Below are 68,872 nucleotides of genomic sequence, written 5' to 3' on the forward strand. Positions count from 1 at the left end.
AAGGACCTGGTGATAGGAGGGTCTGCCACCTAGCAGCCTTCTACTTTCCCTCTGTGTTAAGATCCCCTCCTTGTGTCCCCACCAAAAAGCCCCACCTCTTCCTCTTTCTTCCCTCATGGCCCTTTTCAGATGCTGATCCTACAAAACAAAGAATGGGAAAACTCTGGACCAGAAGAATGAACACCAAGTCTAAGCATCTCCTTGAGCCAGCTGGGACCCAGGACAAGTCCCTTAACTGGTCTGACCTCTGTCTGATGGATCCTCATTTGTCAAGTTGGGATAATAACCAGTAAGCATAGTTTATAGTTCAACCCTTTTATACTTAAGGGGTCGGAGCTCTGGGGTCAGAGACCTTGAGTTTAAATTACAGCTCAGCTGCTTACTAGGTGGGTAACTGGGGATAAGTTCCTTGACTTCTCTATGCTTCTGTTTCCTCATCTGCAAAATGGGGATAACAACACTGTTGTGTCAATGAACTGAGACAATGTACATGGGAACTAAATTTAATAAAGTACATAAATTTTTTATCGTGAAGCAAAGTAAAAACACAATAAATGTTAACCACTTGCATTGCCATCATCACCATCCTCTGGTGAAACAGTAAATGGCAAAACAGTATTCATGTCTCCCTGAAAGGAATCAAGTGCTACACTTATTATTATCCTTATCATAGGGAGTCTGTTTTGCCATTTCCTTCCGTCTATTTCACTAGGTCAAACGAAGGGCAAAACCACTCTTTTTTCACTTTGGGGAGATAATGGGATCTGAGAAATGGATATTTTACCCTCAGTTTTCAATGGATTTAGAACAAAAGGAACCTGCAAAACTCAGATAAACCTGGAACAAAAAAATCATCTAGCTCTGCTCTCTCTAACTTCCTTGAGTCTTGTGCATCTCCTAGTGGTGATCTCCCAGAATAACTCAGAAAACTCATCCTTCACACAGAGTAAAGGAGAAACCAGAGGAGTCATTCAGATGTCTAGGGTAGTCTGAGCAACACATCAAGACACTTCACTGGGTTTTTTTGTTTGGTTGGTTCGTTAGTTAGGGGATTTTCTCCAGATTTATTGAGATATAAGTGACATACTGTGTCAGTTTAAGGTGTACAATGTGACAACTTGATACATGTATAGATTGCATAATGTTTACCACAGTAATACATACTTCACCTCACATAATTACCATTTTGTTGTTATTGTTATGGTGAGAACATGAAAGCTCTACTCTCATAGTAGCTTTCAGGTATACAATACAGTACTGTTAACTAGAGCACCACGCTATACATTAGATTCCTGGAACTTATTCATCTTATAATCAAAAGTTTGTACATTTTGATCAGCATCTCCCCTTTTCCCCTACTCCTCAGCCCCTGACAACCACCATTCCACTCTCTGTTTCTATGAGTCCAATATTTTTAGGTTCCAAACATAAGTGAGATCGTATAGTTATCTGTCTTTCTCTTTCTAACTTATTTCACTTAGCATAATGCCCTCAAGGTCCATCTATGTTGTCACCAATGGCAGGATTTCCTTCGTTATGGCTGAATAATATTCCTCTGTGTGTGTGTGTGTGTGTGTGTGTGTGTGTGTGTCTCACATCTTTTTCTATCATCCATTGTTGGACACTTAGGTTGTTTCCAAGTCTTGGCTATTGTAAATAATATTGCAATGTCAAGGAGCATATTCTCTACGTTTTTTTCCTAGGAGTTTTATGGTCTCAGGTCTTATGTTCAAGTCTTTAATTCATTTTCAGTTGAAATTTGTGTATGGTGTATCATAGGGGTACAGTTTCATTCTTTTGCATGAGAATATCCAGTTTTCCCAACACCATTTATTGAAGAGACTATTCTTTCCCTGCTGAGTGAATACTCCCTAGTCAATGTTAGTAAACCATATATGTATGGGTTTATTTCTGGACTCTCAATTGTGTTCCATTGGTCTACATGTCTATTTCTATGCCAGTACCTTACTGTTCTGATTACTGTAGTTTTGTAGTGTAGTTTGAAATCAGGAATTGTGATGTCTCCAGCTTTGTTCTTCTTTCCCAGGATTGCTTTGGCTATTTGATGTCTTCTGTGGTTCCATATGAATTTCAGTATGCTTTTTCCTATTTCTATAAATAATGCCATTGGAATTTTGATAAGGATTGCATTGAATCTATGGATGGTTTGGGATAGTATAGACAGTTTAAGAATACTAACTCTTCTAATCCTATGAACATGGGATATCTTTCCATTTATTTGTGTCTTCTTCAATTTCTTTCACCAATCCAAGACACTTCCCTGTTAAAGGGACAGATAGTAAGTATAGCTTCCTATAAAGAGGTATCAAGGAAATTGAGGGCCACTGAAATCTCACCTCTGGCCTTCTGAGTACAAGAGCCACAAGACACAGTGTGTTTTGTGTGACCCCAATTAAAACTGAAAGAAAATGTTGGTGACTAGTAAACAGTCTCTAGTTCCAGTTTCCTGCCTCTCACCCTAATCCATCCCCAGGTCCCTTCCCAGGCAGGATCAGAGCCCTGAGAAACTTTACCTCTGAAAGTGCTAAGGAACTAGTCTTCACATGTGGGCTCTACCCCACAGTTGGTGTATCCCCTAAGCGACAATGTCTCTCAACATAGATGTATATATTGCCATCAAGTTCTCCAATTATCCCATCTACACTGCACAAGGATGTCCTTGACAGTGTCCACAATTTTATTTGATGGCAAAATAGGAAAGCAGTTATGTAAGTTATCACACACTCACATAATGGAATATTATGTACCCAGTAGAATGTTTATAAAGAACTTGCTGTAACATGGAAAATGTTTATGCTATAACAAAGTTTATAAGGCAGGAAAAAATTCTGTGTATGCACTATAATCACAACTATATTAACAATGCAAAGAAAGAAGTCTGGCAAGAAATATACCAAACCATTAAATGTAGTTTTTTATGGATGGTAATACTTAGAGTAATTATTTTCTATTTTTCAAGCTTCAAACATTTCTCTAATTGCAATGTATTAATTTTATAATAAAAATAATAAAATAGATTCAGAATTTAATAGGAACCAAGATGACAACACAGGAGGCTCCTGAAATTCCCTCCTCCCATGAACACAACCAAATTTACAGCTACACATGGAGGAATTCCCTCAGAGAAAAGTCCAAAAACAAGCAATGGTATGAAACTAGAAATCAATCCTAAGAAGAAAACTGAAAAATTCACAAATATGTCGAGATTAAACAGCACACTCCTGAACAACCAATGGGGTAAAGAAGAAATCAACATGAAAATCAAAAAACATCTTGATTCAAGTGAAAACAGAAATACAACCTACCAAAACTTAGGGAATGCAGCAAAAGCAGTTCTAAGAAGGAAGTTTATCACAGTAAATGTCTACATTAAAAAAAAAAGAAAAAACCCTCAGACATCTTAACTTTACACCTCAAAGAACTAGAAAAAGAAGAACAAACTAAACCCAGAGTTGGTAGAAGGAAGGAGGTCTAATTTTAAAATAAATTCTAGGGCTTCCCTGGTGGCGCAGTGGTTGAGAGTCCACCTGCCGATGCAGGGGACACGGGTTCGCGCCCCGGTCCAGGAAGGTCCCATATGCCACGGAGCGGCTGGGCCCGTGAGCCATGGCCGCTGAGCCTGCGTGTCCGGAGCCTGTGCTCCACAACAGTGAGAGGCCCGCGTATTGCAAAAAAAATAATAAATAAATAAAATAAAATAAATTCTATTAACTCAGAAGCATAAAGATCTTAGATGAAATTATACTGGTAAAAATATTATCAAATCAAGCCAATGGGTCTTTTATTCCCATTGGAAACTAGGTCAGTTTGCCACTGAAGGATAGAAAAACAGGAAGGAAATCAAGAATGGCCCTGGCTTCTCCCAAGTTGCTTGCCTCTGGCGGTAGTATGTGTGAGCATGCCCAAGTGCCATGGTCCCCATGAGGAGAAAACAGCCATATCCTTGCCTGCCAGTTGGCCAGGTGAATTCCAAGCTAAGAAAGCATCCATGAATTAGGGCACTCATCCCAGCTATCCTGACTAAGAGCCTGGAGGACACTCTAGGAAAGGTCAGGCCTGGAGTAAAATAATTTCCCAAATAGAAACAACTCCCTTCCAGTGTTAACCCAGCATGCATGTGCCTGATCCCAAACTCTCCTGCCCACAGCAGGGCCTCCAGCCCTCCCATTGGATAATAAGTACATTCAAATTGCATTATGTAAAAATTAAAATAAAAAATATTAATAAAATTTTAAAATAAAAGAAATTAACCTGTTCTCCCATCAAACTACTATAACCTTCCTTTTACTACCAATTTCTTAAAAAAATTTTCTGTGCTGACTCCTCTTCCTCGCTACTTAGAGTGATAATTTATTTAAATAGCTCTTCCCAGGGGTGGTATTTAAAAGATATAACAACTGAAATAGCATCAATCCAAATGGAACACACACCAAACAGACTGGGCAGCAGACGTGGAGAGGGAGTGTGGCTATGCGGGGGGCACCGGTGAACGGCAGCCCCCACTCAGCTACTCACCCACTTGCAAACAAACCTTCCAGGGCTCCACAAGGTCAGTGAACAAAAACATCCAACTTAATATTAACTTGATGGCTGGTAATGAATGTGGGCAAATTCTCTCTTCCCTAATTCCCCACAGTATTTTTCAGGTTTCCAAGTTCATGTCCTGACTTAGAATGTCTAAGGATCGTCATCCCCACTCCATTCTCATGTTTTATAGTTCACCTCCCACCCATAGCCTAGAAATCCAGAATCACTGCACAATCCCTCCCTCTCTCCTCCCAAGAAACTACAGGACACTCAACAGCTATTATGGGTTGGATTTTGTCCCCCACCCCCCAAAAGATGTATTGAAGTCCTGACACCCAATACTTCAGGATGACTTTATTTGGAAACAGGGTCATCGCAGGTGTAATTAGTTAAGGTGAGGTCATATTGGAGTAGAATGGACCTCTGATCCAATATGACTGATATCTTTATAAGAAGAGTGAAATTTGAAGAGAGACACAGAGGGAAGATAGGAGACAGAGATTGGAGCAATGCTTCCATAAGTCAAGGAACACCTGGGGCTACCAGAAGTTTCAAGAGGCAATGAAGGATCTCTCCATGGAGAGTTCCGATGGAGTATGGCTCTACCAACACCTTGATTTCAGACTTCCAGCCTCCAGAACTTTGAGAGACTAGATTTCCATTGTTTTAAGCCACTCAGCTTGTGGTCCTTTGTTATAGCAGCCCTAGGAAACTAACATAGCAACCGCTGTGAATTCTCTCACACTGCAGAGCCTTTTAAAATTTCACAAAAAGCATTGAAACTCAGTTCCTTTTCTTCCTTTTATGGCTGGCTTCTTCCCCCTAAACCTACAGAGTTACCTTTTCTCTCCAATGGGAATCACCTCCAGTCTCCCTTGGGTCCTCCCTTCTCCACTTAAAAAGTTGAGATTTATGTTACTCAACATCTTGACCTCAAATAGTGTTTGTTTTGGGTTCTTAGGTGTGAAAGGCAACTTTTGCCCTTCTAAAAAGTAACAGACACTCTAAGTCTTGCATCTCATGTTTGCTTTAAATCAGCTAATAGAAAAAATGTACTGTATATTCATGCAAATAAATTAAGAAGTGAGTCTGAAAAAAAAAAGCTTAAAAGAGAGAACACCTCTTTTGCATAATGAAGACCAAAGTAATCTTTTAAATGAAAGTCTATTTTTAAATTAGGATGTGACATTTGAAAGTTCTATGTGAACCTGTTAGACATTTGAAAGTTCTATGTGAACCTGTTAGGGACACATTTCATACCACGTTGGGATACTTCATTTTAGGGAATAAGTCTTAACAAACCAAAAGTTGTTATTTCTCCTTTGAAATTTAGCTAATATCTCTGAAGAGATTTAGTCCTATCTCATTTCTACTTATGTTTTATTCAGCTTATTTATTCCTACCAAACAATTTAGACATGTTCTGGACATGATTTTACAAAAAACAAAACAAAAATTTGAGTAATAGAAGTTCAGCTGTTACCAGATATAAATGATATGTAATCCTTGGATCTTATTACTAAAGATGAGTTTTGCCTTTATTAATATACTAGAGTTGATAATGATTAACTCTGCAAGTATAATCTATACCAGTGGTCTCTAAAATTGTTTTAATTACTCTCCCATCAGTTAAAAAAAAAGTATGTTATGTACTCACAGTACCTGTATTATTTATACAATATATATATATGGATACTGTACTTTAAAATACACTAAATTTAGAATTTTTAAAGGAAGAAATTAAAAACTAAATATAAATAGTAGTTATTTTGTTTTCACATAGACCATCTTGAGAGCTTCACTTTGGACATAATAGTGCATAAGATATAGGCAAACAGTAAAATCCTGAGTTACTTCAGCAGTAGTATAAGGATGCTTGGAGGTATTTGAGGGGTATCATAGAACTGGGTTAAGGGGAATCCTTTTCAGACCGTATTACTCTTCTCTCACTCATACAAAACCCTTCCCACCATCATAGCAAAAGTTATCAGGTTAACAAAGTATAAGACAGTCAGAACAGAGAATTCACCAAAAGATAGTATATGCAGCCAAGGATAATTGAAGAAGAGCAAACTTAAATTTCAGCATGATATGGATCTGCACAAATAGAAATTATAGTAATATAGCCATACACTGGGAGGAAATATAATATAATTGTTAAGGTTCTGGTGTTAGACAAAATTGAGAGGAAGGGGGTGAGCCAAGAATGTTGAAAGTCATCTCTTGATTTTAATTTCTTAAACCAGTGAGTGTATATGATTTGTAATATGCCATACAAAATCCTATGTAGATATCCCTTCGGTCTTTTCTAGATACCAGTGAGCCAGTAATGCACTTACTTGATGACAGGTTACATTCTAGAGTAATAAGTCTCATTGCAGCTCCGATTTATTGAGTGCTTGATAAGTACCTTAAAGACATTATCCCACCCAACTTCTCAAGGTCAGTGTCCTCATCTACAAACAGGAATAACTATCTCCAATAAGTAACTCCAGGTTGTACAGCCATTAGGTCCCAGAGACAGGATTTTAGGCTAGGGCCAACCAATGCCAATGAGCTTCAACACTCCTATACTACCTATCAGGAAGAAAGACCTCCTCATTCTACTTGTCATAGAAAAGACATCAAATTGTCTTTTCAACAATGCTAGTTACTCCATTAAATCTTTCCTACTCAGCAAATCAGATAGAGCAAAAAAATCATTAAGCAATTGGTTACCCCATTCTTGTTTTTTTCCTTATCAGCCTTAGATAGGGGAACACATGATAGACAGAGCATCTGAGGAGCATCCAGAATCTCCTCTGCTATCAAAAGAGACATCCTTGAACTCCTCTGTTTGAGTTCAAGACTGACCTCATTGTTGCTGATAACACCCTCCAAACTGATTATATTTTTGATCTTATTTTATTTTATTGCAAGGACGCTACTAGACAGTTTCTGGAAGGAGTGAGCCATTGAATGAGGAATGAGCTTGGAGTGCTAAAGATTTTCTCTCAGTTTCATGATTTAAAACTTGGGCTGGGAAATGGGGGGTGGGGTGGGAAGGAAGTCATTTTAAATGTCCTGAGACTAACTGAATAATAAAAAAGGCTTTATTCTTATCCAATGTTATTATACTGTTGGGTAATATACTTATGAAAAAAATTATTGGAGTTTGAGAGGACCCAATAAATCACACTCTCTCCTCTGCCAGAGTTCTAAATTAATAGAGAGAGACAACGGAGTAAAGCACATGGAGAGCATATTAACACCTCTATTATTAATAAAGGCTCTGTTGAACAATGACAGTTTTGCCCCCAGAAGGCTCTAAAATAGGCCCTAGGAGTTCACCAAGTAAACTGATCCCAATGCACTTTTCTTTCCTTTCTTTTTTTTTTCTAATTTAATTTAATTTATTTTTTTTATACAGCAAGTTCTTGTTAGTTATTTATTTCATACATATTAGTGTATATATGTCAATGCCAATCTCTCAGTTCATCCCACCACCACCACCCCACTTCCCCCTCTTCCCATGCCACTTTTCATCCAAGGGCGAACATTCATACCTTATTCTATTTTCCACTTTAAGCTAGTCCATCCACAGTGTCCAAAATATCTTATCAGCTGTTTTGCAAATAAATAAATAAATAAACACCCTATGTGTAAATTTAAGCCTGCTTACCATCATGTTCCTAGAAAGAAACTTAAATCCTCAAATGAAACCTCTTTACAAATTTAAGGCTTAAAAAAGGAAAATTCCAAAGAAATTCACATTTAATATCAAATTCACATTCCTTTGTATGTTAAAAATTCAAAGAAACCCAGGGAGATTGGTTCAAGATGGCAGAGTAGAAGAATGTGTGCTCACTCCTTCTTGCAAGAGCACCGGAATCACAACTAACTGCTGAACAATCATCGACAGGAAGACACTGGAACTCACCAAAAAAGATGATACGTTACATCCAAAGACAAAGGAGAAGCCGCAATGAGACAGTAAGAGGGGTGAAATCACAACAAAATTAAAACCCATAACTGCTGGGTGGGTGACTCAAACTGTAAAACAATTATACCACAGAAGCCCACCCACTGGAGTGAACATTCTGAGCCCCATGTCAGGCTTCCCAACCTGGGGTTCTGGCAAGAGGAGGAGGAATTCCCAGAGAATCAGACTTTGAAGACTAACAAGATTTGACTGCAGGACTTTGTCCTTTGACTCCACTCTTAGAGGGCACACACAAAGTAGTGGGCACATCAGGACCCAGGAGGAAGGAACAGTGACTCCATAGGAGACTGAACCAGACCTACCTGCTAGTGCTGAAGGGTCTCCTGCAGAGGCAGGGGTGGCCGTGGCTCACCACGGGGGCAAGGACACTGGCAGCAGAACTTCTGGGAAGCACTCCTTGGCATGAGTCCACCATTAGCCCCACCAAGGAGCCTGTGGTCTCTGGTGGTGGGTCGCCTCAGGCCAAACAACCAACAGAGTGGGAACTTTGCCCCACCCATCAGCAGACAAGCAGATTAAAGTTTTACTGAGCTCTGCCTGCCAGAGCAACACCCAGCTCTACCCACCACCAGTCCCTCCCATCAGGAAGCTTGCACAAGCCTCTTAGATAGCCTCATCCACCAGAGGGCAGACAGCAGAAGCAAGGAGAACTACAATCCTGCAGCCTGTGGAACGAAAACCACATTCACAGAAAGAAAGACAAAATGAAAAGGCAGAGGGCTAAATACCAGATGAAGGAACAAGATAAAACACCAGAAAAACAATTAAATGAAGTGGAGATAGGCAACCTTCCAGAAAAAGAATTCAGAATAATGATAGATGAAAATGATCCAGGACCTCAGAAAAAGAATGGAAGCAAAGATCGAGAAGATGCAAGAAATGTTTAACAAAGACCTACAAGAATTAAAGAACAAACAAACAGAGATGAACAATACAATAACTGAAATGAAAACTACACTAGAAGGAATCAATAGCAGAATAACTGAGGCAGAAGAACAGATAAGTGACCTAGAAGAGAGAATGGTGGAATTCACTGCTGCAGAACAGAATAAAGAAAAAAGAATGAAAAGAAATGAAGACTGCCTAAGAGACCTCTGGGACAACATTAAACACACCAACATTCACATTATAGGGTTCCCAGAAGGATAAGAGAGAGAGAAAGGACCCAAGAAAATATCTGAAGAGATTATAGTCAAAAACTTCCCTAACATAGGAAAGGAAATAGCCACCCAAGTCCAGGAAGAGCAGAGAGACCCAGGCAGGATAAACCCAAGGAGAAACACACTGAGACACATAGTAATCAAACTGACAAAAATTAGAGACAAAGAAAAATTATTAAAAGCAACAAGGGGAAAAATGACAAATAACATACAAGGGAACTCCCATAAGGTTAAAAGCTGATTTCTCAGCAGAAACTCTACAAGCCAGAAGGGAGTGGCATGGTATATTTATTTTTTTTTTTTTTTTTTTTTTTTTTTTTTTTTTTTTTTTTTGTGGTACGCGGGCCTCTCACTGTTGTGGCCTCTCCCGTTGCGGAGCACAGGCTCCGGACGCGCAGGCTCAGCAGCCATGGCTCACGGGCCCAGCCGCTCCGCGGCATATGGGATCCTCCCAGACCGGGGCACGAACCCGTATCCCCTGCATCGGCAGGCGGACTCCCAACCACTGCGCCACCAGGGAGGCCCTGGCATGGTATATTTAAAGTGATGAAAGGGAATAAGCTACAACCAAGATTACTCTACATGGCAAGGATCTCATTCTAAGTGGGAAACACAAGAGAAGAAAAGGACCTACAAAAACTAACCCAAAACAATTAAGAAAATGGTAATAGGAACATACATATCAAAAATTACCTTAAATGTGAATGGATTAAATGCTCCAACTAGGGCTTCCCTGGTGGCGCAGTGGTTGAGAGTCCGCCTGCCGATGCAGGGGACACGGGTTCGTGCCCCGGTCTGGGAAGATCCCACATGCCGCGGAGCGGCTAGGCCCGTGAGCCATGGCTGCTGGGCCTGTGCGTCCAGAGCCTGTGCTCCGCAACGGGAGAGGCCACAGCAGTGAGAAGCCCACATAATGCAAAAAAATAAAATAAAATTAAAAAAAAATAAATGCTCCAACCAAAACACACAGGCTTGCTGAATGGATACAAAAACAAGATCCATATATATGCTGTCTACAAGAGACCCACTTCAGACCTAGGGATACATACAGACTGAAAGTGAGGGGATGGAAAAAGATATTCCATGCAAATGGAAATCAAAAAAAGCTGGAGTACCAATACTCATATCAGATAAAATAAACTTTAAAATAAAGAATATTACAAGAGAGGAGGAAGGACACTACATAATGATCAAGGGATCAATCCAAGAAGAAGATATAACAATTGTAAATATTTATGCACCCAACATAGGAGCACCTCAATACATAGGCAAATGTTAACAGCTGTAAAAGAGGAAATTGACAATAACACAATAATAGTGGGGGACTTTAACACCTCACTTACATCAATGGACAGATCATCCAGACAGAAAATTAATAAGGAAACCCAAGCTTTAAATGACACAACAGACCAGATAGATTTAATTGATATTTATAGGACATTCCATCCAAAAACAGCAGATTACACTTCTCAAGTGCACACAGAACATTCTCCAGGATAGATCACATCTTGGGTCACAAATCAAGACTTGGTAAATTTAAGACAATTGAAATCATATCAAGCACCTTTTCTGACCACAACGCTATGATATTAGAAATAAATTACAGGGAAAAAAACATAAAAAACACAAACACAAGGAGGCTAAACAATTTGTTACTAAATAACCAAGAAATCACTGAAAAATCAAAGAGGAAATCAAAAAATACCTAGAGACCAGTGACAATGAAAACACGACGATCCAAAACCTCTAGGATGCAGCAAAAGCAGTTCTAAGAGGGAAGTTTTTAGCAATACAATCCTACCTCAAGAAACAAGAAAAACCTCAAATAAACAATCTAACTTTACACCAAAAGGAACTAGAGAAAGAAGAACAAACAAAACCCAAAGTTAATATAAGGAAAGAGGCCATAAAGATCAGAGCAGAAATAAATGAAACAGAAACAAAGAAAACAATAGCAGAGATCAATAAAACTAAAATCTGGTTCTTTGAGAAGAGAAACAAAATTGATAAACCTTTAGCCAAACTCACCAAGAAAAAGAGGGAGAGGACCCAAATCAATAAAATTAGAAATGAAAAAGGAGAAGTTACAACAGACACTGCAGAAATACCAAGCTACTACAAGCAAGTCTATGCCAATAAAATGGACAACCTGGAAGAAATGGACAAATTCTTAGAAAAGCACAACCGTCCTAGACTGAACCAGGAAGAAATACAAAACATGAACAGATCAATCACAAGTAATGAAATTGAAACTGTAATTAAAAATCTTTCAAGAAACAAAAGTCCAGGACCAGATGGCTTCACAGGTGAATTCTATCAAACATTTAGAGAAGAGCTAAGACCCATCCTTCTCAAACTCTTCCAAAAAATTTCAGCACAAGTAACACAACCAAACTCACTCTACGAGGCCACCATCACCCTGATACCAAAATCAGACAAAGATACTACAAAAAAAGAAAATTACAGACCAATATCACTGATGAATATAGATGTAAAAATCCTCAACAAAATACTAGCAAACAGAATCCAACAACACGTTAAAAGGATCATACACCATGATCAAGTGGGATTTACTCCAGGGATGCAAGGAGTCTTCAACATATACAAATCAATCAATGTGATACACCATATTAACAAATTGAAGAATAAAAACCATATGATCATCTCAATAGATGCAGAAAAAGTTCTGACAAAATTCAACACCCATTTATGATAAAAACTCTCCAGAAAGTGGGCATAGAGGGAACCTACCTCAACATAATAAAGGCCATCTACGACAAACCCACAGCAAACATCATTCTCAATGGTGAAAAACTGAAAGCATTTCCTCTAAGATCAGAAACAAAACAAGGATGTCCACTCTTGCCACTATTATTCAACATTGTTTTGGAAGTCCTAGCCACAGCAATCAGAGAAGAAAAAGAAATAAAAGGAATACAAATCAGAAAAGAAAAAGTAAAACTGTCACTGTTTGCAGATGACATGATACTATACATACATAATCCTTAAGCTGCCACCAGAAAACTACTAGAGCTAATCAGTGAATTTGATAAAGTTGCAAAATTAATGCACAGAAATCCCTTGCATTCCTATACACTAACAACGAAAGATCAGAAGGAGAAATTAAGGAAACAATCCCATCACCATTGCAACAAAAAGAATAAAATACCTAGGAATAAGCCTACCTAAGGAAGTGAAAGACCTGTACTCAGGAAACTATAAGACATTGATGAAAGAAATCAAAGATGACACAAACAGTTGGAGAGATACACCATGTTCTTGGATTGGAAGAATCAACATTGTGAAAATGACTATACTACCCTAAGCAATCTACAGAGTCAATGCAATCCCTATCAAATTACCAATGGCATTTTTTACAGAACTAGAACAAAAAATCTTAAAATTTGTATGGAGACACAAAAGACCCTGAATAGCCAAAAACAGTCTTGAGGGAAAAAAAACGGAGCTGGAGGAATCAGACTCCCTGACTTCAGACTATACTACAAAGCTACAGTGATCAAGACAATATGGTACTGCCACAAAAACAGAAATACAGATCAATGGAACAGGATAGAAAGCCCAGACATAAACCCACACACCTACAGTCAACTAATCTATGACACAGGAGGCAAGGATATACAATGGAGAAAAGACAGTCTCTTCAATAAGTGGTGCTGGGAAAACTGGACAGCTACATGTAAAAGAATGAAATTAGAACACTCCCTAACACCACACATAAAAATAAACTCAAAATGGATTAAAGACCTAAATGTAAGACCAGACACTCTAAAACTCTTAAAGGAAAACATAGGAAGAACATTCTTTGACATAAATCACAGCAAGATCTCTTTTGACCCCCCTCCTAGAGTAATGGAAATAAAAGCAAAAATAAACAAATGTGACCTAATGAAACTTAAAAGCTTTTGCACAGCAAAGGAAACTATAAATAAGATGAAAAGACAACCCTCAGAATGTGAGAAAATATTTGCAAATGAATCAATGGACAAAGGATTAATCTCCAACATATATAAACAGCTCATGCAGCTCAATACTAAAAAAATCAAACCACCCAATCCAAAAATGGGCAGAAGACCTAAATAGACATTTCTCCAAAGAACAAATCATTAGAGAAATGCAAATCAAAACTACAATGAGGTATCACCTCACACCAGTTAGAATGCGCATCATCAGAAAATCTACAAACAATAAATGCTAGAGAGGGTATGGAGAAAAGGGAACCCTCTGCACTGTTGGTGGAATGTAAATTGATACAGCCACTATGGAGAACACTATGGAGGTTCCTTAAAAAACTAAAACTAGAACTACCATATGACCCAGCAATCCCACTACTGGGCATATACCCTGAGAAAACCATAATTCAAAAAGAGTCATGTACCACATTGTTCATTGCAGCTCTATTTACAATAGCCAGGACATGGAAGCAACCTAAGTGTCCATCGACAGATGAATGGATAAAGAAGATGTGGCACATATATACAATAGAATATTATTCAGCCATAAAAAGGAATAAAATTGGGTCATTTGTAGAGACATGGATGAACCTAGAGACTGTCCTACAGAGTGAAGTAAGTCAGAAAGAGAAAAACAAATACTGTATGCTAACACATATATATGCAATCTAAAAAAAAAACAAAAACGGTTCTGATGAACCTAGGAGCAGGGCAGGAATAAAGTATGGCAGTTCCTCAAAAAATTAAAAATAGGTACCCAGCAGAACTCAAAACTTATGTCTACACAAAGTCTTATTCCCAAATTTTCATAACAGCATTATTAATAATAGACAAAAAGTAGAAACAACTGAAATGTCCATCAGTTGATGAATGGATAAACAAAAAATTGAATATTCACACAATGGAATATTATTTAGTCATAAAAAGGAATAAAGTACTGATACATGCTACAACATGAATGAACATTGAAAACATTATAGTAAGTGAAAGGAGCTAGTCATGAAAAGCCACATATTGTATGATTCCATTTATAGGAAATGTCCAGAATAGGCAAGTCTGTAAAGTCAAAAAATAGATTTGTATTTGTCAAGGACTAGAGAAGGAGGGAATGGGAAATGATCCTGATGGGTATGGGATTTCCTTTTGTGCTGATGAAAATATTCTTAATTTGTATAGTGGTGATGGTTACACAACTCTATAAATACTACTGAATTGTACAGTTTAAAAGGATGAATTTGTAGTATGTGCACCATATCTCAATAAAACTGTTATTTAAGAAGATAAAAGAGAACCTAATCAAGCTGTCAGTTGCTAAAAAATTCAAAATATTTTTAATAATATCTAAAATATTTTAATATTATTGGTTGAAGTAAATAAAAGGACCAAAGTCCTGGAAATGAAAGTGGACCATTTCCACACATTTATGCATAAGAAGGGGGTAGCTTTTGCATAGCATCTAGATAAAGACAGGGGACTTGAGTCTTAAGTCTTATGTTGATATGCAATCTGAAAATAGTATATATTGAAGATTTTTATACACTTCAACATTTTCTGTGTAAGGCCTTTACATTCTTAGTTATAGGCAAGAGCCCAAGTTTTCTGAGATTCCATAGCCAAACCATCAGTGAAAGAGGAGGAAAAATAATAGTCTATACATTGGGAAGAGTTCAAGAAATTGAGTGACTTGCATATAACAATACTTGATCCACACTTCTATTTATTTATATGAATAAAGTTTCTCAGCATTTAAAAGTTATAAACATTTGCTCCTTCAAAAAACTTTATTAATAAAGCCACAAATTAGGAGGGGAAATATTTGCAAATTGTATATCTGGTAAAGGATTTGTGTCTAGGATATGTAGAGAATTTGTAGAACTCAATAATAAGACAAACAGCTCAATTTCCCCAATTTTTAAATGGGGAAAAGATTTCAGTGGACATTTTGCTGAAGAAAATATACAAATTGCTAAAAAGCACATGAAAAGATAATCAATATTGTTAGTCATTAGAGAAATGAAAATTAAAACCAGAATATAATACCTGTACAAACCCACTGGAATAGCTATAATCAAAAAAAAAAAAAAAGACAATAACAAATATTGGTGAGATTTTGGAGAAAATACTGGAGTCACGAATGTATAAGCAAAATGTAGAATATCCATATAATGGAATTTTATCCACCAGTAAAAAGTAAAGAACTACTGACACACACTACAACATGGATGAACCTCAAAAACATTATGTAAGAAGCCAGACAGTAAACACTACATATGGTATGATCCCATTTATATGAAATGTCCAGAAATGGAAAACCTATGGAGACAGAAAGCAGATCAGTAGTTGCCTGAGGCTGGGGGTAACTGACGGAAACAGCAAACAGGTGCGAGGGAATGCTTTGGGGTGATGGAAGCAGTCAAAATCTGGGTTATGGCAATGGTTGCACAACTCAATAAATTTACTAAAAATTATCAAATTGTACACTTACAGTGGGTGAATTCTCTGGTATAGATGTAAATATACCTCAATAAAGCTGTTTTTAAATAGCTAGAAAAAAAGTCAGCTATCTATGTTTAAAATAACTTTTTTTTCCTCTCCCTGTTATTTAATCAAATGGTTATATTTTTTCCCCTGTTATTTTCTGGTCACCTATTATGAGACAAGTGCTAGTTATCTCACCTCTACTGTTAGTAACACTTAATATTCACTTCAAGTCTATGAAGTCGGTGTAAATACACCCATTTTTCAGACTTCAAGCTTAAGTCACTTGGCCAGGATCAGACAGATCATCAGTAGCAGAGCTAGAATGCAAATCTAAACCTGTCTGACTTAGATGCACAGGCCCAGTCCGTAAGCCACGCTGCTGATCTACTAAGGAATGAAAAGAGTTTCAAAGAACCTTTTTAGCAAAAGAAAGGAGAGTGGTTGCCCAAGCAATAAAGTTCTCAATTTCAAAACATATCATATGCTCTGAGCCAAGCCACCCTAGAGTATTTCAAGACCTTTGCTGCTGACATAAAATGAGGACTGCACAAGTGACTCAAGACTCAGACCACCCAAGGTCAACCCAGCCTCTCTAGTCATGGCTTCTAGTTGGTTCAGTTGGTCACTGAACAGATGAAATGGGCATTTCCCTTTACTGCCCATACAAATCTCCCAAGGAGGTCATTTAAATGCAAAGTCTAAGACCCTGGGCCCAGATATTCTGGTCCAATAAGCTTGGGACGGGGCTTAGAATCGATATTTTTTAACTAGAATAGGAAAATTGTTAAAATTAGAGGCTTCAGAAATAAATGTATCTGGGTTTGAATGCTGCCTTAGGCCATTAACTAGTCATGGCCCCTTGGCCAAGGTAGCATCTCTGAGCCTCAGTTTCCATATCTAAAATAGGGTGTTGATAATCATTATCTTTTTAAATTGTTGTGAATTTTTAATTAACCCCATGCTTTTAGAAAGCAGTCAATAAGCAGTAGCGCTTTTTCCACACTTTTGTGTGTTTTTTTCCCTAGAGAGTCTAAAAGGGTGGTGCTTTGCCAACAATCCAGATTGCAAGCTTTTTCTTAGAATCAGGTCAGAAGCAAACATGCTGCTGGGTTGGATGAAATGAACCCAACAGAGAAAACAAAATAACCAGGCCTGCAGCCCTCAAGGCTGTTGATTTGTGTCTCTTGTGGGAGACTTTAATATTTGGAGTTGAACTCCATTGACTCACAAATGTATTCTATTCCTGGCCTTCAAAAACAATCCTGAGAAAAATAGGTAAGAGCAGAAACCATGAGGCAAAGGTGACACCTACTGGCAGAGCAAGGCCCCTGCAAAAGCCCTTTCTGTTGCTCAGCTGCTTCCAACAAGGATTAATCCTTCCTATTCATCCTGCCGCCCTCTTACACAGGAAGCGTTGTCAATGAAATAAACAGAGATGTGGACAAAGGTTTACATTCAAAAGTTTTCATCAGGTATTATTTATAAAATGAAATGCTGGAAAGAGTCCAACATTTGGGAAATGGGTTAAATACATTTTGGTATATGCATATAATGGGCCATTAATCATCCATTTTAAGCTGTTTTCAAACCATTTTAATGACATGAGGAAATGCTCACATAAAGATTTTAAATGCAAAAGTAAGATTATAAAACAAACATATATAGAATATTGATTAAGTAAAATTGATGTATTGATATATGCTCATAGGAGAAATCTAGCTTGAAATGTAAAAATGTTAATAGCAGTCGTTTCTTAGGTTAGTATTTTCTTCTTTATATATTTATGTATTTTTCAACATTTCTGCAATAAGCACGTATTACCTTAGTGAAAAGAAAGCAAAGGAATAAAAATTATTTTTTAGTTTTTCCAGCTTTATAGAGATATAATTGACCTATAACATTGTGTAGGTTTAAGGTGTATAACTTAATGATTTTATACACATATATTGCGAAATGATTACCACAATAAGGTTAGTTAACACTTCCATCACCTCACATAGTTGCAATTTGTGTGTGTGGGGGTATGTTGTGAGAACATTAAAGATCTACTCTCCTTTAAAAGTATTTTTTTTAAAAGAAAAAGACTCTCAATGCCATTTTAAGTGAGAAGAGGGGTCCCAGAAGAGATACAGATGGAAAAGTGGCGAAGATCAGAGGTGAAGAGTTGAGTCTCAGAATTCAGGAACTATGATCAGAGAGGCTGATGAGAAACAGTCTGATCCCCATGATGACATTAGCCACATCCGATACTGCAATGTGTCAGGACAGTGGAACAACAGAAGGAGAGAACGGGGCTATTTCATTGTCTGAAAAGTGGAAAATGTTTTGTTCTCCCTGACCTCATCTTCAGGCTTTTTACAACTGGCTCTCCTTTGATATCATCTCTGGGGAATTTTCTTACATAAATGACTGTGATTGAAGATCTGTCCTGCTGGGTAGGTAAGTACAGCTCCGCCTCCTCAATGAATGCCTGACCCGATGCACTTCTTGCTTCCCCACCATACCTGGCAAGGCCCTGGTACTGTCACAGACCAGCTCTGTGAAATCACCTGACTTCTCTGCATTTCACTCCTCTCATTGATAAAATACAGATGACAATAGCCACCTTGCTAATGTCCCACAGCTGTGAGCTTTGCATGAGATCATGTGTTTTGAAAGCAGCCCCATGCAAATCACAACCAAGATCATAGTAGCCGACATCCCCCATTGAGTGATCATGTGTCAGACACCCCACAAGGTGTTTTATCACCTGTTTCATTGAGTCATCATAAAAAGCTTGAGTGAGTGTGAAACCCATTTCACCCACAAGAAAACTGAGTTTATAACCTGCTCAAAATCGAATGCCTTTTACATTGCAGAGCCAGTATTTGGATTCAATTCCATCTCCAAAGGCCAGGCTCTTAAACACTATGCTGTACTACTGCATAGAATCTTAGCACTCGAAGGGACCCAACAGATCATTAGGTTAAATCCCTATAGTTTACAGATGAGGACACCAAGGCCCAGAGAGGGGGCATGACTTACCCATATGACCAACAAAAATGCCACAAACTTCACAGAACGCCAAGATCCTCTGCACAATCTGCGAGCCAGTGTGGTTCCTGGTCACCCAAGCCCAAGGAGTGGGCTGAGGCTTCTGTTCTCAGTGAGCCCTGCTTCTCTATTGCTGGTAACTGGAAACTTTTGGATCCACCCTGTTATTCAATGGCCAAATTACATATTCTGAACTGAGTGAAATTTTGAATTTCTGGAGAAAGTGAACTTCCACACAATCAAGTTTTCACCACAGCCAAAGCCGATGGCAGGGGGCATAGGGGCAGAGAGGCCACCAGTGGAGGCTCCAAGGTTACCAGGCAATCTGAGCTCTAGACGTAGGATGTTCCCCCAAATTACCGTCTTAAGTCAGTCCCTTGAGAGTGGAAGGGGATGCTACTGATAATTACAGTGACCATATCCACAGGGTAAAGCAGAACTGAGTTGAAGGAGAAGCTAGCAAGGGGCAGAATACCAGAAATCAAAGGGTCTGAGACTAGAGGCAGAAAGATGAAGCTGGGTTTGGGCATCCCTCTAAGTTGTCCTGAAACAATCAGATGATTTGCTGTTCATCGATACATCATGTCACTTCTCTGGTGCTATGCCCTAGCCCATAGGCTGTGATAGAAGTGGCTGTAGTATATACAGAGACCACAAACAACTTAAAAGTCAACTTATACACCAAGAACATATGGGAATCAAATTCACTGCAAAAAAATTTCCATTTAGTTTACTCCAGCTCCAATTCTATGAATGCAGCATTTCCCTCTGAAACCTTCACTTTCCCTTCCATCTTGTATGTCTGTGTGAAAGTGAGAATATATAACAAGTATCCATTTCGATATCCTAATCAAGAATCGTATTAGATTATTTTGCATCATGAAGTATGATGCAGCTTTCCAATAACCAAGGTGAGGAGAAAGACTAATTTACAAGTCATGTCTCTACATGGGAACTAACTAGTAGGATGACTGATTTTGCTTTTAGTCAATTGGCTTATTATCAATGACCATGAAGCAGACCCCAGAGGGCTCCTGAATTGACCATTCTAGCCCATAGCATTGTCTCCAATTACAACCTTGAATCTTTCTGGTCCTCAACCATACCTGGCCACAACTTAAACTCCTGTGTTCTGTGGCCTCTACTGCTCACTTTTCATTTGGCTGCCTTGTAAGACTGTTCTTGCTTCCACTGTATTTCATTCATTCATTCATTTAACAAACCCACCATATGCCAGGTACTGTCCAAATGAACAAAGATCCCTGCCTTTGTGGAGATAACTTTTTTTTTTTTTTTTTGCGGTATGTGGGCCTCTCACTGTTGTGGCCTCTCCTGTTGCGGAGCACAGGCTCCGAACGCACAGGCCCAGCGGCCATGGCTCACGGGCCCAGCCGCTCCACGGCATGTGGGATCTTCCCAGACCGGGGCACGAACCCGTTTCCCCTGCATCGGCAGGCGGACTCTCAACCACTGCGCCACCAGGGAAGCCCTGGAGATAACATTTTAAAAGAGGAAAGCAGACAATAAAAATCAAACATAGTATATAAATTGTACATTATGTTAGAGGGTGATCAAAGAAAATATAGAACAGAACAAGATTAAAATTTTAAATAGAGGGGTCAAAGAAGACTTCACTGAAAAGTTACATTTTAGCAAAGCTTGGAAGAACATAAAGAAATGAGCCATGAAGGTATCTGGGGAAAAGTACTCCAGGCAGAGGGAACAGCCCATGTACAAGTCCTGAGATAGAATCCAGTCTGACATGTTCCAGAAACATCTAGGAGACCGGTGTTATTGAAGCAAAGTGAGCAAAGGGGAAAACTGGTCAGAGATGAGGTCAGAGTGGTGTTAGGGCACAGATCACAGGGGGTCAAGCAGGCCACTGTAAGGATGTTAACATTAACTTTTTTTTTTCTTTTGCGGTACGCGAGCCTCTCACTGTTGTGGCCTCTCCCGTTGCGGAGCACAGGCTCCGGACGCGCAGGCTCAGCGGCCATGGCTCACGGGCCCAGCCGCTCCGTGGCATGTGGGATCTTCCCGGACCAGGGCATGAACCCGTGTCCGTTGCATCAGCAGGCGGACTCTCAACCACTGCGCCACCAGGGAAGCCCTAACATTAACTTTTGAGTGAAACAAAAACTGTTGTAGAGTTTTGAGCAGAAGAGTGACACGATCTGACCTACTTCCTTAAAGGATCACTCTTGCTGCTACACTGAGAATAGATGGCTAGGGTAGAAGCAGGAAGGCTTGACGAGAGCATCTTACAGTCATCGAGACAAGGGGTAATGATGGCTTGAACCAGTGCAGCAACAATGCAGGTGGTAAAAGGTGATTGGATTCTGGATGACTTTGAAAGTAGATTTGATCTGGCTATTTCCTGACTCATTGGATGTGGTATGTGAAAGAAGGTGAGAAATCAAGAGTGACACCAATGGTTTTGGCTCAGCCACAGGAAGAATGAGGCTACTGGAAGAAGGCCATAGGTGGAGCATGTATGTGGGGAGAAGACCAGGAGCTCACTGAAGGCATGTTGAGTATGCCCTCCAAAAGGAACTGTTCAATAGGCAATTGGATACATGAGACTGGAAGGCAAGTGAGAGCCCTGGAGGTCATCAATAAGTAGGTAAAGACTTGGAGCTGGATGAGGTCAAGAATGGACGAAGAGAGATAGAGAAGAAAAGAGGACCAACAACTGAACCCTGGGTCCTTCAATATTAACCAGACTGGAGATGAAGAGGAACCAGCAAAAGAACCTGGGAAAGATCCATCTGGGGTGGAGGAGAACCAAGAAAGCACAGTAAGACAAATTCCAGTTTCAATGGGCACACAGGCCAGGAATATTCTGTTCTCCAATAACTTTTTTCTTTAGTTCCCTGAACCAATGCAAATAAATTCCACACTTCTGAGTGCTTTTTCTTTTGCACTTGATGCCCAACCATTTCAAGCCCTCTCCGCATGATTACTGTGGAGGTCTGAGAGCAGCCACAGCAGTAGCCCTGATGTCAGAAAAATGGCTCAGACAGGCAGCCTGTCTGCTGCTTTGATACGACCCGTGTCCAGAGGGAGAACCGCCAATCCAAACAGATCCCACGGATTGTGCCCTAACCAACGCTGTCAAAACACAGCATGAGAGAAACTCAAGCCAGCCTGCCTGGGGCAAACTATCAGGGTGTCACGCAGCTTGTGGGAGCTCAACTGCATATAAAAGGTGAGGCACTGAATTCAGAGAAGGAGACAGATAGACTCAGGGGCCCAGAGCGTCCTACAACTTGAGCCTTGTAGCCTATTGCCTCTGCAAGGGTCCTGCCTTTTATCTTTGTGGGTAAGATGCTGAACTTGCCCTAAGGAGGAAACAATGTCTAGGAATTCACATCTGTAATTCTGAGAACGTGGAAATATCTTTAAAGCGTCAACTCTATGATCTGATTTATACACTGACTCATGTATGAAATTCTACTCTTATCAGAGTTTAATCTCTTGATTTAAAAATGTTTTCAATAAACACTGCTATCCATCACTCTCAGCTCAAGATGGAAACAGAGTTTGGTAGAGAGGAACGGGAAGAAGGGAGAGGGCATGGGATCATGAGGATGCAGGACGCCCCCTCCACTTCCACCCCACCTCCCAGGGAGGAACGTTGTCCAGAACAGGGAGGTAGGAAACAACCTCATCCCTGGAGTTTTCCCTGTTGGCAGATGTAGGAGGGAGTCACAGGGATAAGTCAGAAACTTTTCAGTTGATGCTTTAGTGTTGCCTATGCAAATTTTCTTGGGCCTTCTTTTTTTTTTTTTTTTTTTTTTTTTTTGCTATATGCGGGCCTCTCAGTGTTGTGGCCTCTCCTGTTGTGGAGCACGGGCTCCGGACGCGCAGGCTCAGCGGCCATGGCTCACGGGCCCAGCCGCTCCACGGCATGTGGGATCTTCCCAGACCAGGGCACGAACCCGCGTCCCCTGCATCGGCAGGCGGACTCCCAACCACTGCGCCACCAGGGAAGCCCCTTGGGCCTTCTTTACGACCACAAAGGAACAACCTAGGCCCAGAGGCCTTGCTAGTACACAGAAGCCTAACGGAGATGGAGTATGATTATTCTGAGGATCTGAGGACAGGTTTCTCACTTAAAGCCTAAAGGAACCTCAACTGTCCCTTCCTCTCTTTTTCCCTCTATCATCTTCTGGCCTTTTGCTCCCCACCCAAGTATCATCCAAAAAACATGACCCAATGCTGAAAAATACACAGTACTGTGATTCTTCATTCCACTTTATTTATATCCCATATTTCTCATATCTCTTCCCTGGGCTTTCTTAAAATATCCATCTTTTTTTGTTTGTTTGTTTGTTTGTTTTTGCGGTATGTGGGCCTCTCACTGTTGTGGCCTCTCCCATTGCGGAGCACAGGCTCCAGACGCGCAGGCTCAGCGGCCATGGCTCACGGGCCCAGCCGCTCCGCGGCATGTGGGATCTTCCCGGACCAGGGCACGAACCCGCGTCCCCTCCATTGGCAGAAGGACTCTCAACCACTGCGCCACCAGGGAAGCCCAAAATATCCATCTTTTGAAGGAGAGAAGGGAAGGGAGGCAAGAGACAGACCTAGGGAGTTTTCTGGACCCATTGAGAATTCTCTGGACCCATTGAGAGTTCTCTAGACACATTGAAACTTGTTGCTGTTCTGTTTCTAACTCAGCCTCATCTCTAAGGGCAGCAATCTCAGAATCTGCTGGAAACTAATGGCCACAGCCCAGCATTGAGCCCAGAACCTCTTCAGTTGGCCCTGGGAAATAAGACCAGGTGCAGACCGCTCACAACCCAGCTTCAGGCTGCTGGCTGGTGAGACTTCATTTATTGCTACGTCTGCTCCCCAGGTGATTCAGGAATATGCCCAGCTTGTTTAGGACAAGCCAGGAAGTCAGTGTGACCAGGGTGAAATGAGTGAGGAAGAAAGTGGTAGGAGGTGAGATCAAAAAGGTAAAAGAGGTCAGGTCCTGTGGGGCCTGGACAGCCCCACAAGAAGGCACTGGATTCTCTTTCAAGTGAAAGGAGAAGCCATTGGAGGGTTTTAAGTAGAGTAGTAATGTGACATGACCGTAATTTGAAAGGATGGCTCTGGCTCCTGTGTGGAGAAGTGAAAAAGGAAACAAGGAGGGGGCAGGGAGGCCAGGTGACAGAGGGATGATGGTGGCCTGACCCAGAGTGGGAGCAGTACTCAAAAATGGACAGATTTGGGACATGGTAGAAAGAGAGTCAACAGGATTTGCTAACGTGCTGAACTGAGAGAAAGAGGAGTCAGTAATGGGTCAAAATTTTCCAGTTACTGAGTTGAATCAATCGCCAGTGGCCAATGATTTAATCAATCGTGCCTATGTAATGAAACCCCTAAAGGACAGCGTTCAAGAGCCTTCTGGTTGGTGATGAACACATGGGGACTTGGAGAGAGCAGCATGCTCAGAGAGGGTATGGAAGCTCCTCACTCCTTCCTGCATGCCTTGCTCTATGCATCTCTCCCATATGGCTGTCCTGGGCTATATCTTTTTATAATATACTTGTAATCTAGTAAGTGAAATGTTTCTCTGAGTTCTGTGAGCTGCTCCAGCAAATCAATAGAACCCAAGGAGGGGGTAGTGGGATCCTTTGATATATAGCCAGCTGGTCAGAAGTCCAGGTAACAACCTGGACTTGTGATTGGCATTCTGAGTTGGAGGGTATCATTGGAACTTCCAATCTACTGCCAGGGGGTCAAAAACACAGGTGATGATATGGGCTTTAGACTGGCATCTGAAGTGGGGAGAAAAGGGGCCAGTTTGTGAGACTGAACCCTTGATTTGATGCTACCTCCAGGAAGATCGTGTCAGAATTGAGTTGAATTGTAAGATACTCAGCTGGTGTGCAGAGCATTGCTTGGTTGTGTGGGAAGCTCCCCTTTCACCCCTGCACATTGGAATTGGGTCCAGAATCCCAAATAGTAAGTGATCAGCCAAGTCATAATTTCTGAAAACTGAGTCAAAGAAGACTGAGAATGAAGTCAGAATTCCAAGCTATGTTCTGCAGAACCCTAGGTTTCATGGAGTCCCTGTGGGGTTAAGTAGAGATGTTGGGGGAGGCAGGTGGTTACTGAACAAGGCTTAGCCGACAAGGTTCCAGGACTCTCTCCCTGCTTCAGTCAGACCTGCTCTTTTAGCTTTGGGGTTCCATGTGAGATCTCCTCTGAAGAAAGTGTTCTACTATTTCATACACAAACTTTAAAATCTGTTGGAGCCCATTCTACCACTGAGACGGGGCAAGAATGTGGAGAGGAGCTCTTTCTGCGGTACCACCTGCAGGGAAAAATCTAAAGCTGAGGGCGAAAAACCAGAGAGTAGATGATTCCTATGGCCTTTTCAGCTCAAAAAGATTTGAATTCTACTCTCTCATTCCCAACCCCTGAACAACAGTCTCAGTTCAGACTCCACTCATGCCCTGGTCTGATAATGACTTTGATGGAGACATATGACCTGGCTAGCCCTAATACATGGGTCTGATAACATTTACGGGCCTTTGAGGAGAGGTATAAGAAACATCTATTTGGGGCTTCCCTGGTGGCGCAGTGGTTGAGAGTCCACCTGCTGATGCTGGGGACACGGGTTCGTGCCCCGGTCCGGGAAGATCCCACATTCCGCGGAGCGGCTAGGCCCGTGAGCCATGGCTGCTGAGCCTGCGCGTCCGGAGCCTGTGCTCCGCAACGGGAGAGGCCACAACAGTGTAGAGGACCGCGTACCGCAAAAAAAAAAAAAAAAAAAAAGAAACATCTATTTGATCAAAGTGCCTTGAGCCTTTTGATTTTGAGAACTGCTGGACTGAAACGTTCATTGTGAGTTAACAAACCCTTCCTTCTGCCGCCCCTGATCTTCATCAGTTTCACAGTCCTTAGGGCCTCAGGCAGTGTCTGGACAAGGTCTCATCCATGACTGCCAGCCTCCTACAGCAGAGAAGTTTACCTTTCCTGGTCAATTTCTCAGTACTCTCAATTTTTTTGGTTTCTCAGATAATGTCATTTCTCTGTCTTTTGCCTAGAGGAAGTGTTAACAAATTTAGGTATCCAAAGATGCTCTTCCCTTGAATGTAACCTTCTAAGCTCTACCAACTTGCAGTATAGGTCTGGGGAAGAAACACAATGATCTTGAAGAAAATCTGATTTTAGGGAAAGCAACTTTGTTTTCCTATGACAAACTCTCATTTCCAACACTAGGGTCCAATTGCAAAGAAATGAAGCATGAGCAGCTGGATTCAGGAATCTTCTAAATCCAGATGTTCGAAGCCTGAGGTGAAAGCATGCTGCATAGAGTTAACAGAAGCTGATAACTATAGAAATTCTTGAGCTTGTCTTACAGAACAACAGATAAAGGAACAGTTTGTTAAAACCCCTTGGCTTATAAACTGCCTTCATTGATTAAGCTTGCTTTAGGTATTTTCCTTTCTTTCTTCCTTTCTTTCTTTTCGCTTTAATTACATACCTTCCCAGCTTCACACAGCTCAGTTGTTTTATAGGAACTTGGAGTCAACTCTTGTCCAGTGCAAGGCAGTTGGAACTGGTTGGGACCACCGACCCTAAAACAGGGTCCTGTCAGACATCAGCGGGCTGGAAAACTCCACCCTCCCATCAAGCTAAGTGCCTCTATTTTGAACATGCAAAAGCACGTAAACCAGATGCACCTGCACAAAACACCAATTACCTCATTTTTTCCTGACCTCCAATCACCTTTCCCCGTGCCTAAGACACTCTGCTTATCCAATAAATATCCCAACACCCTTGCCTTCCAGGAGGCAGATCTGAGACTTATTCTTCAGTCTCCCGATTGGCTGCTTTGTGAATAAACACTTTCTCAGCTGTAAACCTCAGCATCTCAGCATTTGGCTTGCTGTGCATCAGGCAAATGGAACTGGTTTGATGAGAGCCATAAGATACCCATAACACCTGTGCTCCTCTTCCAAGATTTTCACCCTATATTTTAAGAACTTTGATGGAGGATCAAGTACATCTTCATTCTAGGGGAACATTATAATGCCACATCCTTTGTAAGACAAGAGAAAGGCAGAATTGTGCATAAGTCACCCAACTCACTTGCCCACCATGGTGAACATATGTTGCTCTTATCTGTACAGCACCAGTATTTTTCTAGACCTCTTTAATTACATCGCCAGAAAGAGCAATTGGCTTAGGAGATGGGGAGGCATGCATTCATTTTTTACAAACAAATGAGTTTTACTACTTTCCAAGTGTTACTGCAAGGATGACTAGACAATAACAATGAAATTGATGGCTGGAAGCCTGCTAGGCTCATCCACTTCTCCATGCTAATCTCTTAGCTCAAATAATTTACTGCATGTCATTCTTTGTTCACCAAAACCACAAATGTTAAATCCTTGACTGCCAAGGACCTCTTGTACCCTGTAGTAATCTGTAAATATAATAGTACAAAGTTTTTAGTGCTATTTATAATTTATCAGCTTTAAAATCTATTTTTAATGTTACCTTTGTGATCTTTGTAGGGTTTATTTTGGTTGGTTGGTTGGTTGGTTGGGTTTTTTGTTTGCTTGCTTGTCTGTTTTTTGCTTTAAGTCATGGGTTTTTTTTTCTCTTCTTGACAATTCTGTGCTCTTAATATTAATTCTCAAACAAATGGTCTAAATTCTCCCTGGCAAATTTGGATGTGTTGGGAGAGTGGGCTACATCCCATGTGTTGCCTTTGAAATATGGGCACAGTAAGATGACTTCACATCGTGTGAGCACACCAACCAAATTCAGGCTGAGGGCTACAGCCATGACACAGTCCTTTCATATCAGCCATCTTCAAAACTGCCATAAATTATTGCTGCTGGATGTAGTGCCAGGATCCTGGGGCCCATTTTCATGTTTAAGAGGATTTGAGGGGTGTCCCATACCACCCTACTGGCTCAACTAGCTAATGACGTCTCCTCTCCACCTCAGTCCTTCCGTGAAATATGGCGGTGACTTTCCACAGTGGGACCTGCTCCTTGCAACAGAGCAGTAGGTTAGCTATTTGAAGGCTGAGAAAGATGTAGCATAGACGACAGAGAAGGGAGACAGAAGGGAGAAGGGGAGGCTATTAAACCACTTCAAAATGACTTTTAGAGTTTCAGACTGCATAGAAAGTGGCTCTGAAACTCAGAGTGAAACCTCAATCTTTCGTACATTCATCTTTGAAGCCAAAAGTTGGTGAAAAGACTGGCTATGAAAGCAAGCCCCATACTTTCATAAACAGCAAATTTAAGTAATTTCCCCAAATTTCCTATGTTAGCTTTGCTTTAAATTACTATGGCTGCCATAAATAGTCTCCCTCATCTTCTCTTTATATCCTTTATCCCCACACCTTCATTCCTCAGATTTAGGGCTTACAAAGAAACTGAGATTTCATTTTCAGCAGAATATATCATGACCAAGCCTCATGTGGGGCTGTCTGTACATCAGAGAAATAGAAATGTCTTACGGCTTGTCCTTCCCTCCTTTATAAGAAGTAATCACCTCCAGCTGAGCCAAGTTGAGCAAATGCTCAGTTTTCACATGATTTTGCTACAGCATCATAATGAATGCACCTCTTTGATGGAAGAAAGAAGCTCCATGGAAAAAACAATTTAAGGATTTGGAGTTGGAGCTGAAAACATGGGCTGCTTTGTTCTTATGACAACGGTTTCACCATCTAAAAAATTTCTCCAGTTTGAAGGATCTGTCTTTCCCAGCCACAACCCTCAAGCTACAATAACAGACTCATGATTTTTTTAGATGCCAAGGTTATGAACACTCTTTTATGAATATTTTCCTTTGAACTCATTTCTTTGAAGAAGAAAAACAGCCCTGTGTGTTGCAGGGTTGACAGTAACAGACAAAACATACAAATTGTTCTCTTAGGGGCAGTAAAATGCTCCAAAATGCATATAGAAAAATTCCAGATACAGCATAATGTTTATGGAACCCTGCCTTTGTAGCTATAATTTTTAAAGTAATATTTCTGACTGGCATTTTTATACAGAACATATTTCAGGGATTAATATCAAGATTAATGCCTTAAAATGTCTCCCTTTCCAGTATCATGATTGCTTTTCCCATATTAGTACAAACTCTTAGTGAGTAGAATTTTAGAATGTGCCACTTGGAAGGAAACTTTCATTGAGTTAATCTGCTTATGTTTTTATTTTTCCTTTTATCTCATTTCAACATATCCTCCAACTTCTTCCTCTAAAAGTAATTCAACTAATGTCAACCCAACAGATTATAGTAGATCTATTTATTTCATTCCGCCTCAAAAAGAATTTATTGTTTAGGCTTATAATTATATATGTAGTACTGTCAACTAATTTTAAGGCTCCTTATTAAAACTTCTTTTCAGTCTGTTTTTGTGTGTGTGTGTGTGTGATACGTGGGCCTCTCACTGTTGTGGCCTCTCCCACTGCGGAGCACAGGCTCTGGACGCGCGGGCTCAGCAGCCATGGCTCACGGGCCCAGCCGCTCTGCGGCATGTGGGATCCTTCCAGACCGGGGCACAAACCCGTGTCCCCTGCATCGGCAGGCGGACTCTCAACCACTGAACCACCAGGGAAGCCCTCATTCTGTTTTTTTTTTTTTTTTTTTTTTGCTGTACGTGGGCCTCTCACTGTTGTGGCCTCTCCCATTGCGGAGCACAGGCTCCGGACGCGCAGGCTCAACGGCCATGGCCCACGGGCCCAACCGCTCCGCGGCATGTGGGATCCTCCCAGACCGGGGCACGAACCCGTGTCCCCTGCATCGGCAGGCGGACTCTCAACCACTGCGCCACCAGGGAAGCCCCTCATTCTGTTTTAATATCATCAATTAAATCATTTCTTTTCTGGTGTTTAAAAAAAATGTTTTCCCTGAACCCCTTTCAAATGTTTTCACTCATCCAAAAATTAATCCAGAAAACTCAGCCTCTTTTAATCCTGCTTTGTGGCTTAGATTCTTTAGCCCTGGAACCATTCGCGTTGATTTCTGTTATAAGCATGCTTATGTAAAAATAGCCTTTGATATGGCAGAGAAATAATTCTATTACAAATGACATGCCTCTGAAGCCTAACATTGTCAGGTGAACCCTGGCAGCAGTGATTTAAGAATGCTCTCCCAGACTGGGTGAATGACCTATAAAAATTTCAAGACACAATTGTTGCTTTGCACTTGGCATTAAGAACTTTCTGCAAAGGTCTTTTCATGTAAAGAGGCAGTACTCTAAAGTGCTTCAGAGGATGAGCTTTAGAACCAGACTGGTTGGGTTCTAAACCCAGCACTGCCACTTACTAGCTTCATGATCTTGAAGAAGAGACTTAACCATTCTGAGCACCATAAAATGGGGCTAATAATACCCCTTACCCCTTAGGATTGTTGTGAGGATTAAGTTGGTAAAAACATATAAAGCACCTATGACACTGACACTGAGTTAGCACTCAATAAGTGTTAGCTGTTAATATTACTTAACTCACAAAAGCATGACTTCCCTTTATATAATTTTAGAAGATTTGTAAAATAAAAAGAAACCTATAAAAATCTAGTTCTATAACATTTACCATATAGACAGATATTGTTAGATATAATTGTCTATAACTCTGGCTATTCTTTTATAAAATTGTATCAATTCATATAGATAAAATTATATTGATCCCTTTTTTTAACCTGGAAAGTTTGTTTTCATAAGTAAATTCCTTTTCCAATGACTTTCTTTGTTATTGAACTTAAGGTTGCCATTGCTTTCCCACTCAGCTTGTCTATCTCACTCCCTACCCAGCCTCAGCACATTAATTCAGCGAGGTTTATTAAATGTCTGCTCAGAACAGATAGCACATGAAAAACAACAGCCCCCAGCTAACTTCATCTATATGGCAGGATCAATTTCCTAATTGTTTAACTGATCAAGTTTGTATTTTTAGATAACTGTTTCCTATAGCCAAAGAAAAATCCATGAATTCCTATGTGTTTCCAGCCCAAACAATTCTACTTCCATGAATCTCCTGAAAGAAATAGGCTATAAGTAATTAAACTAACTTGAATACCATATAATTTACCTACACAAAAATGATCCTAATTTCTGTCCTGCCAGTGTGTTACCTTCATATTGACTCTGGAGGACACACTCAACAGTCTCTGTCTTCATCTCAACCCAAGATCAAAACAGCAAATAAATGTCTGGTAATTATGTCATTTAACAGCAAAAAGGCCAAAAACGTGTAGGTAGAGTTTCATTATAACGACATAAAAACTGCATTGAAAATGTGTGAGGGAAAACTAGAGTAAATGGTTACTCTGCTAATGTAATGAAATTATAGGGGTTTTTTCTTTTCTCCATTTTCTACATTTTTGGTACTGACTATATTATTTTACGATAAAAATGTTAAATTTGTAAAACTCTATAAAAATTGAGCTATACTTTAAGTTATACAATTTTTCATTCATATATTAAAAAAGACATTCGCAACATGGCATTTAATTCTGATTTAACTTCAATGAAATAAACCGTACAAAGATTTCTCAAAGAAATTGAGTCTTCAAACTGCATCTCTGTTTTGTATTATATGCAATAGATTCCCAAGTATAAGAAAATCATAAAACTAAGGATGTACTTTGCACATGACCATCATATTTAAGTACTATTTAGAAAAACGTGATACTGACTATACACATCTGATTTAGCTTCATAGTTTCTTATCTAAAGAAGTTTTTAAAAGATATTTACCTTCAGTTTTTCTTACATTTCCCTTTCTTTATCACTAGATGAAAATGAATAAGCAATTTGGACATGACATAAATCTAGGATATTCAAAGATACCTATAGAATGAATCTATAGGATAGAAGTTTCCAAACAGAAGTTTCCACACAGCATCTGGAGTCAGATTAATTTAAAGGGTGCCTTGACTTTTGAATATAATACTAGATGCAATTATCATAAACTAAACCAGACTATTACAAATGAAGATATTCTAACACAAAGACTTTTAGGATTTTGTTTAGATTATCAATGGTTGTTTTATCCAAATTTTCTTCATTGTCATCCATGGTGTGCCAGACTTCAGGGAAAGGAGATGGTATCAGATGCAAAACTGGAACACCTAACAAGATGAAACAACTTGTAATTAAGTGCATATTTCCCATGAGTAAACTAGAAAGTATCATTCTTCAAGGAAATCTGAGTAGGACTATACTATATACTGTACTATTCTATACTATATAAACACAGCTGATAGTTCATCAGCTTCTGTGTATTTCCCTGTATCTTACCCTTATACTCCAAAGTCATTCATTCGTTAAACAAATGTTAAGTAATTCAGTAAATAATTATAAAGCACTTACTATGTACCAGCCCCTATTCTAGGAATTGAGGGTTCATCAGTGAAAAGGCAAAGCCCTGCTCATATGGAGCTTACATTCTACTAGAGAAAGAAACAAATAAACAAATACAAAAAATAATTTTAGAAAGTGAGAAGGCTTATAAAGAATAGTAAAACAAGGTAAGGGAATAGAGAATGAGAGGCAGACAGTAGGGCCAATAAAGAGGTATTTAAAATCAGGGAAGGCCTCTTTGAGAAACTAACATTTAAATAGATGTAACAAAGGAGAAAGCAAGCTGTGTGAAGATCTGGGGACGAGCATTCCAGGCAGCAGTATTAGCAAGTGCAAAGGTCCTGAGGTAGGAGTGTGCTTGGCCTGCTTGAGGAACGGCAATGTGTTCCTCAAGCAATGTGGCTGGATCAGAGCAATAATTAGAGAGAGAGGTAGGAGGTGATGGCAAGGGAGAAAAGAGTTATAAAATGGAGGCCCTTGTAGGTCATGATAAAGACTTTGGGTTGTTTTCTACTTGATGGCAAGCTACCAGAGCTTTAGAGTAGGGAGGTAACATAATTTGATTGACATTTTTTAAAGATAACTCTTGCTCCTACGTAAAGAATAGGGAGGCGGAACTTCTCTAGTGGTGCAGTGGTAAAGAATCCGCCTGCCAATGCAGGGTGCATGGGTTCGAGCCCTGGTTTGGGAAAATCCCACATGCCACAAAGCAACTAAGCCCATGCACTTCAACTACTGAGCCTGCGTGCCTAGAGCCTGTGCTCCATAATGAGAAGCCCCTGCTATGAGAAGCCCATGCACCGCAACCAAGAGTGGGCCCTGCTCGCCACAACTAGAGAAAGCCCGCGCGCATCAACGAAGACCCAACGCAGCCAAAAATAAATAAATTTTTAAAAAGAAAAAGAATATTGCTTCTTTATTAGCAGGAAAACACCAGAGTTACACAAACTATAAGAATACAATCTAGCTCTATGAAAGGGAAGGCAGGATGTCAGAGGTATATGAGATTTGATAAATATTCTATGTGTAGGAAAAAATATAAAAGTGTCCTCAGGGATTTGGAATGACTTTCATAAAAAAAAATAGAAGCCATGAGATGATTGTTGAATGATTTACTTAATCAGTTATTAAATTGAATGGTTCTTCACACTTCTAGACTGTTGCAAATGCACATAAAATACAATAAATATAATAGGTAAAAAACACACATGTGCAGGCATGCATACATATATACACTCATACATTACCTTTTCTTAAAAATGGAATATGGTCATCCTGAATCACACCTCCATAACCATAATTCTGGAAATACTGCCTCTCCCAAGAGTGATCCTTGAGGAAACCTAATTCATGGAGTTCATTTTCTGCAGATGATAATTAGACAGCAGATGAACATATATTTTTATCTGATCAACAGTCAGATGCATAAGGAGTTTGAAATCTTGACACTTGGTTTTAAAACATTATGCAGTAGTACACCCATGGCAACAACCTCTGAGCTGCAGGAGTCAGGCCTCCCCAGAGGGCCCACGGCCTCTGCCCTCACTGCCCTGGAGGTGGGCGGTGAGACCCCAGGACAGGAACCCAGCCTCTGGCTCCAAAGAAGAATCAGGCCCTAAAAGAGAGCCCTAACAAAATTAGACAATGGTTCTCCTCTGGTTCGTGATTTTAAAGCTGATTTTGCTGCCACGTTTGGCAAAGCAAGGGCCACTCTGTTCTCCCAGCAGTTCCAAGTCTGGGCCACACACCTGCTTTTGAGGAGGAGAGACCCTACGGGAGCAAAGACGCCCCCAGGCCACACAGCAGGTCGTCAGGGCCGTCACCACCTTGTCCCCTGAGGGCAGGCTGCCGGCTTCTTGTTTACAACCAAAGATGGTCAAAAGCATCATTTGTATCTTCAATCAAATCAAGCACTCAAAGACACAGTAATATTTTGGTAACATTTAAATATTCAAAGCACATGATGAATACGAGTTCACTGTCAGAAATCCTCACAGCATCTCACATGCCTTTCATTCTACAGATGACGCAGCAGGGAGAACATTTCAACCGAGATTTTTAAAAGCCTTTGTCTTTGGCGTCTGTTTTTTTTAAGTTTTCAAACTGTAAATGTTGGGCTTTGTATTTTGATGTAAACTCAGAATAGTGGCATTTGGGGCCAGTGACCAAAAACCAAACCAAACTTGTAACTGACCATGGATCTTAATAAACCTGTTCTTGGTAAAAAGAAAAAAAAAACCCTCTGAGCTGAACTTGGGTGTGGACATTTTGGAGTCCTTCTAAGAGTCACACATGATTCTAGCTTTACAGGTGAGAACCTCCTTAGAATCAGAAACTCAGCAGAACAATGGAGAGATGGAGAATGAGAAAGCTAGAGGAAAATGGAGAGAAAAAACACAGGTGTAGATACTTACAGATCCTCAATCCTGCATGAAGAATGCCTTACGAGGAGACGCAGAACTTGAAAGGGGAATCCTTAGAGAGAATAGGTATGAAGTACTATACTGAGTGACCACTCTTTGGGAAAGGGATACCTATTATGACTTGCATCAGTGGTTCTCAAAGTGGTCTCTGATCAGCTGCATCAGCACCACCTGGGAACTTGTTAGAAATGCAAATGATCTTGTCCCATCTCAGACCAACTGAATTAGAAATTCTGGGGGTGGGGTCCAGCGATCTGTGGTGTAACAAGCCCCCCGGGTGATTCTAATGCACACTAAACTTTGAGAACCATTGGCCTACATTTCGTCAGTCCTGTCATCTTGCAACATAGAACCCATGTATTACAGGATTACATATAACATGAGCCTATGTTACAAGATGATAAGAGATCACAAGAAGAGTTTAAGACAACTGAATGAAACTTTCCAGGATTGGTTATTTTAATTACTAAATTTAAAGGGTAAAATTAGACCGAGTGGTAAGCATTCATATGTAATGTGATTTTAGGAACATCAAGAAAGCCCTACTATGACCAAAACAATATTCCCATCTGTTTATTGATAATTATAATTCCTTTACCTTAGGATACAACTTTTCCTTATACAATTAGAGATATGGTTTGAAGTGTAAGGATCACTCGGTGGGTTATACAATGGGTTAAAATTGTATTAAGATGTGAGTTACTGATATACATTCATTCCAGTGGAGGAAATAAGAGAAGGGAATCAAATCCTTGACAGAAGGCCAAACCCAATTTCTTGAGGCTACTCAAAGTAAGGAAAACATGCTGTAAGGAAGTGCCCCCAAGAAGCTTACATTAATAATACCATAATAGCAATTCTTTCAAACTAGAAATTTAAATTTGCCAAAGATAAGCATCTGAGGTTCAGGTAAAAGTTTCTTTCATAATATTCTAGATCTGGATATTAAGCACGTTCTGAACTAGTGGCAAAAGCATGAGTTGAGATGGCAGCATTTTCCCCACTGCTGAGAAGAAAGTACAACCCTATCCTGCTCCAAGAAGTTTGTGTGGCTAGAAAGGAATTCTTAGCCTGATGTTCTTGCCTCAAAGCAGGGCTCCTGGCCTGGATTCTATAATAAAATTCTATCACATGTTCACCTCTCCCTGATGCCAATTTTTTGTGCTTTGTTGTGTTTTGTTTTGGGGTGTTTGTGTGTATGTGTGTGGAGAGGGAGGGGTGTATGGAGTGGAGGTACAAGAGAAAGCAGTTATTCTCCTTTTCCTTCTGCAAGCCCCAAGCCTCTCTCCTGAGCCATAGATATCTTTGTTTCCTTGGCTGGTCTGGCCTAACCTTATCTGGTCTCTTCCACTCTCATTTATTTGACACTGAACCTTCTCTTAAATGACTCTTGAAGGATTTTGGCTTGCTGTTGCATCGCCATCTCTTACTCCTTTGGAAAATAAGCAGAGATTGTACTAGATTTTTTTTTTTTTTTTTTTTTTTTGCTATACGCGGGCCTCTCACTGTTGTGGCCTCTCCCGTTGCGGAGCACAGGCTCCGGATGCGCAGGCTCAGCGGCCACGGCTCACGGGCCCAGCCGCTCTGCAGCACCTGGGATCTTCCCAGACCGGGGCACGAACCCGTGTCCCCTGCATCGGCAGGTGGACTCTCAACCACTGCGCCACCAGGGAAGCCCTGTACTAGATTTAAAAGAAAATCACATCTGCATAAAGCAGAAAATAGAAGATGACAAAGACAGAGATGGAAAAGAAAGAAACATTAAAAAATATCTTTTGGTATCATTATGAGGACATAACATTCATCATTATCCAACATGCTTTGCTGAGTTTTCCCTAAAAATGCATTCCATATGCTTCAAACAGGACTCTCAGAAAATATTTCCAAGCCATTTCTAAGGATATGCAAATATGAAATGTAGTATTTTATGTTTCCATTTCAAAATTCAGTTTCATGCAGGAAAATAAAGTTGGCCTTCTAAAAGAGATGAATAGGAATAATAAACTAATCAATAAAGCAAGAAAAAAAGCCAGTAAAGTATATTGTATACTCAAATCGCACACTTAAATCATAAATTCTGAATTTTAAAACTCAGTGTTTGTCAGTGGGAAGAAACCAGGTTTGACTCTTGAATAACAGTGGTGCTTACCAATTGCTTGAAGTCTATGAAACCATCTGGCAGTGTCTGGGAAAAAGTTGGGAAATGTTGGGTTTGGAGCTCCAATTAAATCCAGTAAGATCAATAAGTCCTAAGGGAGAAAAAATATTGTATAATTACTGTCGCCAAAACACATTTCATACTCATCAATGGAAAAAAAAAATCAGTCAAAACTAACTGCACTTTAATAACTGAGAATAAAATGGGGAGCTGTATAAATAAACAAAAGGTTTAATAACATTGTAAGTGAATCCTTTGGGGGAAATTTTTAAATCTTGCTTATGCAATGTGGACAAACGGCAAATTGTAGATTCTTTTTGTCTGTAACCCCAGAAGGATATCACTAAGGATAAATTAGAAGGAGGACATTTGGATAAATATTTCATAGGAAAAAAAAAAGAATACATTTGCTTTATTTCAGGTGGGCATGCAAGCCTGTCTGATCTTCTATTCCATTCTAATTAGCCATTTTATCCCCAGTCTATAATAACACCACTGCCAAAGGAGAGCATCTGGATAGTAACTATTTATTCCTTAAAGCAGCATATAAGAAAATTTCCTTGACTAGAAGCTCTATGAGCTTAGTCCCTGGATCTCCTTTTCCTTTTCTATCAAACAAGAAGCTCAAGCTTGCTGATCTCTAAAGGTCCTTTCTGGCTATAAGCCTCTATAATAAACCAGTGTTTCTTAACTTATTTGAGACATAAAACATCAGCAGGCTTGAGGACTCCCTGAAGACTAACCCAAGATTAAGAACTCCTGATTTATATAAGTGAGGTAAGGTATGGGTAAATATCTAGCATTGATCCTGACGTGTAATAGATAAATATTTTCAGAGTCTATATGACTCTAAAGACATAGTATCTACTAACTCATGAATGATGATTAAATATACTCACTGGGAAAAAATAGTCTTGTTTGAAATAGGAGTATATTCACAAGGTTGGATAAGCTCCTAAGAGTTTGTTTCTGGGGGAAAAAATGGTCTAACTATCACTATGGATTCATATATTTGGACTGGTAAACAGATAACTTTGTTCCTCCTGCCGATCGATCAGGTCTCTTCTCCTCTGAACCCTTTTTAGCCACTTGAGCAAAAGTGATTAAATGAGATACCAGTTATGTTCTCCTAACCCCTTATGAGCTGCCAGTGGGCAATGAGACAGACAGAAAGCCAACATGAGATGTGCTGGATTCACAGAGGACATTGAATGTGGTCATTTGGACTCACAGGGTGAAGGTCAGTGATAGGGCAAAGACAGGGATGAACGGAGAGGGTTAGAAACAGGCTATCAGTTCACAGATAGGGTGAGGGCCAGGGGTGGATGGAGCCACAGGGAAGAATGACGTCTCAGGGGTTCCATGCTGCGGTTAGTGAGGACTCAAATACTGAGTGAAAGTCAAATATGGGAAGGGAGCCAGAATAGGAAGGAAATTCAAAGGTGGGGTAAGGGACTAGGTATGGGCTGTGGGGTCAGAATGGGGGATGAGGAGGGGGCCATAAGCTGCACCCATTACTTGGTAATAGGATCAGGGTTTTAAGGCAGCACTGAAATGTCTCCACCACCATGTCAAAGCACCACGTCAAAACTGACACATCAGGGGCTTCCCTGGTGGCGCAGTGGTTGAGAGTCCACCTGCCGATGCAGGGGACATGGGTTCATGCCCCGGTCCAGGAGGATCCCACATGCCGCAGAGCGGCTGGGCCCGTGAGCCATGGCTGCTGAGCCTGCGCGTCCGGAGCCTGTGCTCCACAATGGGAGAGGCCACAACAGTGAGAGGCCTGCGTACCGCAAAAAAAAAAACAAAAACCTGACACATCAAAATGTCCTATACACACTTGGAGTCACTATAATGCTTTGAAGCCACCGAGGAAATTCTTCACTCTCATCCCCATACTATGTTCCACTCTTACTCCATTTCCCAAGACCCCAGCCTCCTCTGGCTTGACAGAGGCCTCAAAGATGGGATTTGCTCTCTCCACCTCTATACTTACTGGGGGAATGTGCTCCCGTGAGACTGAAATGAATCTGATGTTTCCTTATTCTGAATTTCTACATCATTTTAATTGAGCTCAGTCAACTTCTAACCTAGAATCATTCTTTTTTAGCTCTGGGGTTCCTCAAAAACCCAACGCCTGCCAAAAAAATGTTCTATTATAAACACTCTGCTCCAAGAATGCTGTGGCATTTTTAGGTCTTTAATTGGCTTCCCCTCCCTGCCACAGGCTTCCTTTGAATCAGAGTCTGTAGCTGCAGCACCGTGAAAATTACCTGGACTCACCATGCCATGCAATTGGTTGGTGTCCGTCGCTCCAGGTGGATGTGCAGTTGATGCCATCTTGGAAGCTAAGTGCCGAGACCCATACAGAGAATCTTGAGGAGACCAGTGAAGAAAAGCTTCTTCTCCATCAAAGAAAATTAGCTGGAGTGAGAGATCTGGCTTCGAGTCTGAAGCATCCTGATTTAAAACAAAAACAGTAGAAAAAGAGCAAAAATATGAGAACTAAAAAATAGCACGTTTTCCTATTAACTGGACAAAAAGACAGATGTACCGTGAAGAAAAGGAAGAAGCCAAAGCAAGTGAAAATATGCCAAAATTTATTTTGCACCATTTCCTCTCTGAAAATCATCACGGGTCCCACAGTCTGCAGCCACAGAAATCTCACCTTCTTCACTCCCTCTGAAAATATAAGTCTTACACTTTTTTCTTACTCCTTAGAGAACACTGGAACTATGGAACTGCAGTGGTGGACACTGTGACACAACACCCAGGTCCCTTTCAGAAGGGTGCATTTTCCCTGTTGCCAGTAGAGGTGTCCGCAGAAGGCCTTCAGTTGTTAGTCCCTTTAAGGATTTTGTCAGCCATGGGGGTTCTTACATCCAGTGACTGGCCTAAGCAGGTGCTGGGGGCTCCAGAGCTCCCCAGGGTTGACTGAGGCTGTTGTTGAACCTGCATGGCAGCCCGGCTTCTTCCTCTGCCTACTCCCATCTCTTTCCCCTCCCTGCCACAGGTGTTGAGCCAAGGCCACTCCCTACTACGTGATTGAAATGCTAACCTCCACGTCAGAGTGCGCCTCCCAGGGAATCCAACCTGAAACAACGCAAATCTATCTTGCTTCTCACCTTATGTAAGTCTGCAGTGTTGTACTGAGCCTAGGTTCAAGAATCTGCCCTTGGAATGCAACAGAGACCCAAAGAATGGTAATTACAGTCTCTCCCTCAGAGGAACCTACACTTTAGTTGGGTTAGGGAAAGATGAAACAAATACACGGGTATGGTAAAATGTACTAAGGGTCACAACTATAACACAAAACTCCTCTGGAAATTGGATAGATTGAGAAGTGGAATCCTTGGAGTGTCAAGGAAGACTTCATGAAAGAGACAGTCACTGAGTGGAACTTAGGAGGGTGAGTAGGATTCTGATTGATTTTATACTTTCCACTGTCTGACAACTCTCACCTTTCAGATTAGTCCTTCTGGTACCCTATCCCCACAATCCTTCAACCCCATTGGAATCCATAATCTTTTGAAATGTTCACCTTTTCCCAGTCTTTCCTTTACCCTTATGATGTCCTCACTTCACCATATATTCAGCTTAAATTCCAGAGTCAATCATTCTAATTGCTCCCTGCGTACACACTCAACTCCTGTGCCTCTCTCTGCCTTGGTCAAACTCACATGGCAAAAACATAATATTAAGTCCAACTCTCTGCCTGCTTTGTGCCTGCACTCAGGCAGCTGAACATGGATGAAGAAAAATACACCACCATTTGCTCTCTCTGCCCCTGTGCCGTCCTGGGGAATGTGCTCCCGTTGGAGGAACTGAATCTGATGTTTCCTTAATCTGTTACGGATAACACTTCTCTTATCTAAGGATATTAAAAGAGTGTTCTTTAAGTTATTTTCTGCTCCTGTACACTATTTCTTCTGAGTCCATTTTTCAACTTGTATTATTTGTTTTGCTTTCTTTCTTTCATGCTGGAGATGGTCCTCAAATATCTGATCATCCTTTGTGTTCACTTGCATTAAGCAATAAGATACTAAAACACTGATTAGAGACACAGATTGGTTGGCTCCACTGCAGGGCAATCTGATGCCCAGTGAGTGTTTTCACTGAGGATCCCCAAATGTCACTGTCTGTGGGTCTTTTCTATGAGGTGGTTCACATTTTCCAGAGAAGGGTCCTCCAGGTTCCTGTCTGATGGGTGTGAGCTAGCTGCTGTCTTTCTCGTGCCGGAAGTGAGGGAAGGTTAGGGAATCTCACTGCTCAGTGTGTAGTCTTTCCCCTAATCTCACTGATTTCCATGAGGCACCTCATTACTGCCCTTCTTTATATCTGGTGTCCCAACATCCAAAACCTCCCTGGTTCAATTTCTCCAGAAAAATATCCTGTCACCTCCTACAAGGGTACAGGTGGAATACTCACCTACCTGCCAGCTGTGGGGTAGAAATCTTATATACCTAAGTGCTCCTTATACAGACTTAAAACACTCTCCTTGTCCGCCCTCTGCCTCACTTCTGCCTTCCTTACTGTCTCCTCCCATCCCTGAGCCAGTCAGGATTTTTCAGGGGACCACTGGCTTCCTTTTTCCCCTCTGGGGAATGTGACGTCTCTGTACTCTGATATGTCATCTGCCTTTTCTCCATTCACCTTCTGTCTTCATATGGTGGTTTCCAGATGTTCACTGGATTCTTCAAAGATGGAATTTTTCTTGATCGTTTTAGGGTGATTTCATCAGAAGGAGGAAAATGTCTTTATCAAGTGAAAAGTAAGTTATCTTTATATGGTAATCATTTCAATTGTCTTAATATTACTCCTTAATTAGGCCCCAAGAAAAGGACAGTTTATTGTATTTTGAGTCTCTCATAACTCCTGACAGTACTAAGCACAGGATGTGTCTATCTCTATACTATATATGCACTCAGGGTTTAATAAGAACTCAGTAATGAAACAGATTGTCTCACTGGCAACACGTGTATAGTGCATACATTTGTGAAGACAGTCTAAGTTTCCAGTTGTTTAAAGGGACTTGACTGGTTCCAAAGTTCTAACTCCAAATCAAACAGAACACCAGGGCAGAATAAGACTGCTTGGGACCGGAGACATTCTGTTAATGCCCAGGGCAGAAGCAAAAGGAGGCAGTCTTCATATTCTGCAAGCTTGAAGGTTCGGGTGCCTCAGAAATGTCAACAGCTTGGCGACTCCAGTGTTCAGTGCGATGACTTCCTTTCATTCTCTTCTCTTAGCACCATTTCATTTAGATAGGCATAGACCGTTTTGGACAATTACCCTGAGTCCTGTGAGGCAACGTGCTCTTTTTACTTCTTTTTAGGATTGGCAGAAAAATAACTGTGGCCTTCAACTTCTAATAACTCAGCCTAGTATCTCGGAGTTAGAAAATCTGCATGGCTAGATTTTCTTGTAGTCATTCTTCCTGGCAATATGACAAACACCTAGTAACCACTGTTACTAGGGTCAGTATGTTACCTGCAGTCTTTCCCCAACCAAGGCTGTATCAGCTAATGCCACAACACTAAGGTGTAAAAACCACCCGAAACTCAGTGGCTTAAAACAACAATCATGAGTTCTGTGGGGTCTGCAGGTCAGCTGGGGACAACTGGTCTAGGCTGGAGAAGCCCTGCTTCACCCTGCAGTCGTCTAGCTGGGCTCTGCTTCACAAGCCTCTTAGCCTCCTCCTGGGACTGGCAGGCCAGCCAAGGCACGCTCTCCCCATGACGATGGCAAAGACATGACAGAGCAAGTCCAATTGCACAAGCACATTTCCAGCCTCTGTTTGTGTCATCTACTAGCATCCCATTGGCCAAAGCAAGTCAAATAACCAACTCCAGAGACAAGGAATGAGGAAGTACCACCTGCTAAAGTGGAAGGGTACCGCAAAGTTACAAGACAAAAGAGGTGAATGTACAATTACACTCTTATTGCTAGAGGAGGAAGACTGCAAAGAATTGGAACCATCATCCAATCTCCTATCCAGTCTTCTCCCAGGTCACATTCTTCCACCCCTTACCCAACCCATGACAGCTGAAGGACATGAAATATCTCCTTAATACAAATCAAGTTAAAGTACAACTGGAAGAATAAAACTGATACTCTCAAAGTTTGCATTCAAAACTAGTCTTTATTTTTAATTGTCCACATCACTGCTTACCTCTATTAGAAAAGATAATTAAAAGAATGTATGTGTATTTTGTTAATGGAGATCCTCACTCAACAACTCATTCAGTCCTTTCTATTTCTGTTCACCAAAAGCAGGTGTGAATTACATGGAAAAAGGTAAAGGAGCTCACCAAGAGATTGTGAGCCCACCACACAGATTGTGTCTTTTTTTTTTTTTTTTTTTTTTGCGGTACGCGGGCCTCTCACTGTTGTGGCCTCTCCCGTTGCGGAGCACAGGCTCCGGATGCGCAGGCTCAGCAGCCATGGCTCACGGGCCCAGCCGCTCCGCGGCATATGGGATTCTCCCAGACCGGGGCACGAACCCGTATCCCCTGCATCGGCAGGCGGACTCTCAACCACTGCGCCACCAGGGAGGCCCCACAGATTGTGTCTTTAAGTCATACTTCGCCTCACTTCATGTCCTTACACTAGAAATGCAAATACGAAAAATTAACCTTTTATATCAGCTTCTGAACTCTCTCACCCAATTGCTGGGAAAGGATGCTAGTTAAAAGCAGGACAGAGCATGGGACAAAGACATTATAGAAGGTTCAGAAAACAAAACAAAATGAAAAAACAGTGAAAAAGATACTGAGAGGTTATAAACAATTCTTGCTTTCTTCAAATTCAGCATCTAAAGCAAAAATAGAACCAAATATCTCTATTACTTCCATTACAAGATAAATCTTTTACTTCTTTACCCCCCTTGTATCAAAAGCTGGCCCCTTCATAAAGCTTTGAGGGGAAAAGAAGGTATTTGTTGCCTGCGAACAAAGTTTTTTGTTTCTGCTTTGTTGTGTTTACTTGGTTATGAGTGATATCTGAACAAAATGTCTTCATCTAGCTTAGCACTTTTTTTCAATATACACTTAAGAACACAGAGACTGAAATAACATCTGAGAGTCCCAGAAGTATTCTGAGCTGAGAATGTAACAAAAGCTTTGCTATGCTGCATAAAATTGAGCCAAGATTCACAGATAATAACAATAATGCATTTCTGCTTCATGCTTTTCATCTTGATGTGTCTGAATTACCCACTGTCTACTTCAGAACCACTAGCAGAAACTCCCTCCTTGACTCAAGGCCGCCACATCTCAGTATGGAAGGCTGTGATGTTCCATGACTATATAAACAAGAAGAAGTAAACATAATTCTCCTACACATGCCTGTACCAACCTTCCACCTTCTTCATTTTTTGCGAAAAGAAAACAATGTTTTTTTTAATTTGATGTGTATTCATAACTAAGAAATCAAGTGCCAATGAATGAATATACTGTCATGTACTTATTGCCCATGGTGGACATTTTAAATAATATAATCTTCCAATTAATATTATTTCAACTTCATTTCATTTTGCAACAAATTAGTACAAAATGTACAGAAAGCCTACACTTCTAAATGGCTTTCTCACTCACCCAAGGATTCTAGAATTCACTCTGAATTACTGCTAACATGTTTTATCTCAGGAATCTACAAGAGGGAAACAGATACCTTCAACGAAAGGAGTTGCTTGTCTACGGCCCGGGCAAGTTCCAGTATCATCGCACATGGCACAGCTGAATCAGTGGCTCCCACAAACACTCTGTTGTCCCAACGAGGAAAATACTTGGAGTCATAGTGACAGGCGAGGACCAAGTGTCGTTTAGCAGTGGGATTGAGGGTGCTGATAATATTTGAGAAAGACCGGTACCCATAGGGTGTCTGACTCAAGAAGGTATCCACTTCCAAGACCCAGTCAGCTTGAAGTCTCTGAATTCTCTGCATGATGTGCTGATCAAAACAAAAAGCAAAATTTCAGCTCTAGACAGTTAAATTTTATGTAATGCCTTTCAAGTTAAAAATGCAATCCATGCTTATTATATGAAGCAAGGATGTTTAAAGGAAAAGCTAATCCTCTCCCTCTCCCTTAACCTCCGCCTGCCAATCCAACTCAACCAACTGTTAACATTACCAATGTTAAGAGTCTGCTGTATATCTTTCCACACTCCTTGTTTATACAAACATGTACTAGCACTCAAACACGTGTATTTGGCCGAGGGATGTATATTCTTATAGGAATAGAATCCTACTCTGTATTTCCTCTGCTCCTTGCCCCTCTCACTTAACAGTGTATCATGGAGATCTCTGCACATCAGGAGAGAGAGCTCCAGTTCAGTATATATTAAAGCCCACTTTTAATATTTCTAGGAGGATAACAAGACAGGTTTGAGAAATTACATATACTAGGTGGGTCGTACAGGTCATAACTTCTACTCTAAGCTCTTTGAGGGTGAGAATTGCACACGGCAGCTCTTTTTGTCCGAAGCACTTAGTATGTGCCTCCAGTCAGCAAATATTTCGTAATGTAACAAACACTAACAAAAAATACTAATGCTCACCTGTTAAGGATAATTCACAGAGAGTCCCGTTACAAGGGGATGGTTGGGGGATACTTGAGGCTCTGCCCGCTCTAAGAATCAACAAGCAACTCTGAACCATAATGACATATCAAGCAGTTTTCCCTTTCCATTCAAGGCAGGTCCAGACCTACTGCAAATGGTGGTGAAAATAAGAAAGAATCTATTTTCCCATCTCTCCTGGTCATCTTGGGCTTTGTGAGCAACACGGTGACTGACAGGGAAAAGCAGCAGATGGAAAAGAAACACCTCTTCAGGGACTGGAGGTGTCTTCTTAAAGAATCTAGGGCTTCCCTGGTGGCACAGTGGCTAAGAATCCGCCTGCCAATGCAGGGGACACGGGTTCAAGCCCTTGTCCGGGAAGATCCCACATGCTGCAGATCAGCTGAGCACGTGAGCCACAACTACTGAGCCCGCGTGCCACAACTACCGAAGCCCGCGCACCTAGGGCCCGTGCTCCACAACAAGAGAAGCCACCGCAATGAGAAGCCTGCACACCGCAGTGAAGAGTAGCCCCTGCTCGCCACAACTAGAGAGCCCGCACACAGCAAAAAAGACCCAATGCAGCCAAAAATAAATAAAATAAATAAATTTATTAAAAAAATAAAAAGAATCTAGAGTTTGTGGTGTGAAAAGGTACAGGTGAGTTCATTGCTGTTCCATTTGCCCTTTCCTATCTTTATTTTCCCTTTGCTTTATTTTCCTCACTATGTTCCATTTATTTCGTTTTGAAATATTATACAGATTTTTGTAAGTTGCCTTAAAAAATTATTTTTAAGTCACACAACAAACTAACCATCAACACATCCGGTGGGGATGGACCTTGAGGTGATAAACAAATAACTTATAATGACTGGAAAAGAATGGGAGATTCCCCTCCACACACGACTTTCTAGCCTAGCCAAGTCTTGTGTGACCTGCCCTAACTAATGTGACATGATACGTAGGCAAGGGCCTCGGAACAACTGTGGCAGGAAGCTTCCAGGAAGAGGAAAACTAAGCCAGAGGGAGGACAGTGATTCTACAGTCGGTCCTGCAAAAGCCAAATAAACAAACAGTTTCCCAGATATTCACTCCTTGCTCTCTGTCAGGAGGTGGACTTTGGCCTAAAGAGCATGTATACACAGTACCTTATCTTTTCTATTACACATTTACAGGTTGTCTTTTCATATAAAAACAATTTTTAAAACTTTATAACCTTTTTGAAATTATCACTCATATCTCATTTATTTTGTTATTCTCCACAATTCTTAGTGCTGAGCTTTGTACACAGTAGGCTATCAGTAAATATGGGTTGATTATAACAAATAAGTTATTCTCAATGAGATTATATAAAATTATATGATATGGAACATTAACAGTTTGACTAGAGAGAAATCACTGCATCTAAGACAAGTTTTCCAGAGAATGTGAAAATAAGTTATCCTCAGACTTTGGCGAAAAGAAATTTTTCCATGAAAGGGGTCAATCTTAAAAAAAAATAAAAAGCACATCCTCCAGAACATCTGGTATCCAGATGATGAACTGCTCCATAAAATGTGTTCAATACCAATAGCTGCCTGCATGCTTACAAAATGAATTGGGATTTTAAAAAATATATCTGTTAGCTTTGCTCAGCTGAAGTCTCACACACAAACTCATTCCTCATCCAGTGAACAGGTTTTGGCCATAATTTCTGATATCTGTGTTGACACTAAAATCCACAAAAGCATCAGCAAAAAGAGTTCTGCCTGAACTAACATTTTTTATTCAGTATAAATACTTTTATTTATCTTAGCAACTAATTTCTTTATAAACAATCAAATTGGCTGCATAATCTAATTAGGTCACCAATGTCCTTTATTGTTGAGCTTTTGGCTTGCAGACTTAGTCTGCAAGTTCCCACTATAATTCTCTAGAGTAGGCTCCAAAAGCTACTGCTCTTCTCACTAGAGTGCCCCTAAACAGGGAGTGCTTGGCTATGAGAGGGCGTCTAAAGCAGCTGTGCTTCTCTAACTACAGGTAGCAAAAGCCTCTGCCTACCAGGCATGCTAAAATGCAATTTAGAATACAGACTGTATTTTGGATTTCTATACATCTATCTTTTTACATAGGGAAGGGAGAAAAGAGACAAAGAGAGGTGGATAGATTGAGACAGAGAGAGATGGAGATTGAAAAGAGAGACAAAGAAAAGGATATGAAAACAGAGGGGGAGACAAGGAGAGAGAGAGAGACAGGCCAAGAGTGGCAGTGGAGAGACAGAGAGGAAGAGAAAGATAAAAGTAAACATGGCCTTCTACTTCCTGGGGAGGAAGGCCCCAGGGGATTTTGGGTTAACACTGGTGAATGATCCTGGGTCAAACTAATTAAACTTACATTCTCATTTCCAAGTTCTGAGAAACACTGTCATTAGTAGACCAGATTTGTTTGGAGGAAGCAGATCCTGTGATATTTGCAGTAAGTCTGCAAACAGACCAATGTCTGGATGCTGAACCCTGCCACTGGGGACTTCAGGTTCCTCCTTCCTCTTGGGTGGACCATATATTAGTCTCTCAGGCTCCAAGCTGAAGGCCCTCCACCCAGAGCCCTCCATTCAGGGATACACATACCTTTCAATGAAGAAGCCTAGCTTTAGCTACTCAGATGCACTGGACATACATAGGGGATTTTAACCACCAAGTTTCTAGCTTGCCTCTTTTAGACAAAGTTTCTGGCTTGCTCCTTAGTGAGACTTTACCACCCTGATTTTTTAAATTTATTTTTTATTCCTCTCTCAGCTAGAAATCACTGAAATCCTCTAAAATTTAATACTTTCAAAGTATTAAATTTACAAATAAAGTATCTTCTCAAATAAAAATATTCTAAAAATCCAACAGGCAGCTTTAGGCCCATTGATCAGAGACAATAAAAATGCAGACTATGGGATATTGTTCCCATATTATCTTCTGAAAGGGAATTCAGAGCAATGCACATCTTTATTGATAACTGCTAAAACTTAAATCACTAACCAATTTTATATCAAGTCCACACTTTGTTTAGATTTTAGAGTCTTCTTTAATTATAACGCTGAAACTCTATGAATTATAAAACATCTGATCTAGTGCTCAAAAATGCCTTAGGAGAAAAAAATAATTTTCCACCAATCTTGTCAAAATGGAGTTCAGAGTAAAAGGTACTAATCCTAGTCAAATTAAAGCCATTAAGTGGAGTTCCCTCATAATAACTCAGTGTCATCTACCTCATCTTCAAAAGAGGAAACCATTTATCTTCCACAGCTTAGGGGACAGCTTTCCTAAAACTCATCGTAATTTTCTTTCCCCAAAATTATAAAATCAAATCTCTTAAGTGAGATTTCTAACACAACCATCCTGTTAGGACTACTGCTCTGTCAGCCAGCCCATGTGCAGGTAGCCCAGCTATTCCCAGCACATTCCAAAGTACCGTCAATAAATTTCTCACTTGCCTCCACCCCACATGACATGGAAGATGTTGTTATGGATTCTGTAATACTTTTAAATGAATATGAATTTTTAAAACCACCACAGAACCTATGTGTATTATTTGTGAAATCTATTCTGTTGAAGTTAAATATCAAATAGCAATATTTGTTGTCTTTATGGCTTTCTAGAGGTCACAGGCAAGGAACCTCAAGTCTGAAGTATGCACATACATTTCTCGGTATATACTTGGCCTTCTGAGCAAATGGTATGGGGAAATGAAAAAAGTGGAGATAAGTGAGCACTACAGACCTAGATTTTTTCTAATGAGGAACTGAGGATTTGGGGAAGACCCAGTAAGTGCCCTGAACTTCTTTTAGAAAATGCTTGGGAGACGAGGCCCAGGGGAGGTCACTGAAAAGCGTGGTATGCGCCTCACTCTCTGACCAGGGCCTGAGAAGATACAGAGCTGGACACATTTGTAAGCACACACCACAGAGCTGGTCTCTCCCTGCTACCACTCTCCAGGGATTGGATGGAGAGGTCAAGCAGATACCAGTCCGGGTTCTGGCCTCATCACTGCTACGTGTACAACCTTGAGCGAGTTAATTTGCATACTTAAGCCTCAGGTCTTTTTTAATTTTAATTTATTTAATTTTATTTATTTTTGGCTGCATTGGGTCTTCGTTGCTGCACGTAGGCTTTTCTCTAGTTGCGGCAAGCAGGGGCTACTCTTCGTTGTGGTGCGCAGGCTTATTGTCGTGGCTTCTCTTGTTGTGGAGCACGGGCTCTAGGTGCACGGGCTTCAGTAGTTGTGGCTCGCGGGCTCTAGAGCGCAGGCTCAGTAGTTGTGGCGCACAGGTTAGTTGCTCCGCGGCATGTGGGATCTTCCCAGACCAGGGCTCGAACCCGTGTCTCCTGCATTGGAGGGCGGATTCCTAACCACTGCACTACCACAGTAGCCCCCTCAGGTCTTTTTTAATCTGTAGCACTGGGAGAACAATTGTACCCACAATTATTGTGTGGACGGAATGAGATGATCCATGCAAAGACCTCTGTAAAGTGCCTGACCTGAAAAAAGTGCCAGATGAACATCAGCCATCATCAGCATTATTCCTCACCCTGCCTAGAGCTTAGAAAGAACTAAGGTGCTCTTTGGGTCTCTGCCACCTAAGTCCTTAGGGGAAGCAAGAGCTGTTTGGATAGAAGACAAGAGGCTAATGGGGCAACAGACAATGGCATCTGGGCTCAACTTGAAAAGCAGAAGCCGAATACTAGATAGAAAGGAAGAGCCCACCAGCTGTGCTGCCAGGCCTTGCAGGTGTCACTCTGTCACAGCAGCGGAGTGCCAAGGTGTTTGCCTGAAGTGTTAGGGCAGGTGGGCTACTCTCAGAGGAGGATATGAGAGGCCAGCCTCACCCCATTCCTTCCCAAGTTGCCCCTTAAAATGGGGCTACTTTGAAAAAATAGTCATTCAGAGCTGGGGTTTCAGATTGCTTAAGAGGACTGACACTAAGGAGACAGAGAGACATTCAGGTCTAGCCCACCTTATGGCTTAATTTACCCTCTATAACAGTGCCTTTCAAACTGCAGTGTGCAAATCAGTGTGCCTTGAAAACAGATTAGTGGGTCATGACCAGCTTTTAAAAAATAATAATAATAAATAGTAAAATAGAATTAATATCAGGGTAGATTGCAGGTAATAGGGGTATTTTTCATGAAACTTTTGTATCAGTTAACTCTATGTTTGTGTGTATAAAATGTAAAATATATATATTTGTTTACCATGGGTCAGAGTCAGAAGCCTGAGAAGCATTGTACTGGACAGAGTAGCTTATCACTGATCTTGACTCTCCCTCCTGGGAGAATACAATTTCCCAAAGGGGAATAAAGGCTTGTTAGGACAGTAACTCACTCGACCCAGAGCGGTTAAGAAAGAAATGTCCAAGCCTGTTGATATTGGGTGTTTAGGGTCCAAGAACACTCGGTTGGGTACCTGGGGTTGTGTTATAGAAATGATCAAGACTTGAGTACTTAGTACCCTGTCTGATGTTGCACCCCAGACAGAGATTTCACACATAAATTGATTTAGGTTAGCATGCATCTTTTAATTCAGAACAGATATTTGCTCTCAGTTGTTTGGTTTTCTGGGTGCTTATTTTAGTGAAAAAGATGAGATGACAGATCTGAATATCAGACAACTCAGCACTTCAGGCATAATGTTATCTCTCATGTGAAAGCAAAGTGTTCGACAACCTTCAGGTTTGTGTGCTGTTTTCTCACCTGGCGAGCAGCATAGCTTCCAGGGGATCCAGGATATCGCTCAATCAGCAACGGTCGTAAGTCATTTTGCCACATTTCAGAAATACTGGTGCCTTCTGCAACTTGTCGAAGAGATGATAAATTCAAAAGGGCTGGTTGGTGATAATTCTGAGGATCAAATAAAATTATTTAACTGGCTATCATTTCATAATATGTTTAAGACTTATCCTGAGACACTTTCAATTGTAAAATATTCGCTTTGAACCTCAAAATAAAGGGATAGCTCTTACGTTATACAAAGTAAATTAAACTACTCAACTTTAAAATTGGCCCCTTAGATCTAGAACTTAAACTGTTTTGGCAGCTTGTTTTTAAAACAGAATTAATATAATGCTTTGAACCTGAGAATTAATATTTAACACTTATAGCCTGTGTAATTTTAATAATTTTTGTACAATTGCTTTGTAAAACTAAGGTTTACAAATAACAATTGATATCCTAGTCTTAAGAAAACTTAATATTTCAAAAACTACTGCCAAAAAACAATATAATTTGTTAGCATAATTGCTTTATAAAAGCCAGTGAAGTCTTACAGAATAAGTATATTCTTGGGGTGAGAGAAACTAGATTCAAAGTTTCTGCCTGCCATTTATAGGTTGTATGACCTTGGGCAGGTCCCTTAAATTCACATTCCCCTCAAAATACCAATAAAGGAATTTGAGCTAAATCTGCACTGTCCAATGTGGTAGCCACAAGCCACATGTGCCCATTAAGCTCCTGAAATGTAGACAGTCAATATGTGTAATACATATATTGAATTTCAAAGACCTACCATGAAAAAAATGTAAAAGATCTCGCTAATAATTTTTATAGTGATTACACGTTGAAATGAAAATTTTTGATATATTGAGTTAAATAAAATATAGTATTAAAATTGGTTTCACCTACTGTCTTTTACTTTTTTAATAGAGCTACTAGAAAATTTTAAATTACATATGTGCTTCACATTATATATTGCTATTGAATAGCACTAACCTAGATGATTGCTGCAATTCTTTTCAGCCAGAGCTTGATGATTCTATAACCCATAAATAGTACACCTTTTGCCTTCAGTGAAAATTATTTTAATATTCTATTAATGCTCACACTCTTTGGTACACATATATTAATTAAGTGAACCTTAATTTAAGCAGCTGAACAAACATAACATTCAAATTTGTATTTTGGATATGACTTGACATGTGATACGAGTAATGATGAATCATTCATTCATTACATGTTTATCAGGTACTCAATGATGGAATATGTTACTCCTTCCCATAGGGAACAGTGTGATTCGTTGATCAGAGGATTTCTTCCCTAAGGGGAATGTTGAAGGTAACATAAATTCTTTGCAATGCAAAACAGAGCTCAGGGGAGCCCTGTCTATTTTACAGCTTTTTCCAAGACCAGTGTAAATTGACTATGTCTAAGTTATCACATGGCTATCTTCACTCCATGGGACACTGTGGAATTAGAGAATGCTTGTTGCCTAATTACTTTATACCCATCTACACTTTGCTATGCTTCAGCATCACTCTCAGGTATTATCATGCAAAGAGCATGGGCTGTGGGTCCAGGCAGCCCCCCTTCAACTCAGCCTCTCAACTCAACTCTCCACCACTTACTAGCTGGCCAGGTTACTTAACCTCATTAAGGCTTAACATTCTCATCTGTAAAAGGGAGGTAATAACACCTACTTCCTAGGGTAATTATAATTAAGTGAGCTAATACATGTAAACTGCCTCAGTAACTATTCGGAAAGTTTTATTAGTTCTATTACCTTTCATTAGTTCTATTACCGTCTACCAAACATTAAGAGGGATAGAATTCCAAGCTGGAAAGGCCGCTGAGAGATGATTATCATCCAATCTCTTTGCTTTCTGTCAGTGGAAACTGAGTCAGAGAAACCAACTGATTTTCCCAAGGTTGTAGAAGAGTTACAGGTAAGTTCGAGAGGAAGGATCCTGGTCCTGTAGCTTCCCCATCCCTTGCTAGTTCTCCTCTGCCTTCCTACACTGCCTGTGCACTTCCACTGTAAAACACAGTGTATCGATGCTGTATCTGGAACATCTTAAGGTTTGTGTTTATTTACTGGTAATACATTTTAAAATATATTTCCTTAGTAAATTTGTTGCTGCAGCCTTTAAACTCCTTGGTACCTCAGATCTAAGTCCTCCTGTTAACTCTCAAACAGCACTTTGAGAAGAAAGAAGGAGCTGAAAGACAACAATAGAAACGTGAGAAGTGAAAAGAGAATGGAGGCAAGAAGTTGGAAACTTACATGGTTAATTATCACTTAACACGGCCAACAAGAGCCTGCTGTCTCTCCTGCTGCCTCACAAGCCCCATGCAGGGCCACTGGCCCTGACTCACCATGCTTCAGTCACCTGGCATCCTTCCAGGACCCAAAGCAGTGTGAGGCTCAGGCCTCCCAGGGCCTTTGCATTGTGGTGCCTTCTACCTTGAAGGCTTTCCCCTTCCTCTTCACCTGGCTAACTCCTGCTCAGTTCAGGTTGTAGCTCAGAGGCCTTGTGTGTTTACTTGTTTAATGTCTGATTTCATGCAAGAGGTCAACTCCAGGAGGACAGGAACTATCTCTCTTATTTTCCACTCTCTCCCCAGAACCACACAGTACCCAGCTCACGTGGCACACTCAATAAATACTGGATGAATTCATCAAATGTGGAATCGATGGATGAACTATTTTTCTAAAATAGTTCAACTTCACTAAGATTATGTTTACATAATAATAAAGTAAAATGGGCATGTTTGCCATCATATATACCAAAATCAGTTGAATGAACAGAAATTATAAAGTCAGGAAAGACAAGTGGCTGCCTGCTGCAAAGGGCCAGGAAGTACTGTGGGTCAATGTTGGTGGGCTTTGTTCTTTTTGAATCTCTGAGAGTCGATGCTTGTGATGATTTAGAGTTGAGTTGGCCCAGTAGTCATTGTGACAATCAAGAACTGTTGTGTCAAAGGCTGTTTGGCCAGGGGCTCCTTTTCTATGTACTATCTATTACTCCATCCCAGAACCTACCTGGTCACTGTGGTCCTTCACTCTATGTCCACAGGGAAAGGAAATCAAGCTGATGTGTAAATGGGCAATTTATATTAAAGATTGCTGCCATGACCTCCCCCACACTGCCCACCTGCCCAGTGGGGTGGAGTGTCACTCCAGGACCCTTTGTTTTGGACATGTAAGGTCCCCCTGTCAAATAAATCATGGATGTCTCTGTCACTGTCACCGGGCTCTTTCTCTGGCCTTGAAACTAGGCAACTACAAGGCTTGCAGGCCTGCGGGGTACAGTCCAACAATTGGTGAGCCAAACAGGAGGCCAAGGAAATTCCCGTGAGCCCCGAGATGTTGGGAAATAAGGACGGGGAGGAAGAAGATAGATATATAAATAGGTGATTTATGGAGGCTTGAAAGAGTTCTTAAGAGATTTAAGAAAAAATGGGAGCAAAATAAATAACCCTCCAGCATCTCTACCTGTAACAGATATTGTGGATGAAACATAGTTGACAAATAGCACCAAAAAATGCTTAATGGATGAATAAAGGGTAAGCTCAGCAGACAGGCCCATCAGTGCTCCTGAATACAGACACTTACCTGTGTTGATCCTCAATTTCCTGGGCTCACCCACTTAATGAACATACTTCAGTAAAGTGCCCTCCTTCACCCTGCCTCCCTGGGAATAAAGATGCCCCTGTGAAATCACAGAGATTAAAAGCTTCCCAATCAGTGATGTATAGAGAAGGGGAACCAGTCACACTCAGTTAATTACTTAAGCCTTTCTATTGATAATTATTAAAGCCCTGAATGGAAAAGCATTTGCTTTTTCCAAACTAAATGGCATCCATTCTATTTTTATGGAGGCTGACTCTCAGAATCCAATAGATCTAAACATCTATGTGGGGCTGAGAGGAAGGAGGAAGAGGGGACACCTGGAAAGAAAGTATGGGCTGGGCATGAGGAGAGTAAACAAATGAGGCAAAACTATGTTGAGCCCAATGTTAAATGCCAACCCCCAATTATTCTAGGTGTATTTCAGTTAAAAGGCATGTAGACAATTTTCTATTGGTACAGGCATTCTCAGAGGAATGAGTCTCTATTACAGCCCCTGCCTTGTCTTTCATCCAGGCAGAAAGGACAATAAGTCTGCTCTGGGTGACAAGAATCTTTCAGCTAAAAAAGTGTGACCCAGATATCCTACAGCATCTCCTCTGGACTAATCACATGGTGCCAGGCCAAAGAGGAGTTTAATTACATAATTTGTAGAGCTGGCCCAGCTTGCAGAGGTATTTGAGGTCTCAAACCATTGAATTAAAGGGAGAACATTACAGAAGCATAGCCAATTCAATTCTAGTTTCCATCCCATATGAGCGTCTCCCAGACAGCACTCTGATTAACACCTGTGTCTACTGCAAATTCAACCCAGCCAGCATTTACTGAACTCTTTCTGTGTCAGATGCCACTGATATTACAAATGTAGCTGTGGAACAGTTGGGAAGTGAATAAGATAAAGTTCTGTCTTCTTTAAAGGCTAGCAGCCCTCTATCTAAAAGCAAAGTAGTGCAGGCTTTGAAAACAATAATATAGGGCCAAATCGCAGCTCCCTCACTTACTAGCTGTGACTAGGAAAAACTTCCTTATCTGTATAATGGATGTCATAGTACTTACCTGCCAGATGGTAGAAGCTGAAAAATGGCACATTTTCTTTCACCCTCTACCACCAATACCCAGGCTACCACTGGTCCCCTGTCCCTTCCTTGGAGTCTCCATTGCTGCTTCATGATTCATAAGAATCATGATGGGTAGAGGGGTAGATGGCTAAGAACTTTTAGAACCATGGAGGAGGGGAACCCTAAGATTTTTTAGAATACATGTGGCTCCTGAAGCAGAAGAATGTGAAATGCTGTGAAAGCAGTAATTGTCCTCCAGAACTACCCTGGAGGAGGACTGTTAGGTGAGGCCAACTTTCCTTTTCAAGGTTCCTCTGTTCAAAAAATCTGTCCCTCCACCCTCAACATGACTCGAATAATAAAGGAAAATTCTACCAATTAAAGTATGTTGGGTCCCAGCTTTACGATAAAGTTTGGAAACAACCTAACTATCTGATAATAAAGGGATAGTTAAACTAAGGAAAGATGAGGGCTCTTCAGTTCGCTGCTGTAATGGTGGTCAAGTTTCCTCATCTGTAAATTGGGGATGAACGTACCCTCCTCACAGGGGCACAGTGAGATTCAAGTCAGATGCTTATATATAGAATCCTGGTACCCAGATGCCAATGCCCCTAAATGTATACCTGTGGGCCCACCTGTGAATCTAACAACTTATAATATTACTTCTATGGAAAACAATGTTTATAAGTTTCAAATAAGCAAATCACAGTCTTCTAAACACAACCAAAAATTAGGGTTGAACTGTTTTTACATATTAGATCCCACTGTTAGAGACACACCTTTATTTCAAAGCAAAGAAAATGGATTTCATAATCAATGCTTCCTTTACCACACCTCACCTTTCGGCAGACCAGTGTGCCAAGGGCACATCCCAGATGACTAATAGCTAAATGCCATTCAGAGCAGGAAGGCATGTATTTTAGTGTGGATTAATTCATTTCCCAGGCTGCAAACTGTACGTGACATCTGGAAGACTTTATGAAAGCCTGGAGAGTGAGGGAGGGCAGGGGGAACCAGAAATCAGGAATTGTCATGGTTGATTTTGTCATTTGCTTCATTAGCTTGCACCACTTTAAAGGAAACAATTTCCCAATAGAAAAGCGATCAGAAGTTTCTTCAATATAAAAGGGATTCGTGCTTTAAAAGACATTTCTCAACAGTTAGAGTCTCATTCATTTAAAACATTGTAAGAATCCAGCACCTTCTCCCACCCACAAATACATCCTGCCTGTAGATGATCCCTTCAGAGCAGCTCCTTCAAACAGTCCCCACCTCATTTAGTCCCATTCATGTCCATGTATCATAGACACATTTGGTGGCTCCACATTCCAGTAGTTAATGCCCCTTCCCAATTTCTGGTCAGGAAGGAGAAGATTTAAGTCTGTGCTGAATCCCCATGGGAAGCTTTTTTTTCTTTTTCTTTTTGCTAAGATTTTGCTGATTTATTTTTTTTAATAGAGCTTTATTGTAGTATAATTGCTTCACAATACTGTGTTAGTTTCTGTTGTACAACAACAGAAAGTGAATCAGCCATATGCATACATATGTCCCCATATCCCCTCCCTCTTGAGCCTCCTTCCCACCCTCCCTATCCCATCCCTCTAGGTCATCGCAAAGCACGGAGCTGATCTCCCTGCGCTATGTGGCTGCTTCCCACTAGCTAACCGTTTTACATTAGGTAGTATATATATATCGATGCTACTCTCAATTTACAACAGCTTCCCCCCTCCGCCCCCCCACACCATGTCCTCAAGTCCATTATCTATGTCTGTGTCTTTATTCCTGCCCTGCCACTTGGTGTTGTCAACTGTACCTTTTTTTTTTTTTAGATCCATATATATGTGTTAGCATACAGTATTTGTTTTTCTCTTTCTGACTTACTTCACTCTGTATGACAGACTCTAGGTCCATCCACCTCACTACAGATAACTCAATTTTGTTCCTCTTTATGGCTGAGTAATATTTCATTGTATATATGTGCCACATCTTCTTTATCCATTCATCTGTCGATGGACACTTAGGTTGCTTTCATGTCCTGGCTATTTATTGTAAACAGTGCTGCAATGAACATTGTGGTACATGTCCGTTTTGGAATTACGGTTTTTCTCAGGGTATGTGCCCAGTAGTGGGATTGCTGGGTCACATGGTAGTTCTATTTTTAGTTTTTTAAGGAACCTCCATACTGTTCTCCATAGTGATGGAAATAAAAACAAAAATACAAAAAAAAAAAACAATTAAACTTAAAAGCTTTTGCACAGCAAAGGAAGCTTTTCTTATAATGAAGTTATTCTTGGGTTGACTACCCTCATCCTCCCCAGGTTCCCTATGGCTAGTGGTGTCCATGTGTAAGTGGGGCATGTCGTGGCCCTTGAATGGTGAAGCTGTAAGTATCACCCAGAGAGCTGAAGTGGGCTATTCATACACATCGCCTGTGGCTGGGCAGGAGGGGCATGTGGACCATGAGAGGGCCTATGCATTCACATTATGTCCTGGATTTCCAAGCTGTGGATCAATACTAGCAGACTGTAAGCATTTAAAAGATCTGTTCAACAACACTGTCAAAGTTTATATCCCTTTACGTTGCTGCTTTTCTTAGTATCTTTAAAAGTATACCATTTACTCCAATACCATTAACCTTTGCTTAAGTCCCTAGCAATTTCAGGGGTTCAAAGCTGTTACACAAGAAAGGGAAATAATTGTGAACCTATATACTTCACACAAAGGGAACTTGCCAATCACTTTTATCCTAAGTTCCTTATGTGAAATCTCCAACTCTATACATTTCTCTGACAATTGCATTTTACTGTCTTTTGAGAAATATATATATATATATATATAAAGTAAAGCATGTCTCCAGTTAAGCTCCTTCGTTCGGAGCTGATCCGCTTAAAAATCTAAAACAGACTGACAGTGACACTGGACCGTGCTGAGACTGCATGAAAACCTCAACGTCGGGAGGGCTTCCTTGGATGCCGCGGCGAGGAAGCGGTGGGCACACCGCCAGACGCGCCCAGCACCCCGGCGGCCGGGAGCGCAGAGACCGCTGGCCTCGCGTGTCCCGAGCGGGCGGCGGCGCGGCGATGCACCCTCACCTCCCGGCTCCGCCACCGCAGGCGAGTCACACTTCCTGTGCCTATCAGTACCCGCATCCGACCGCAGCCGAGCTGAGGCTGGTGACATCACCCAGCTCCCGTGGCATCTCCAAAGCAGCCCCGCGGCCAGCGAGGACGCAGAGCCCCGACTCCTCGGGGCGCAGGGGCCGGGGACCTCGGCTCTGCCCCGCCTCTCATCCTACCTAGGTGGGGGTCACGGGACTCTTGAGTCCCCGCACCCGCAAGAGCCTCCCAGGTACAATCGCCCAGCAGCAGCCCCTCACCTTCTCCTGGGTCCACTCTGCCGCTCCCCGACTGACCCCCCGGGACACCAGGGGCAGGGCGGCCAACAGCAGCAGCAAACGGAGGGTGTCCACGACGCGCAGGTCCCTGCCGCCTGCCATCTCTCCTGGGCTCTCTGGGCGCCGGTTCCCCGAGCCGCAGGCGGTCACGAGCCCGGGAACGCGCGTCCTTCGCCTTCCCCCTTCTCCACCCTTGGGTCGACTGCGCCCGCCTCCCCATCGCCTCCCGGTCGCCGCCCCACTGCGCTGCGCAGGCCGAAGCCGCAGCTCTCCACCACCACCCACCACCTTAGCAACCCGGGGTCTGGGCTGTCCTGAGAGGCACAAGCTTCCGAATCCATGGGAACAGAGACGGCCACTTCCTTGTCTAGGAGAGGAAGAAAGGAAGTAGGGAAGAGACATGGAAGAAGCATTTTTATGATCTCCACTGCCATGACTGGGAATAGAAACGGGAGGGAGGGTTCATCAAACCCTGTGAGGTTAAGAATTCTTTTCCTACAGCTCATTAAGAAGGGGTGGCCAGGGATCGATATTTACCGGATACTTCTGTACCAGCCACTGTCCTAGGTGCTTTTCCTATGTTCCCACATTTACCCTTCCTAACCATGTGAGGTAGGTATTAATCCCATTTAACAGATGAGCAAACAAAGCCTGAACTGGGACCCTCAAAATATTTCCTTTATAACAGTCCATCATATCTTTTCTCTTTTTTTCTCACAGATAGTTACCTTGCCTTATAGGAGACAGACTATCATACTCCCAAGCTGAGAAGTATGGTTGAAGTAACTGTTTGATATACATGAGATCTAAAATGTTCACAGTGGAATCCATGCCCCACAAAGGAAAAGCTAAATACAACTGTATTTACTTTGTAACATCAAAGATCACTGTTACCGCATGGCACAGGGAGATCAGCTAGGTGGTTTGTGACCACCTAGAGGGGTGGGATGGGGAGGGTGGGAGGGAGGGAGGGAGGCGCAAGAGGGAAGAGGTATGGGAACATATGTATATGTATAACTGATTCACTTTGTTGTAAAGCAGAAACTAACACACCATTGTAAAGCAATTATACTCCAATAAAGATGTTAAAAAAAAAAGATCACTGTTATCAAGATAATCCTAGAAACAAAACGCTATCTCAGTTTGGTCTGTACCTTTCTAGTCTAAGTTGTCTGGACAATTACTTCACCATCCTCTTTTTCTTCCAAACTAAGGATCAGGGTGTGGCTTGCCATGAGTCATCTAGTAACATATAGATCCCTGAAAAAAACCAAAGGCACTGAAACAGACCTGTTTGACAGACAGCAAAAGTCTGAAGGTAATGCAGTCAGCCTGAAGGCTCACCCACTCTATATTCTTAGGCTTGGCTATAAGAGTAAATTTAGAGAGGGAGAGGGCTGACCTGACCTGAGAATACTGTCAGCCCTCCTCTGGAGCTATGGAGGAAGACAGGATGGAAATACACACTTCCCTGATGTTCAAAATTGCTAATCCTATTCATGTCTAAGAATTTTGAGTAACAATTCAAATCTTCCGGCTCAAACAAAATTAAATAGCTTCTTTAGTACATCCATGGTCAGTTCTGATAATCGGACCACCTCAGAATTTTCCATTGGTATGTATTCAGAACAAAACCACTATCACATCTTCCAATATATTTTTCCTCTTTTGCTGCTTAGGCCAACCTTGAAATTGTAGGTTTCCTGAGTGGCTGGGTAAGAAACAGCATAATTGTTTTTCTTATCCTATTAGCTTTTTATCTTTCCACAGTGTGATTTCTATAAGAAAGGGAAGGTGGAAATAGCAAACCTACATGAAACAAAATGTTAAAGATAGTATGCTAAGTATAAGCAATTCAAAATGAGAAATACAGAAATGCTTGAGTTAAAAGGTTAACACATAATTTTGATAATTAGTTTCCATTGCCTACAGTTCTCCAATCTTCTCCAATTTTGATTATATTTAAGTCAGTAAGATGCTGTTGCAGTTTGAGATCTATAGGAAGTAGACTCTGAAACAGAGCTTAGCATTCAGGATGTGTATTAGGGAGTGCCCTTGGGACAAACCCCTGTGGGAGGGAGAGAGAGGAACCGGACTGGGCAGAGGGAAGAGTCATCAGGGAAGCGACCTCCTCCTCCACAGCTTCACCCAGCCCCATGGAGAGCCCTGGAGCTGAAAGTGCCTGTCAGAGTTGTCCCACAGTGACCCCAAATGGATGAAGCTTTGTACCCTCACCTCAGTGGGGTGACTTCCTATAAGCAGTTCTCTGCAGCCAAAGGAGCTGACAGCTAGAGGCTGTCTGCCAGTGACACTCCAACAGCTGGAGCAGAGTCCTTCACTGAAGGGAATATGAACAGTACATCTCTGTATCCACCACTCATGTATCCGTGTGATGGATCCCATACATCTAAAACATTTTGCATAGTACGTGAAACTGATGATAAATTGTTTTTTACACATGCGGGCTTTTCTGACAACTTTCCATAAATCTACAAGTCCAATACAATTCTCTATTTATGTGTCCCTTCCTTCTTTATTTTTATCTTTTCTTATGCCTTATACCCTAAATATTCCCTTCCCCTTTTCTTCATTCATTCTTCTTTTCTCTCCTCCTTCATTCTGGAGACTTTCAGAAATGCCTTCTCTCTGCTATTTTTTTTCCCTACTACAACTTTTTCTGTCTTCAAACTCTTTATATGGAAGATAACCCATGACTATTACATTTAACTAAACAACCACTGGCCCCATTTTTCATCATGGAAAAAAATTATTTGTGTATGCAATGATAGCATTAGTTACAAGTGGAGTGGTTATCATCTTCATTATGGTATAGATTCTATACTGTGATTTGAATCACATTAAGGACTCAACTGCTAATTAAGGTCTTACCCATGCAGTTTTGGTGGCAGAATTTTCATATACCTAGTCTTACCTTTAAAGACACACTATTGGACTAAAGCAGTAATAACCAGAAAGTTGTATTAAAACAGTAGTTCTCAAAATGTGATCCATTGGCCCCTGGGGATTCCCAAAGACCCTTTTGGATGTCTTCAAGGTCAAATCAATCTTTACAATAATACAAAAGCAAGTTGTACTTTTTTACTGTATTAAATTTGCACTGATGTTGCTAAAGCAATAGTGGGTAAAACTTCTGGCACCTTAGCACTTATCAAGACAGAACACAAAATTGTACTATTAAAAAAAAAAAACAAAACCTACTTCACTGCCCTGCACAGTAAAAAAGAGAAAAAGAAAAAAGAGATAGAAAGACAAAAGAAAAGAAAAAGAGCCAGTCTCACTTAACAATATCATTGATGAAGAATAAAAATTGTGGGTATTATTAAATCTCAACCTTTGAGCACGCCTTTTTTTTTAACATCTTTTTTGAGATAGAATTAGAATATGTTAAACTGTGAATATTTAAGGTATACAATCTGATGAGTTTTAACATATGTTTACACCCATTAAACCATCATCACAATCAAGAGAATGAGCATATCTATCTTTACTCATATCCATCTTTACCCATGGGTTATTTAGATTATGTTATTTAGTTTCCAAATAGTTGAGGATTTCCCTTATATCTTCTTGCTATTGATTTCAAATTTAATTCCATCATGGTCAGAGAGTGGACCTGGTATGGATGAATCCTTTAAAATTTTTTTGAGAATTGTTTTATAGCCCAGAATATGATCCGTCTTGGTAAATGTTCCTTCTGACATGAAAAGAATGTGTATTCTGCTGTTATTGGGTAGAATGTTGTATAAATATCAGTTAGGTCAAGGTAGCTGATCATGTTCCCCAAATCTTCCATACAATATCTGATTTTCTGTCTACTTGTTCTATATATTACTAAGAGAGTGGTGTCGAAATCTCTAGCTATAATTGTGGATTTACCTACTTCTTTCAGTTCCATTAATTTTTATATCATGTACTTCTAAACTTTCTTATTAAGTGCATAAATATTTAGGATTGCAACGTCCTTTTGACAAATTGACCCCTTCGTCATTGTGAAATGACCCATTTTTATTTGGTAACAATTCTTTGCTCTGAAATCTACTTTTTCCCTAATATTAATAAAGCCACTCCAACTTTCTTTTGATAAGCATTAGCATGGTATATCTTTTTCAATCCTTTTTACTTTTAAACTATTTTGTTTTTTACAAATAAAGTAGGCTTCTTATGAGTAGCATACAGTTAGGTCTTGTATTTTTTATCCAATTGGAAAATCTCTGGCTTTTATATGGGGTATTTAGACTATTTATACTTACTGTGGTTACTGATATGGCCAAGTTTAAATGTACCACTCTGCTGTTTGTTTTCTATTTGTCCCATCTGTTCTTTGTTTTTACCACTTTTTCTCATTTATCTTGGATTAATTGATTGTTGTTTATTATTCTACTTTATCTCCTTTGTTAGCTTGTAAGCTATACCTCTGTTTTGCTGTTAGTAGTTGTTTTAGGATTTATAGTATACATCTTTAATGTGTCACTATACACCATCAAGAATTATTGTATCATTTAGTGTATAGTACAAGAATGTTAAAATAGTTTACTTCTATTTCCCCTCTTAGTCTTTGTGCTATTGTTGTCAGATAGTTTACTTCTAAATATGGTATTTAGATATTTACTTATAAATATGTTATTAACTCCACCATACATTATTATTATCTTTGCATAAAAAATTATCTTTCAAAGAGATTGTTAAAATAAAGGGTTTTTTAAGTCTTCTTTTTTCCTTCCTTTGTGTAGATGCACATGTTCATCTGGTATCATTTTCCTTCTGCATAAAGAATGTCCTTTAACATTTCTTGTAGTGCAGGTATGGTGGTGATTTCTGTATGCTGAAAATAAATTTTTTATTTTGCCTTTGTTTTTTGTTTTTGGGGTTTTTTTTTTGCAGTACGCGGGCCTCTCACTGTTGTGGCCTCTCCTGTTGCGGAGCACAGGCTCCGGACGCACAGGCTCAGCAGCCATGGCTCACAGGCCCAGCCACCCTGTGGCATGTGGTATCCTCCTGGACTGGGGCACGAACCCGTGTCCCCTGCATTGGCAGGTGGACTCTCAACCACTGTGCCACCAGGGAAGCCCTGCCTTTGTTTTTGAAAGATATTTTTTCTCAGCATGGAATTCTATGTTGACAGATTTTTTTCTTTCAGTACTTTAAAGATGTTGCTCCAGCGTCTTCTTGCTTGCTTTGTTTATGACGAGAAATCAGCTGTCATCCTAATCTTTGTTCCTTTGCATGTAACATGCCTCTGTCTTAAGATTTTCTCTTTATCCCAGTTTTTAAACAATTTGATTATGACGTGCCTTGGTGGAATTTTCTTTATGTTCTTGTGCTTGGGGTTCATAGAATTTCTTGGATCAGTGGGTTTTAAGTTTTCATCAAATTTGGAAAATTTTTAGCCATTATTTCTTCAAGTATTTTTATGCCCCCTCCTGCTTTGGGGACTCCGATTACACACATATTGAGTTGTGTGAAGCTTTTCAACAGTTCACCAGTGCTCTGTTTATTTTTCCTATTTTTTCTTTGTCTATTTCATTTGTATTGTTTCTATTCTTGTGTCTTCCAATTTACTAATATTTTCTTTTGCAGTGCCTAATCTTTGTTGTCACCATTGTTAATTCCATTCAATGTAGTCTTCATCCCAGACGTGCTTTTTTCTTTCTCTGGATGTTTGATTTAGATTTTCTTTATACCGTCCATATCTTTCCCTAACATGCTCAACCTTTCCTCTTCCTTCTCGAACATATGGGATAGAGTTATGACAACTGTTTTAATATCCTTGTCTGCCAGTTTATCATCTGTGTCATCTCCGTGTCTATTTCTATTGATTGGTTTTTCTCCTCATTATGGTTTCCTATTTCTTTGCATGCCTGGTAATTTTTTTATTAGATACCAGATGTGAATTTTACTTTTTTGGGAGGTGCTGGGCATATTTGTATCCTTTAAATATTCTTGATCTTTGTTCTGAGACACAGTTGAGTTGGAAATAGTTTGGTCCTCTGGAGGCTTGCTTTCCAGTTTTCTTAGACAGGAGCAGAGCAGCCTGTGATCCTGGTATAATTTGACACTTTACAGAAGCGATACTCTCTGGATATTCTACTTTTGCCCTGGTATTTTGAGGCTTTTCCACTCTAACTGGTGGAAACACAAAATACTCCTAACCTTATCTGTGCTCTCAGGCTTGTTATGCCTGCTCCTTTTCAGTAGATCTTTCCCCCACCTTGAGTAGTTTCCTCACATGCATGTGCTGATCTGTACTCAGCTGAAGACTTATGGAGAAACCTTTACTGATCCCTGAAGCACTCTCTCCTGGAAGCTCCCTCTCTCTCCTCCCATACTCTGCAAATTCTAGCCACTTGACCTTCCCAAGTTCTCAACTCTGTCTTTTCATCTAATAGAGACCACCCAGCTCTGTGTGGATTTCTCCAACCTGGGAAATCTCTCAAGACAGCAAGACGGGGAAAGCATCCAGCTCATCTCATTTGTTTTCCTTCTTTTATGACTCTCCTGTGATGTCTGTTTTCCAAAATTTGAGCATCACTGTTTTATATAGATATTTGAAGATAAGATGATAAATCCAGTCGGTTACTCCATCTTGACCAGAAACAGAAGTTGAGATTATGAATCTTTTAATATTCCGCATGACAAAATGGGAGATACAAATAAAGTACTTCTACCAGATGCTACATACTGAAGGACAAATATCGTCTCAAGGAAAAGCACGTATACAATTGTTTGAGATGTGAGTGAGCTACCTGCTTTTTTCATAAAATTCTACTTTTACTTGAAAGAATAATTGACTGATACCCTGATTATTCAGACTTGGCTATTTGGAAGACATTTGTTTGAAAATGAATAAAGTGTGCCTAGGCCTTCAAGGACAATAACAGACAGTATTTGTTGTCAGTGATAAAACTGCATCTTTCAAGTGAAAACTGGAATTTTGGAAAACTTTTATCTGCTTCCATAAGCTTGACAGTTTCCTGACATGTAACAACTTTTCTGACAAAGTCAGTTATTTTAAAAATGTGATTTTTAAAATAATTTATAATAAAGTGTTCAACATTTGGAATATCTGTATAACTCAGTGAACAGATGTTTTCCAAATGCTCCATGCCCAATCACAGAGAAAAGGTCCATTCAAAGTATAAGAGAGACCGATGGATTTTAATGTAATGGAGCAAAAATGTTTATTTATACAGTTTCAGATTCTGCATTACAACTAACTTTTATGACATTATTATTTGTCATGTTTTGTTTTAATAACAAAAAAGATTATCCATAATTATCTGAAGAGGTGATTAAAATACTCCTTCCTTTTCCTACTACATGTCCATGTGAAGCTGCATTTTCTTCATATACTTCAATCAAAACAACATGTCATAGCAGATTGAATGCATAAACAAATCCAGTTGTTTTCTAATAAGTCAGTAACATTTTTTAAATGTTAAAAAATGCCAGGGCTTCCCTGGTGGCGCAGTGGTTGAGAGTCCGCCTGCCGATGCAGGGGACACGGGTTCGTGCCCCAGACCGGGAAGATCCCACATGCCGCGGAGCGGCTGGGCCCGTGAGCCATGGCGGCTGAGCCTGCGCGTCCGGAGCCTGTGCTCCGCAGCGGGAGAGGCCACAACAGTGAGAGGCCCACGTACCGCAAAAAAAAAATAAAATAAAATAAAATAAAAAAAAATAAAAAATGCCAGTCTTCTCATGAAATCCTTTTTGTTTTAGAAAGCGTAACAATTTTTTTCATAAAAATGTGTTATTAACTTGTAATGCTTTTGTTGTTTTAAAATAAATCCATAATTAAATATTTATTAAATGCCTGTTTTAATTTTCAATACAATAAATATTAATAGACATAACCCATGTAAACAAAAGCTATTAAAGGCCCTCAATAACTGTTACTGACGTAAAGGAGTAAAACATTTGATAACTCCTGTGTTAAGGCTATTTTACCCAGGAGAACTAAAACATTAAGCCAATGTTTTTAACTTTAACTACATATTGGAATCATCTAAAAAGCTTTTTTTTTTTTTTTTTTTTTAAATGAAGATGCCTGGTGCTCGCTTCGGCAGCACATATATTAAAATTGGAACAATACAGAGAAGATTAGTATGGCCCCTGCGCAAGGATGACACGCAAATTTGTGAAGCGTTCCGTATTTTTAGCTGCGAGGTCATCGGAATCCCAACCCCTGTCCTCATCTGGAACAAGGTTAAAAGGGGTCACTATGGAGTTCAAGAGCAGAACTCTTGCCTGGTGACCGAGGCAACCTGGCTATTCAGACCCGGGGTGGCCCAGAAAAGCATGAAGTAACTGGCTGGGTGCTGGTATCTCCTTCTTAGTGAGGAAGATGCCAGAGAATATGAGTGCCATGCATCCAATTCCCAAGGACAAGCTTCGGCACCAGCAAAAATTACAGTGGTTGAAGCCTTACATGAAATACCAGTGAAAAAAGGTGAAGGTGCTGAGCTGTAAACCTGCAGAATATATTAATCTGCAGAGCTAAAAGTAGTCATGGGTAACTACAACCCCTGTTCTTGCCTAATAACCAGTTTCTTTTCATCCAGTCCACTAACACTTTAGTTATATTCACTGGTTTTACACCATGAAATACAAAATAAAGATAACACATCAAGACTGTCTAAAAAAAAAAAAAAAAAAAAAAAAGATGCCTGGGTGTCACCCCTAGAGATTCTGATATGATTAGCCTGATCTGTGGTGCAGACATCACATTTCTTTAAAACTCCCCAGGTGATTCTAGCAGGGCTGAGAACCACTGCATTAACCACACACTCTGAGAAATACATTAGCAAAACCCACAGAGAATATAAAGAGGCCTACATTATATCCCTGCCCACATCTGTCCACCACTGCTTTCAAAAATGGAGTAAAAAATTAAAATGTTTGCTTCCGCAGTACAGAGTCAGACTTTTGCTGTTCCCTAGAAATCTCAGGAATCCAGATTTCCTGCAAATCTTCCCAACTCCTTTCACCAGATCAGAGGTCAAGTCAAGGTGGCAACAAAAGTTAAGAAAAAAATCTTTCCTCTGCTTTTCTCCCTTCCCAGCCCTTTAGAATAACAATTTATGCGCCCTCAAAGAAGGGAAGGAGAACATTTCCCCATAAACCCTGATTCCTTTCACCAACACTAATCTTGGCCCCAAACAAAATTCTTTTCACTCCTTTACTAATTTTGTGCTGCTTTTTTTTTTTTTAACCAGTTTTTCTCTGTGGGCTCTGAAAACCAAAAGTCTTCAAGATCCATAGAAATGAATCTCTAGTAAGGAATTTTAATCCATTCAAGGAGATGAGGGCAAAGAGAATCAAAAGATGAAGAACCAAAGAGAAACACCATCTCTTTACAGGTCACAGAATAGACAGCTCTGATCTACACACTAC

The 68,872-nt window shown here is 40.6% G+C and overlaps 1 protein-coding gene across 2 annotated transcripts; it reads right to left on the reverse strand.

Moving 5' to 3' along the window:
- Positions 1-31,629: 31,629 nt before the first annotated feature.
- On the reverse strand, positions 31,630-59,621 carry QPCT (glutaminyl-peptide cyclotransferase). Of its 2 annotated transcripts, XM_079721473.1 has the most exons (7): positions 59,444-59,621; positions 51,361-51,507; positions 44,757-45,035; positions 39,369-39,545; positions 37,077-37,176; positions 33,752-33,868; positions 31,630-32,272 (listed from the first exon to the last, which is right to left on the reverse strand). In XM_079721473.1, exons 1-7 carry the CDS (start codon positions 59,561-59,563, stop codon positions 32,127-32,129), a joined length of 1,086 nt encoding a protein of 361 aa, XP_079577599.1. In that variant the 5' UTR covers positions 59,564-59,621; the 3' UTR covers positions 31,630-32,126. The 2 variants fall into 2 exon arrangements, with proteins under 2 accessions (XP_079577599.1, XP_079577600.1); XM_079721474.1 differs by lacking the exon at positions 33,752-33,868.
- Positions 59,622-68,872: the final 9,251 nt, after the last annotated feature.

The sequence above is a fragment of the Hyperoodon ampullatus genome (genome assembly GCF_949752795.1).
Source record: "Hyperoodon ampullatus genome assembly, chromosome: 15".
NCBI classification, from domain to species: Eukaryota; Metazoa; Chordata; class Mammalia; order Artiodactyla; family Ziphiidae; genus Hyperoodon; species Hyperoodon ampullatus.

Bases quoted from the DNA above. Each gene is read 5' to 3' on its own strand.
- QPCT (XM_079721473.1), bottom strand. From the start codon at position 59,563: ATGGCAGGCGGCAGGGACCTGCGCGTCGTGGACACCCTCCGTTTGCTG. The intron at 39,546-44,756 runs GTATCTGTTTCC...GTTTTAAATCAG, and splicing joins AGCAACTCCTTTCGTTGAAG to GATGCTTCAGACTCGAAGCC. The intron at 37,177-39,368 runs GTGAGTCCAGGT...TTTCTCCCTTAG, and splicing joins CCAACCAATTGCATGGCATG to GACTTATTGATCTTACTGGA.